The following is a 72,089-nucleotide window of genomic DNA, read 5'->3' as shown; positions in this document are numbered from 1 at the left end:
GAGTATTTCTTAAACTACTCAAGCCATATGCTACTCTTATTTTTAGGGAAAGGTAAGGCATTCCTGTACGGCTGACGACGACATTACAATTCGAGACCATGACACATGCATATGGTAGTTGTATTTATTTTATTAGACTTAGGTTAGAATAGGGTGTTTTTAATTTCAAGGTTTATTTATTTCATTTAGTATTTCATTGTGTCGTTTTAAAAATGTTTTCAAACATGTAAGTACATGACAATGTTTAAAAATGAAGTTTATGTTTTATGATAAAGTTTAAACGTCTATTTTCGCACAAAATAATTACGTTATGATGATGGAAGCGACTCTAAGTAGAAATGTAAGTTCTTAAAAACCCGCACAAATAGAGACATAACCCCTAGATAACAAGAATCAGAACCACCTTAGTGGTGGTAGTAGCAAACAAGTAAGGTTAACAAGAGATCTAATATGTTGTGTGGAAACCTGGACACAAGACATAACATTCACTTGTAGAGGAAGCGTATGAGAGATTAAGGAAAAGTAAGCCACCACACTAGATCTTATGGAGTGTTCTCTAGGATCGCGTCCAAAGACCTGAGAGGATGACGTACTAGGATGAGCCAGTAACGAAGTAACGAAATATCACTACCAGAAAAGGCTTAATAAGATCATCCATGAGACAATATGGAAGCTATTCTAGGTGAACACTAGGAAACTAGGAAACTCATGAAAGGATTATCTAATACTCAAATAGTCATATGAATATCACTGCTCAAGTGAGCAAAGTGACAAGGTATCATGATATGATTGAGGGCCTAAGTTAGCCACATGTGAAGGAACTACAATGGTGAAGATTAAAGAGACCATGATACCTTTAGATGAAGATTAAAGAGAAGGACATGAAGATTAAAGAGAAGGACATATGAAGACGGTTTTTAATAGTTGTTATGAGTATTTAGAGATTTCTGTTATATCTTTTGACTTGACCAACGACCTGCAAAGTTTAAGAAATAGACTGTAACGCCCCTAATTTTCTTAAACCTAATTAGTGACGTCACTTGTGTATACATAACTCATTAAGCGGAAGTTCATCATAAATAATCTTGTAAAAACACAAGAAGGTCTTTCATAAAAATTCATAAATCCAAAAACAAACTTCTCTTTGAAAATAAAACCTCTAGTAACTGAATTCAGAATAAATCTAAATAAAACAATATTCAATGCTTTAACTTAAAACCGTCAAATAAATGTAAACTCCTACAAATATCCCCTCTCCAACTTTCATGGTGTCCTCAGCTCCACCATCAACCGTACATTGGCGCCTTGCCTTTACCTGAAAAATGTAAATAGCACGTGGCTTGAGTGTGATCTAACTTTTCATAAACTTTACATGGCCTTGGGCGCTTTTCTATTCCGGGTAGGGTTGGATGTGTAGTACTCCTTCACACACGGCCCATGTATGCGTACATGGACCCACTAGGCGGGCTCGTATACATACCCCTGAGCCTGACTTGGTCAGGCACAATGTGTTACACGTCGCCGGACACAACAAAACAGAAAAGGGCCGGCATGACATGCGAGCATATCTTGCCTTACGTGACATGCGAGCATATCTTGCCTTACGTGACATGCGAGCATATCTTGCCTTACGTGGTTAGAATATCCATGTTTAGGTACCTAGAGGGGCAATTTGGACCATAATACTATTTATGTTGAGAAAAATTAACGAAATGCCCCGAAAAGATATTATTGGATGCATGCTAATTTTTATACTCTCCACCGAGCTGGAAGGGAATATGTATGATAGAACTAAAGTAGGGAAATTCGGTTGAGCTAACTATGTATGATGTAGTAATTACCAAAATGCCCCTAGATCAAGATTTTGAGACATATGTTGTGATATGTGCTCTATGTGATTGTTGGATATTATCTCTCTATTGAACTTGTATGAACGCATGATAAAGTATGTTGAGCTTTAGGTGATTGATTATATATTCTCCCTATAGAGTGTATTTATATACATAAAGCTAAGACTATGGCGCTAGAGTTAGGACAACCAAATGATGACCTAGGTCAGGACGCCTCCAATAGAAAGAGCAACTTAAGATCGTGAGCGGCAGTTAGAGTGTTTAAACCTTAGTACTTCTAGACTAAGAAAGACTCGATGAGTCAAACAAATTTTATGGAAGTTGAAAGTCCGCGTAAAGCCACCTAATTGCCTTAGAAACTCAGTAGACCTCCTCACCTCCCAGAGATGACCAGAGTGCTATAGTTGGAGTGACTTACACGTTAACTTAGGTCAATACGTTTCCAGTAGATCATGCACCCAAGGATTGTGAAGAGTGATCATAAGTCTAAACTATTGCCCTAGAGATTGGATTAGCCTCGAAGATCTAACCTCGTGCATCTTGAAAACACAAGATGAGGTTTAAACCGCCTGAACGTCGTTAAGAACCTAATAGACCTCCATGACATCATAGTATGTCTAAGTTAGCTTACTAGACAGTTAACAGTGTGATGGTGTTACTAGAGTCTCTGACTCCTATCTCCAGAGTCTCTGACTCCTATCTCCTTCAGTATGCCTTTAGTGCTAGCAGCGTCCTACCAAGTGTAGTAGTATAAGTACTGTCGTACTTGACGTAGTCCAAATAGTGTAGCGCGTCAAGGCGACCAGATGCTCTACTTTGTGTACTAGAACCCGTTGTAAAAGAGAGGACATAGAACCACACAGGTAATTATGAGGCATTGGGTGACTATATAATCTTAGGAGAGAGTTCATAAACTAACCTCTGATGTCCAGGCTAAGAATCATCTATTGAAAACTTGTACAGACCCCTAAGGTTAAATTTGGATACTTTTCAACTTAATAATTTAGCCTATTGAGAGGCTGTGATTATAATTACACAAAGAAGAAATTAAAGCTTCAAATTTCTTAAAACACCACAAAACTCCAATTCACTGTTTGGAAGGAAAACAAAACATATTTATTACATACACACAAACCAACTCCATTATTGGTCCTACTTGTTGTTCTCGTTCAGCCTAGCGGCGGCCGCCACGGAGGCGGCAACACCCGTAGGATGTGTCGTGAGAAGCGGGTCATTTCGCATCTCAGCTCCGGCCACCTTCTCCGCATCTTGTCGCGTCGCTGGTTTATCTGCTGGCATCTTCAATCGAGCATCCTAACACCAAAGAAACACAAACACAAAAGATTGTTGGGAGATCCTAAGCTTTTATACGGGAGCTTACCTCAAAGTGGACAATACATACCTGTGATTACTAAGATCGACTGTGAATAGGAAAAAAGTAATTTAAAATGCTAAGTTACCTTCAGAACGTCGGCAATTTTAGTCTTGTCCTCATCTCGTGTTAATCGAGCATTCGTCGTGGCTGCCGATTGCGCGATGGCAGCGACACTTCCCGGAGCTATATTCATCCGGCCAGTTGCCCTGGCCTCCGCCGCCTGGATTGCGGCGGCATCACTCCATTCCACTGGCTTCTGCCCCACCGCTATGGCGGTTGCTTCCAATGCTTCACCGATCGTGATTCCTCCTCCTCCAACGTCTTCCCGTGGATTCATGGTCGATAATGGCGCTATAGGAACCCTCTCGCTGTGTTGCGTCACAACCTTTTATTTATTGTCAAAATTAAATGATATTAAATTAACAAAAATGTATTTTATACCATTTATTTTAGGGGATCTAAACGCTGACTTATCCATATGGAACGCTAAACTTCTTAATGTATTTTATAAGTTTTTGTTGGATTCGGGTCAATGGGTCAATAGAATAGAATTATTTTGTCCTCTCTGAACCCAACACCAAGTAAATTCGGTTTCTGAAAAATTAACCCAAACTAACTTGAAGCCGAACTAAGTCAATTTAATTGAGTTGAAAATCGAACGAGTCAATTTAATTTCAGAAAAATTAACCCAACTCAACCTAAAACCGAATCGAGTCAATTCGATTTCAAAAAAATTAACTTAAGTCAACTGCCTTACCTGAAACCGAACCGAGTCACCAAACTGAGTGAATTCGGTTTTAGAAAATTTAACCCAACTCAACCGAACCGAGTCGATTCAATTTCAAAAAAAAATTAAGTCAACCCGACCTGAAACCAAACCGAGTAAATTCAGTTTCAAAAAAAATTAACTCCACCCAACCCAACCTGAAACCGAACTGAGTCAATTCAGTTTCAAAAAATTTAGCCCAACCCAAGCTGGAACCGAACCGAGTCAATTCCAACCCAACCTAAAACCAAACTGAGTCAATTCGGTTCCAGGAAAATGAACCCAACCCAACCTGAGTCACCAACCTGAGTCAATTCGGTTTCTGAAAAATTAACCCAACCCAACCCAAGTCGAGTAGGTACAGATTGTCGGAATCAATGTACACCTTTAACATTTATGTAAAAGTTTCAATAATAATAAATAATAAATAATAATAATAATAACCTGTCCACCAACTGACTCTGTAATAACCTTCCTCCCGGGCATCTCCCTCTGGGTAATGCTTACCTCGTCGGCATCAACATTACCACCATCGCCACCGCCGTGATCCAAAAGGCCAGCCATCTCATTTTTGGCAGCAGCAGATTGAATCAGCGCAGCAGCACCGCCCTTGACGGTCTTGCCGAGGAGGGCGGTCTCAGTGGCCTGCAGGGCGGCAGCATCCTCGGGCGTGATCGGCTTCTGAGCAAGGTCACCGTGAACAGGAAATAGGTCGCCGTACTTGATCGGCTCCGGGTGATCACCGGCGGGTCTTCTTGGCTGTTGTTGGCTCATTTTGATGCTCCCAGAAAACACTAAAAATTGGAAGGTTATTTATGGGGCGGTTTATAGAAAAAGGTGGATGAAGGGCTTTCAGTGAATGACACGTGGAATAGAGAGTGCAACGTGGTGGATTATTGAGTGGTTACTATATTTTGTAAGTGCTTTTGTGGCTCTAAATGGTGAACCATCCACTCATGCATGTTTTTTAATATATTTTGTGGGTCCCACGTTCATCTCGTTCAAGTCTTACCAAAATCGGATTTCCTTTTGGTGCGAGTCCGAGTTTAATCGGTATGTGTTTGGGGTGTTCGAGTTATTTAATCTGTAGTTTTGAATTATATTTTCAATTAATCTGTAGGGTTTTTGCACGAAATCTTGTGGCACGACCTTTGCCAAACACAATGCTCAAGTCATGGTAATACAAATTCTACGTAACTTTCACATTTGGATGGCCGTACCTATAAAAAAATGAAATATTAGTATAGAGCGCTGGAACAATAATAAGTCTGAATTCAAAATCTTACCTTAATCCATGCATTGAATGTCTCCTTATCCGTCTTGATGCACTTGAACTCTTTGTTGCAGCTAGATCTACTACATACTAGTCTAAGCGGCACAGGAATTTGATTCAACCTTTTCTGNTTCAAAATCTTACCTTAATCCATGCATTGAATGTCTCCTTATCTGTCTTGATGCACTTGAACTCTGTGTTGCAACTAAATCTACTACATACTAGTCTAAGCGGCACAGGAATTTAATTTAACCTTTTCCATCAAGAATCAAGGTGTTTCATGAGGTAAGATGTACGAGTCTTTAATCTCATTTTTTCCATAGATTCATGAGTTTTTGATATGTCGATCTAGGTGAGATTCTGATAACTTTTGTGAAGAAACTTAGAGGAGATTCGAGCTAGAACCGATGATTTGGTGGATTGTCCAAGAACGGTAAGTTTGTGGTATCTGCCTACTTTGGATGTAAACATTTCTTCTTGTGGTTGGAAATAAATGACAAGAAAATTATATTTGAAAAGTAAAATTGAGCTAGATACTGATGATTTGGTGCGATAGGCACACATGTAAGTTCTGTTTTTTCCCGCTTGACCTTCGTTCAACTATTTTTCGTCAAAGTTTCAATATCGACCTTAAGTTCATTTAAATCAAGACTTACCATTGAATTTTCAGGAAATTTAGAGCTTCCAACGAGTGGAAAATCAAGCTCGAAGAAGCACATTTCATCCCAGTAAGTAGTCACAAGTGAGCATTTCATATCTTAGGTGGTTAGAATATGCATGCTTAGGATGGAAATTTAAGTTGCATTCCTACTTTAATAGTTTCTCATGTGTTAGAAAGGAGAATGAAATATTATGATTTGTGTTCCAAGTGATTGATGGATGTTATCTTTGATGGTGTTAATATAACAGATGCGGAAGCAATTTGGATCTTAGGCACTTTTAGAACATCAATTATTGTAAATGACTAGCATGTTCATAAGTATTAAAACTTAATGAGTTTACATACTAACCTTTTGTAGTTCAAACTCCTTTTTCCTCACGAACCGATTTTGAACCACCACTAATGTCTTCTCCACTATCCTCCAGCCTTAGAACGGGATTGTGGAATCCAGTGAGTGACTTAACTTGGGAGGGATTTTGTATATGTGAAGAGAGTGTTTGTGAGAGGTTTTTCACCAAGAAGAAGAAGCCCTTCCATGTACCATGATCACTTTATTTAAAGAGTCAGGCATGTTCATGCAAATTTGAGATTACCAAATTTTGACACTAAAAATTCCACTCAAATGTTTGGGATTATTTGGCAAACATGTGATTAAACCAAATTTTGACACCTCAAAATTTCACTAACATGAATTTTTCCATTAAATGAAGTCAACATTTTGACTTTCTTCATTTTAATTCAACAATTAATTTGAATAATTAATTTCAAATTAAAGTAACATTAAAGGATTAATTTAACTATTTAATTAATATTTAATATTAATTCAAATGTCAATTCCAATCAATTCCGACACATAATTGATTAAGATATTTAACTCTTATTTAAAAGATTTAAATATCTCAGATTCTCTCTTTTTGTTTAATTCGTAAATAAAACAAAAATGCGGTTAAATATATCGTATATATGTAGCGCATATTCCATAATTTGAATTCGAACACTTTGAACTCACTCGTCACACTGTTCTATGGTTTAGTCCGATATGAGCTAGCAGAGGGACCTAATGGACCTATAGATCATGGGCTCCAACGATCCAAGATTAACTGGTTAAACTCATTAACCTTGTTAACCAACATTCGTTAACTACTAGGACACTTCACTATAGCCTAGTACTTGCACTCCCCTCACTATAGATATATTTCTGTCCATCTGATATAACCATGATTAGTAAGTCGATCCTTCACAGGTTGTTCGTAACTAGAGCTGGGTCAATTTACCGTTTTACCCCTGAAGTTACTTCTTGTTCCTTATGTCTCACTGATCCTCTAATAAACAATTGGTTTGTGGTCCAACCAGTAAACCGAATCCCTCTCAGGCCAATGAGAGGGTGGGGCCCCTTGTTCAAGACCTGGAGTCAGTGCTTAAGGGAACTACCTTTCTTCTATCCCTAAAAGTGGGTAGGAGTGAATTCCGTCTTGCACCCCACGTCCCCAGCCATTCACCCAGTCTTACCCCTGAAATGGGAGGCCTATTGAGTCGGCGAACTAGAGCCACTCTCACCCATGCAAATCTAAGGATAATTCCGAATAAACAGGAGTTCATGGTTAGCTCAGGATTAAAACCGAGTTACCTAGGTTATCGAATGAAAAGAAAATCAGTCTCAACAGTAAACGACATTATAAAGTGAGAGTGGTTTTCTTCATGGTCCGATCTTATGCAATACTCATTGCATAGGACGCCCCCACTCACATGTCTCCACATGTACAATTTAGTGATCACATTGTTTATATCATATACAAAAGTGGGCCGCATCCATAGTGTCCCCAGAATAAGGTACTCAGCCTTATCCTTATACTATAGATCATTTTGACTATATACTTGAACTTGATCCACTCTTATGTCTCTACATATAGTTCAAGTAATCATACTATAGCCAGAGTGTTCTTAGTTTATTGGGTTTAGATTAATGATCGTAAAGTTCATTTATTAAATAACAATCTTTACTGAATAAACAACAATAATAACTTTATTGAAAATAGAATATGTTTTTTTTGTTTACAAACTATGAATTTTAGGACATAAAACCCAACAATCTTCCCGTTAAACTTAATTGAATGTTGCTTGGTTTGAATTTTGTGCTTAGGTGATTCATATGAATATCTCTCAAATAAGCATGCATGAATATTTTGAATAAGTTTCTCGAGGTAAATTTAAGGGTGCTAGAGCTGGAGTAGTCTTCGAGTTGACCTAGACCAATACACTTCCAGTAGACTGAGCACCATAAAATCATGAGCAGCAATTAGAGGTATAGATCTGAGAGCACCCAGAGGTTGGATTAGCCTTGAGGTGTTAGTCTCCAACGTCTTGGAAATGAGAGACGAGATTTAGACTGCCTAGATGCCCAAAGAACCTAGTAGACCTCTACGACGAGGATGACTTAAAACTCCTAATAGACTTATTAATAGTAAGAAATGTGTAACTAGATCCTCTAAGATAATTTGAGTTACTATTGTGTTGAGGGGACGAATCAAAGTTGACACCACAATTATGTAAACTAGTCCTAAAGAAAGATTTGGGACTACATAGGTGTTACTTCAAGATTAGTGTTTCTATGGTGTGTAGAAATGGATCAAGACTAACGTCGTGATTCTGTAAATCATTCTCGAAGAGACGGGTAGAATTTAGGGTTAGTACTTCTATTATGTGTAGAAATAAGACTACTTAAGTAGTTGACGGATGATGGTTGTTTCAAGAACTTCAATACCTACACATAAGCTCACATAGTTGTAGGAATATGCCTAAACTTTCTTGAGCCTAGAGTTGCCCATAGAAATCTACTAGGAAAGGATTGCGATGAAAGCCTACAAGTAGGCGCTCTATTGAGTACTTCTATACTCACCCCTTTTCCATTTCTTTTTTAGGTGAATGCAGGTACTGGTCGAGGTGGGAGAATACTCGAGAGCTGCCCTGTTACAGAGAGGTGTCGACCCAGGGTGTCAGTGTAGTATGTATTTTCTTGAGTTGACATTTGTACACTTTTATATCCTGTGTTTCCGTTCTCTATTTGTAAATAACTTGAACAACACTTGTTTTTTTATTGTTTTGTATGTTTTTAATTTGTGCGAAATTATATGGTATTTTCATTGTTTTTTGTATTGTTTTATTCAATTTTTTCTTTCTTTTAATTGCTTTCGTCTTGTCTTTTTAGTCACAGTATGAGAATCGAAGTGTAAAAGATCGAACCAAGTCGACCTAAACATGATCTGAGGGACCACACGCGACCCAAAATCTAGAGGCTAAACACGAAGCGCGCCTAACCCGACCACAAAAGACCTGCGATTACGCAAACTCTCCACATATGATGGTGGTGTGAGAACCCCTAAGTGCATATGGCTAATGCGTGCAGCGTGCACGAGGGCCCTAAAGTTCCCTGTTTGGCCTTCGTTTTTTAGTTTTTTGTCATGATTTCTATACTAACCTTAATTTTCTTGAATTAGGACATACCAGAGAAATTTCAAGAAGTTTGGAGCTCCTAACACGCAGTAAAGTTAGCTCGGGAAGGTACACGTCATCTATGTAAGTAACCACTTGAGTTTTAGGCAAGTAATACTTGTAGGAGTCACTAGGACATGCTAGCATACGAACATTACTTACCTTTGGTGATTAGATAATGCATGTTAAGGACTTTAGAAAGACATTTTTTGATGAGTATGTATTGAATGTACATTATGGTAAAATTACTCTCATGCCTCTACGTTTAGATTTTCGAGGACCATGTTATTTATGTATTATGCAAGGCGGGAAGGAAAATATGCATGACTAAAATATGAGCCGGGTAATATGGATAAGTGTGGAATGCATGATGTAAGAAATTACAAAAATGCCTTTATGAGGAGATTTGTGATAAAGATGATTTATTGTCTTCTAATGTATTAGGAAGGAGGATGAGCTATTGGATCTGTGCTCCAGGTGATTGATGAATGTTATCTCCCTGTTATCTTCTTGAGACTAGGAATGTATCTGATATCCTTTAGTGTCCACAGATTTTCTGCTCGAGTTTTTGTTGGGTTTTATGTTCTAAAGCTCATAGTTTGTAAACAAAAACATATTTTGTTTTCAATAAAGTTATTATTGATGTTTATTCAGTAAAAATTGTTATTGAATAAAGTGAATTTTACAATCATTAATCTAAATCCAATAAACTAGAACACTTTTGCTATAGTATGATTACTTGAACTATATGTAGAGACATAAGAGTGGATCAAGTTCAAATATATAGTGTGATCTATAGTACAGGGATAAGGCTGAGTACCTTATTCTGGGGACACTATGGATGCGGCCTACTTTTGTATATGATATAAACAATGTGATCACTAAATTGTACATTTAGAGACATGTGAGTGGGGACATCCTATGCAATGAGTATTGCATAAGATCAGACCATGAAGAAAACCACTCTCATTTTATAATGCTGTTTACTGTTGNCAGGTGATTGATGAATGTTATCTCCCTGTTATCTTCTTGAGACTAGGAATGTATCTGATATCCTTTAGTGTCCACAGATTTTCTGCTCGAGTTTTTGTTGGGTTTTATGTTCTAAAGCTCATAGTTTGTAAACAAAAACATATTTTGTTTTCAATAAAGTTATTATTGATGTTTATTCAGTAAAAATTGTTATTGAATAAAGTGAATTTTACAATCATTAATCTAAATCCAATAAACTAGAACACTTTTGCTATAGTATGATTACTTGAACTATATGTAGAGACATAAGAGTGGATCAAGTTCAAATATATAGTGTGATCTATAGTACAGGGATAAGGCTGAGTACCTTATTCTGGGGACACTATGGATGCGGCCTACTTTTGTATATGATATAAACAATGTGATCACTAAATTGTACATTTAGAGACATGTGAGTGGGGACATCCTATGCAATGAGTATTGCATAAGATCAGACCATGAAGAAAACCACTCTCATTTTATAATGCTGTTTACTGTTGAGACTGATTTTTTTCATTTGATGACCTAGGTAACTCGATCTTAATCCTGAACTAACTATGAACTCCTATTTATTCGAAATTATCCTTATGCATGGGTGAGAGTGGTCCGAGTTCGCTGACTCAATAAGCCTCCCATTTCAAGGGTAAGACTGGGTGAATAGTTGGGGACATAGGGTGTAAAATGGTATTTACTCCTACCCACTTTTAGGGATAGTAGAGAGGATGTTTCCTTAAATACTGACGCCAGGTCTTGAACAAGGGGCCCACCCTCTCATTGGCTCGAGAGGGATTCGGTCTGGTGGTTGGACCACAAACCAATTGTTTCATTAGAGGATCAGTGGGACTTAAGGAACAAGAAGTAACTTAGGGGTAAAATGGTAAATTGACCCAGCTCTAGTTACGAACAACCTGTGAATGATCGACTTACTAATCATTGTTATATCAAATGGACAGAAATATATCTATAGTGAGGGGAGTGCAACTACTAGGCTAGAGTGGAGTGTTCTAGTAGTTAACGAATGTTGGTTAACAAGGTTATTAAGTTTAGCTGGTTAATCTCGAATCGTTGGAGCCCATGATCTGTAGGTCCATTAGATCCCCCTGCTAGCTCATATCTGACCAAACCTTAGAATAGTGTGACGAGTGAGTTGGAAGTGTTTGAATTTAAATTAGGGAATATATGCTAAATATATACCATATATTTAACCGCAATTTGTTTTAATTATGAATTAAACAAAAAGAGAGAAGGGAAGAAATTGAAATAAAATTTAAATATTTTAATTATGAATAGGGATTCATAATCAATATGTGCCGGAATTGATTGGGAATGATATTTGATTTAATGTTAAATATTAATTAAATTGTTTTATTAATCATTTAATATTATTTTGATTTGAAATTAATTATTTAAATTAATGGTTGAATTAAAATGATTGACTTCACTTCATGGAAAAATCCATGTTTGGGTTAGTGAAATAATCCACGTTTGAGTTAGTGGAATTTTGAGTGTCAAAATTTGGTTTAACCAAACTTGCATGCTTACCAAATAAACCCAGCAAATTTGAGTGGAATTTTGAGTATCAAAATTTGATTAACTCAAACTTGCATTCATCACATAATGCCACAAATTTGAGTGGAATTTTGAGTGTCAACATTTGGTAATCTAAAATTTGCATGAACATGCAAATATGACTCTATAAATAGAGTGATCAAGGTACATGGAAACTCTTCTTGAAAAACTTTGAGAAAATCTCTCAAAACTCTCTCTTTATATATACTAAATTCCTATCAAAGTTTAGTCACTCACCGGATTCCACAATTTCGTTCTAAGGCTGGAGAATAGTAGGGAAGACACTAGTGGTGGTTCGAAACCGGTTCATGAGAAAAAAGAAATTTGAACTACAAAAGGTTAGTATTCAAACTCATTGAGTTTTAATGCTTTTGAACATGCTAGCTAATTTACTATAATTGATGTACCTAGAGTGCCTAAGATCCAAATTGCTTCCGCACGTGTTATAATAACACCATCAATTTTATGCATATATCCTCTTTTCTTTCAATCTCTAAATCTTTGTTGTCAGCAAGATACACCTTCATGAAATTTCCAGACTTGAAATTATGAAATAGTTTTTTATTTGGAAATGAATGAAAAGATGTACCTAAATCCAAATTCCAAGATTCAATCGAGTGTCCATGCTAAGGACTAGAGCATCCCCAATATCTTCGGCTGAATTTATAGAATCATCTTTCTCTTCTGATTTGTGATTCTGCTCTCTCCTTAGTTTTGTACCATCTATCCAAAAGTGACATTTTTCTCCATAACCCCAACACATCACGTTTGGTCTGTTTGGAAAATTTTCACGGTTCTTCGATTTTGATCGACCTTTGTTTGGGCCATTCGATTTACTTTTTCCACTATGGTCAGCACTAAGAGCACTGCCAGATGAATCTTCAAATTCTCATTTGCTAATACTTTTGCTGAGAACTACATCTCGGATTTCATCGAACTTTAGTTTCTCAAATCCTCGAGAACTGTTGATCACGACAACAACATTATTCCACGACTCTGGTAATGATGACATCAAAATCAGTGCCTTCATTTCATCTTCAAAATTAATTTCCACCGAACTCAGTTGACTTACAATCATATTGAATTCGTTTAATATGATCAGCAATAGATCCACCTTCAAACATTTGTAGATTGAACTGCCTCCGCATCAAATACACCTTGTTCATAGTCAATGGGTTTTCATACATATTCGATAGCGCCTTCAACAGATTTGATGTTGTCTTCTCCTTGATGATGTGAAACGATATGTTTCTAGACAGCGTCCACCGAATCAACCCTAAGGCCTAATGATCCTTGAGCTTCCACTGCTCTATGGTCATAGTATCTAGTTTCACCCCAAAAGGGGGTTCATAAAGATCTTTCTGGTATAAATAATCTTAAATCTGCATCTTCCACAAACCGAAATTGCATCAAACTTCTCAATTCCAATCTTTGAACTTTCCATCTTCGCTGATAGTGGAGAATCTCACCTAGCTCTGGTACTAGTTGTTCAGATCGCACAACAATTGTAACGACCCTAAATTTCTACATATCTAGAGTCACCACTAACGTCTCATGATCATCTCTAATGCAGAATATAAATCTAGGAATGCTCATATTTATTAGCGGAAAAATTTAAAACTTCAGAATACGTTCAAACATTAGAAAACACTGCCGGACTTCCGTGTTTCAAACATCATGCTGGAGTTAAAAAAAAAAAAACAATTACAAATTAAATAATTTAAATGAATGAAATGCAAACGCCCTACCTTAACCAAGACTAGGAATTTTAAATATGCAACTATCCTATGCACGCGCCACAGTCTCTGTTCATGATGCCACCGTCAACCGTACATGGGAGCCTTGCCTTTACCTCAAAAACCATATGGCACACGGCCTGAGTATTTCAAAGAAATATTCAATAAATGACCCCACTATAGGGTCATATACCATGCTCAATATGGAAAACATCATCATATTAAGGTAAACGTCATGCAATCATCATACTTATCATATTACCACAAAGTGCATCAAACATATCAAGTACGTCATTTATCAAAATATATATATACTGCACACATCATCAAGTATTGTAACCCACACATCATCATAACTCATATACCGCATCGTACGACATAGTTCATACATCATCATAACTCATACAATTTTTAGCCTATCCTATAGTAAGGCCACTTACTTGGTTGGCCTTGGCCGAAGTACTCCCTAAATAGCTAAACGTAAGCTCCCGTTCCGTGAGAGCTGCTTCCTACATTGCTGGGGTTTGTTTCCTATCACACCGTTCACCACTTTCTGTTAGTATTTCACAATTAATTTACCTATAATTCAATAAATGTGAAATATGGCTCTAAAACAGCCTCAGATACCTTAATCGGGGCTGAAAATAGATCCGGGAGGGTCAAAACAGTAGAAATCGGGCTGAAAACAGGTGAGCCACTAGAGCGTCACAGGAGGGAGCCCGAGCCGAGGGACCTCCTGCGGCGCTGTGTGCCCTGTGGCAGAAGTAGAGCGAGCCACGTTGTGCAGTAGCGTCGGGTAGAAGCACGGGTCGCAGTCCGGTTTGGGTCGTGGTCCGGGTCGCGTACTGCGGAAGGCTACTAGGCCAAGACTAATCGTTGGGCCTCGGCTTACTGGGCTGGGCCGCAAGTGTTTGGGTTGTAGGCCGACTCGATTGGACCGTGGGTCTGGTCTCGGGTTGGTTCAACTAAACCGTAGCTTCTGGGCTGGTTTGAAGTTTGGGCCGCTGTAGTGGGCTGGGCCGAAGTAGAGGCTGAGGGAAAGAATGGGCTGGCTCTCTCGGGTTTTGGGTTCGAGTTGACCCGGATCCGTGGATCTCGTCTTCCTTACCTGACTTCAGCTGATTTTCTGGCGAGTTTTCTCTCTCCTTCCCGCGGCGTTTCCGTTGCCGATTTTAGTCCTCTTTCTTCCTTTTCCTCTTTATTTGTCATCCTTCTTTCTTTTCAGAAGTTTTGCGGCCTAAGAGTTCCTAAAACCACAAATCTAAGAACGATTAGGAAACCCAATTTTTCGACCTCGGTTACCGACGACGGCGCTTACGAAAAAGCACAAAACACACCTTGAGTTATTGTGCTTTCGTTAGGAATTCTTCTCGTGGTGGTAACTGATCATTTGGTGTCGGTTTTTGGGTGGTTTGGGGGCTCGTTGGAGAAACTAGAAACTCGCCGATATTTATCCGAAATCTCTCTCTCTCGTATTTTCTTTCTTTTCTCCCTTTGTAGGTATTCTGATAGGTGCTAAGAGTCATGGGCTGAAGGCTGGGCGTGGTGTGGCCATCGTTTCGCGTTGGGTCTGCGAAACTCGACGGTCGCCGGAAAACTCGCGAGTTTTCTGGCGACTGAGTTTTTTTTTTCTTTTTCTTTCCCGGGTCGTTACATTATCTACCCCTAAAAAGAACTTTCGTCCTCGAATGTCTCAAACTCTTGTACCAACTCGGGGTATTTTTCTCTTATTTCGTCCTCACGCTCCCACGTGGCTTCCTCACTGTGGTGATTCCGCCACAGTACCTTAACGAACGCAATGCTCTTGTTGCATAAGGTTTTTATTTCTCTAGCTAAGATTTTTACTGGTTTTTCCTCGTAGCTCAGATTTTCATTGAGTTGGAGTGGTTCGTAGTCTATTACGTGGATAGGATCCGTAATGTACTTCCTCAGCATCGACACATGAAATACATCATGTACTCCTGAGAGGGCTGGAGGTAAGGCTAACTTATACGCTACCGGACCAACTCGCTCTAGGATCTCGAATGGTCCAATGAATTTAGGACTTAACTTGCCCTTATGTTCGAATCTTAACAAACATTTCATAGGTGCCACCTTGAGGAATACTGGGTCCCCCACCTCAAACTCCAGGCTTTTACGCCTTACATCGGCGTAGCTTTTCTGTCTACTTTGAGCGGTACGCATCCTCGCTCGAATTTTCTGGACAGCCTCATTGGTGAGTCGAACCAACTCGGGTCCTACTAATTCTTTCTCTCCTACCTCGTCCCAACACAGTGGGGACCTACACCGTTTCCCGTACAGGGCCTCAAACGGTGCCATTCCAATAGTTGCTTGGAAGCTATTGTTATACGAGAATTCCATCAGGTGGACTTTGGAATCCCAACTTCCCTTAAAATCTGGTACGCAAGCGCGTAGCATGTCCTCTAGAATTTGGTTTAAACGCTCCGTTTGCCCATCTGTTTGGGGGTGAAAGGCGGTACTAAAGTCGAGGCGGGTACCCAGTGCTTTTTGAAGTCCGCGCCAAAACGCTGACGTAAAGCGTGGATCCCGATCCGACACTATAGACACTGGGACTCCATGTAGTCTTACTATTTCTTTCTCATACAGTTGTGCCCAATTGTCAACTGTATATGTAACCTTCCCAGGTAGAAAGTGTGCCGACTTGGTCAACTGTATAGCCTTTGGGCGTTTTGGGTAAACCTACTCTGAAGTCCATTGCTATGTTTTCCCACTTCCACTCCGGTATGCTTAGGGGCTACAACAACCCCGCCGTCTTTTGTCTTGGAGCTTTCACTTGTTGACAAACTAAGTACTTGCTCACAAACCCGGCCACATCCCTCTTCATACTCTTCCACCAAAAGTGTTGTTTTAAATCTTGGTACATCTTAGTACCTCCTGGATGCATGGCAAATGGCGGTTGTGAGCTTCCGTCAGTATCTCTTTCCTTAAATCTTCTATTGCCAGAACACATAAGCGTCCCTGATCCAATAGTCCTTCATCCGATGACTTCGAGAATCTATCTACCGGACTTTCGTCTAGCTGTCCTAGGACTTTCTGTAAGTTAGGATCCTCTCGTTGGGAGGTAATAATTCTCTGCCTAAGCATAGGTTGTACCATGAGTCGGGCCAGCTGTGCTATGACTCCCTCGATCGCTACAGCTATATTGGCTTACTCGAACTCTCTTTGTACCCTTACTTCTCTCGTAATGAGGGCCGACGAGTGGACTGTCTTCCTACTCAAGGCATCTGCGACTACGTTTGCTTTTCCAGGGTGGTACTGGATATCTACATCATAATCCTTCACCAATTCTAACCACCTTCTCTGCCTCATATTTAACTCTTTCCAGGTGAAGAAGTATTTCAAACTTTTGTGGTCGGTAAAAATTTGGGTTTTCTCTCCATATAGGTAATGTCGCCAGATTTTTAGCGCGAACACTACAGCGGCCAACTCTAGATCGTGGGTAGGGTAGTTCTTTTCATAGTCCTTTAGTTGAAGAGATGCGTATGCGACAACCATGTCGTGTTCCATTAATACACATCCCAGTTCTTTCATGGAGGCATCACTATAGATCACATACCCTTCTGAGCTCTTGGGTACTATGAGTACCGGGGCGGTTACCAATCTCTCTTTTAGGTTCTGGAAGCTTGCCTCACAAGCATCAACCCATCTAAATGGTACCCTTTTTTTTGTTAACTTTGTTAAAGGCGAGGATATTTTAGCGAAGTCCTGCACGAACCTTCGACAGTATCCTGCCAATCCTAGGAAACTCCTTACTTCTGTTACCCTAGTTGGGCGTTCCCACTTTGTGTTCGATTCGACCTTGGTGGGATCTAAAGATATTCCATCCTTTGACACCACGTGTCTTAGGAAAGAGACTTGTCGTAATCAAAATTCGCATTTGGAGAACTTGGCGTACAACTTGTGCTCTCTTAGGGTGGTTAGGACTTTTCGGTGGTGTTCCTCATGCTCTAGGTCTGTTTTCGAGTATATAAGGATGTCGTCAATGAACACGATCACGAACATGTCTAGGTATTCCTTGAATACCCGGTTCATTAACTCGATAAACATAGTTGGGGCTTTGGTGAGGCCAAATGACATCACTACGAACTCGTAGTGACCGTACCTTGTCCTAAATGCTGTTTTTGGTACGTCTTTTTCATTAATCCTAATTTGGTGGTAACCGAACCGAAGATCTATCTTAGAGAATACAGTTGCCTCTCTGAGTTGGTCAAACAAGTCTTCTATTCTAGGCAGAGGATATTTGTTTTTTATGGTTCTCTTATTTAGCTCTCTGTAATCGATGCACAGACGCATCGATCCATCTTTCTTCTTAACAAACAACACTGGCGCACCCCAGGGGGACATGCTAGGTCGAATGAATCCTTTATCTAGTAAGTCTTGCAATTGCGCCTTGAGTTCCTTCAACTCTGTTGGTGCCATGCGATAGGGTGCTTTGGAAATAGGCCTAGTTCCCGGCTCGAGTTCGATGACGAAGTCGACTGCTCGAAAATGGGGTATTCCAGGTAAGTCGTCTGGAAATACATCCGGAAACTCGTTTACTATTGACACGTTTACTAGGATCTTTTCCTTTCCTCTTACATCTACAGCAGATGCTAATATAGCCCATCCACATTGTTGGACTAACCTCTTTGCTTTCATCATTGAGACTACCTTGGGGGTAATCCCAGTACTTGTGCCTTTAAATTTAAAGGTAGGTCCTGTCGATGGTGAAAATTTTACTTTCTTTTTGCGACAGTCTATACTAGCTCGGTTTTCAGCTAGCCAATCCATGCCTAGTATGACGTCGAAATCTGTCATGTTTACCACCATCAGGTCAACGCTTAAAGTTTTTTTCCCTATGATTACTTGGCCATCCTTTACTCTATCCCTAGATACTAAGTCTACCCCCGCAGGGGTGCTTACAGACATTTCATGCAATAAGGGTTCTAATTCGAACCCTGCTTGTACAACAAAAGGCATGGAAATAAAGGAATGCGTGGAACCAGAATCAAATAAGGTAAAAGCAAAATGACCTAAAATGGATAGTGTACCTGTCACCACGACGTCGGACCTCCCAGTGTTCTTGCTCGTTGACGCGTAGGCCCAAGCTTGAGCTCGCGATGGTGCTAGTTGATCCGTTTGCTCTACTACTCTGGGCGGGTTTTCTTGTGCTGCAGCGTTTCTGGCTGTGCAGTTCACGGCGATGTGCCCCTCTTGACCACATCTATTGTTGGCTTTTTGGCCCTTAATCTCAAATTAATTAATTTTAATTAATTAATTAATTGATGTTTTGATAATAACAAACCTACCTTCAATTATTAACCATTCTCAGTATTTTGTCCACAGTGTAAGGTTGGGAATAACGATTTCAACGTCTTTTTTGGTTCACTCAAATTAGAGATAAAACGAGTTTCAATCAAAACAAGATACCCGACGTGATGATGTGGCGGTAAAATTGACATCATGGACCAATCAAATTCAAAACAAGATACCTGACGTGATGATGTGGTGACAAAACTGACATCATGGACCAGCGGCAAAATTGACATCATAGACCAATCGAAGTATGACATTTATAAATTTGGTAGAGTAACAAATGGTGGAGTTTTCAATTAATTTATAAAAGTTTTGTTGTAATTTTTTTCATTTATAAAAACATTTATAAAAACTAGTGGTTAGAAAAAAAAATTTATAATGATTTTATTTACATTTATAAAATCTAGAGGTTATAAATGGAAAGAAACTATAATGATTTCATTTAAAAACTAGTTTGGAGAAAGAAAATTATTTAAATTATAAAATCATTTTAATTACATTTATAGTTATTTCAATTAGATTTATAAAACTTTCCATTACTTTTAAAATGTTATCGCATTGTTTTCATTAACATTTTTTTATATTATTACATTTCAATATGTTATATATATATATAATAAAAATGAATTTAAAATATTTTTAATATTTATTTAAAATAATATATATTATATATATATTTAAATGAAACATGTGGTTTATAATTTTTTACGATAAATTTAAAAATAAATAAATATTATTTTTCGTGGTCCACGTTTCGGTTCACGTTTTAGTGGTCCGTATCAATTTCTATTTTTACAACTTTGATCGCTATTTAAACTCATCACCTCTTCGGATTCTATAGGACACAACACAGAACATCTCACAATACACAAGTTTTCCTTCCATTTAAACTTTTTTTTTAAGCCTCCATTGTTGCTCTCTATAAAGCTTCCAATTCTATTTCTTTTTTATCTTATTCCTGAGACAGATGTCTATTGTATTGTGAGAAAACTGTAAATCTATTACTTCCTATTTTTTTTTTTATCTTATTCCTGAGAGAGATGTCTATTGTATTGTGAGAAAACTGTAAATCTATTACTTCAGACAGTTGTGGTGTGTTTCTATAAGATTTCAGACAATTGTAGCGGTTTGATCTTGAGCCGTGGAAAGGATTGAGTTTGCTCTTGAACTCGTAAAAAGAGCGGTGTACCGGTTTGATCCTGAGCTGTGGAAAGGATTGAGTTTGCTCTTGAACTCGTAAAAAGAGCTGTGTACCGGTTTGATCCTGAGCCGTGGAAAGGATTGAGTTTGCTCTTGTACTTGTAAAAGAAGCGGTGTAGCGGTTGGGCTCTGATCCGAGGAAAGAGTTAGAAAGTTTTATTCAAATTCCCAAGAGGCGCTTGGGGAGTGGAGTAGATCGAGTTTGACCGAACCACTATAAAACTGAGGTGTTATATTTTCTAACCCTTTTCCTATTTAAATTCTAAAGTATTGTTAAGTTTTATTGCATGGTATCAAGTTTTATTGTTATTTAAAAAAAAAAATTAAGAATTACATTGATTGAAACCCTATTCACCCCCCTCTAGGGTTGTCATATCGACCCAACATCCATAACACGCTCGGCTGCCAGCCATACACCTCCCACCGTGTAGTCTTCCACAGATAGTGCACCCTTCCTCTCTCCTCCCTCTGGCCCCATCTTGATTCCTGGGGTTCCTGTCAGTACGTCGGGGAGGGTGTCGCTCATTCCATCTAGGAGCGGATCTGTTATTGGAACGGTGCCTACGTGCTAGTGGTGGACGGTCAGAGCCTCCTGATTCATGAGGACACTTCTGCCCAATTACTACGAGCTCCTCACGTCGTTTCTCATTCTTTGGTTTCTCTAAAGCCTTGGTAGTTTTCAAGGCTTCCTCATAGGTCTTTGGGTTGAACGCCTCCAACATGCGGCAGATTCTTGGTTCCAGACCCAATACAAACTTCTCTGTCATCTTTTCCTCGTGTCCACCATGGACAGCGCAAATTTCTTGAGTCTCTTAAACTCTCGGTTGTACTTCTCCACTGTGAATCCGCCCTGTACCAGGTGGGCGAACTCCTGCTGTCTTTTAAGTCGCTCTGACTTAGGATAATATTCTTTAAGGAAGACCTTCTTAAACCGTTCCCAATTCATCGGTCCCCCTTCTGGGTTAAGAAGAGTTTTGTTACCTCTCCACCATATCTCTGCGTCCTTTGGTAGGACGAATGTTGCACAGGCGACCTTTTGGTTCTCTGGGCACTCCATAGTCTCAAAGGTGGTTTCTACTGCTACAATCCACATTTGGGCTTCTATGGGGCCTACTAAGGAACTAATGAATGGTCGAGGGTCATATCTCTTGAAATCCCTTATCCAGTTTGAACATCTAATGGGTTGTGGAGGGTTTACTGGGGCGTTGGCCTGAGCATTGGTCTGTGCCTATGCCAGTGTCGGCGCCTGTGCTTGGGCCTGTGCTTGAGCTTGTTCTTGGGCCTGTTGTAGATTGGCTTGCTGAGTGGTTACCAAGGTTTGAATTAAGGCTTGGATGGAGTCACACAATAACTTAGTATTAGCATCTACTCCGGCCGCTGGGGGTGCAGCTTCAGGTGCGGCTTGAAGTGGTAGGGCAGGCTGGGGTGGAGGTTCTACTTGTAGTGGAGGCTCAGCTTGTAGTGGAGCTAGAGGAGGTAGCTCAACTGGTGGTAAGACTGGGGGCGGCGTAACTATTACCGACCCAGTCTCTGATCTTTCTTGAGGTGGGCCCTTTACTGCCACACCTCGTCCTATTTCTCTTCGACGGGGTCGCCCCCATCCTCATCTTCTTCTTCCTCTTCCTCTTCCCCTTCCTCTTCTTCGTCCTCTGGGCATGGTTCTATAAACCAATATAAGGCTGCTTAAGTCTAAGACCTTAATACTATGCATTTATAAATAACAATATACACACTATACAATACATCGTAATGCCACAGAAGTAAACATTCATCATGCTATACATCATATCATACTCCCAACAAAATTACTCAGCATGCAACACGTCACATCATACTCTTAAATAAAACGTGAAATATCACAACCATTTTAGTAATGTTAACATAAAAATGCATGCGAGTTTTAAAACATTTCTCTTTTCTTATCTTATGCAAGGCGTACCTGATAGTGACAGGGCATCGACGTTGGGACCGTGGAGCGTGCCAAACCTACATCATAGGCTAGTCTACAGAATCTAAAACCTAAAGCTCTGATACCAACTGTAACGGTCCTAAATTTCCACATATCTAGAGTCACCACTAACGTCTCATGCTCATCTCTAATGATGAATATAAATCTAAGAATGCTCATCTTTATTAGCGGAAAAATTTAAAACTTCAGAATACGTTCAAACACTAGAAAACACTGCCAGACTTGTGTGTTTCAAACATCATGCTGGAGTTAAAATAAAAAATAAAAACAATTACAAATTAAATAATTTAAATAAATGAAATGCAAATACCCTACCCTAACCAAGACTAGGAATTTTAAATATTGCAACTATCTATGCACGCGCCACAGTCTCTGATCACGATGCTACCATCAACTGTACATGGGAGCCTTGCCTTTACCTTAAAAATAATATGGCACACGACCNGGCAACTATCTATGCACGCGCCACAGTCTCTGATCACGATGCTACCGTCAACCGTACATGGGAGCCTTGCCTTTACCTGAAAAACAATATGGCACACGGCCTGAGTATTTCGAAGAAATACTCAGTAAGTGACCCCACTATAGGGGCCATGCTAATGCAAACACATGCAATCATGAATAGGGACCTATCTCTAATCATCTTAGGGGTGGCCTCCAGTCTCGGACAAATTGGATGTGTAGTACTTCCCTACACACGACTCACACGTGCGAGTGTGAGTCCCCAGGGCGCTCGCACACCCCCTGGACCCTCTGGTCAAGCTAATCTGTAGCGACGTCCGGAGGTCAGCGGAACCCCATAGTGTCATGCGCCTCATGAACACCCTCATCTGTGTGCTTTCGCACCTGTGCGCATTCGCGCTCATCATAAGGTGCGCGTCCGCACTCATCATCTCTAGGGGAAGTAGCCCTATGCTTATGAACATACAAAATGCATGAGGTCCCTCTAAATCCATCGTAATGTCTCTTCTGACACAACCCTCTAGTCTCATCTCTTTGTTACTCTAGGTAACGCATATCGTGGATATTTATATTAATATCATTTTCATGCTCTTAGGGTTGTGTCCTACGTCGATCTAACGACATGATGCAATATGGCACTCATCATCATCTAGCATGCTCAATATGGAAAACATCATCATATTAAGGTAAACGTCACGCAATCATCATACTCATCATATTGCCACAAAGTGCATCAAACATATCAAGTACGTCATTCATCAAAATATATATATACTGCACACATCATCAAGTATCGTAACCCACACATCATCATAACTCATATACCGCATCATACGACATAGTTCATACATCATCATAACTCATACAATTTTTAGCCTATCCTATAGTAAGGCCACTTACTTGGTTGGCCTTGGCCGAAGTACTCCCTAAATAGCTAAACGTAAGCTCCCGTTCCGTGAGAGCTGCTTCCTACATTGCTGGGGTTTGTTTCCTATCACACCGTTCACAACTTTTCGTTAGTATTTCACAATTAATTTACCTATAATTCAATAAATGTGAAATACCGCTCTAAAACGGCCTCGGATACCTTAATCGGGGCCGGAAATAGATCCGGGAGGGTCAAAACAGTTGAAATCGGGCTGAAAACAGGTGAGCCGCCGTAGCATCACAGGAGGGAGCCCGAGCCGTTTGCGCCGAGCCGAGTCGAGGGACCGCCTGCGGCGCTGTGTGACACGTGGCAGAAGCAGAGCAAGCCACGTAGTGCGGTAGCGTCGGGTCGAAGCGCGGGTCGCAGTCCGATTTGGGTCGTGGTCCGGGTCGCGTGCTGCGGAAGGCTACTAGGCCAAGACTAATCGTTGGGCCTCGGCTTACTAGGCTGGGCCGCAAGTGTTTGGGTTGCAGGCCGACTCAATTGGACCATGGGTCTGGTCTCGGGTTGGTTCAACTGAACCGTAGCTTCTGGGCTGGTTTGAAGTTTGGGCCGCTGTAGTTGGGCTGGGCCGAAGGCAGAGGCCGAGGGAAATAATGGGCTGGCTCTCTCGGGTTTTGGGTTCAGGTTGACCAGGATCCGTGGATCTCGTCTTCCTTACCTGACTTCGGCCAATTTTTCGACGAATTTTCTCTCTCCTTCTCGCGGCGTTTCCATTGCCGATTTCAGTCCTCTTTCTTCCTTTTCCTCTTGATTTGTCGTCCTTCTTTCTTTTCAGGAGTTTTGCGGCCTAAGAGTTCCTAAAATCACTGATCTAAGAATGATTAGGAAACCCAATTTTCCGACCTCAGTTACCAACGACGGCGCTTACGAAAAAGCACAAAACTCACCTTGAGTTATTGTGATTTCGTTAGAGATTCTTCTCGTGGTGGTAATTGATTGTTTGATGTCGGCTTTCGGGTGGTTTGGGTGCTCGTCGGAGAAACTGGAACTCGCTAACGTTTATCCGAAATCTCTCTCTCTCTCTCTCTCGTATTTTCTTTCTTTTCTCCCTTTGAAGGTATTTTGATAGGTGCTGGGAGTCGTGGGCTGAAGACTGGGCGTGGTGTGGCCATCGTTTCGCGTGGGGTCTGCGAAACTTTCCGGCAACTAAGTTTTTTTTTTTTTCGTTTTCTTTTTCTTTCTTTTTTTTCTTTTTCTTTCCTGGGTCGTTACAACAATGCACACACTCATCAAGATGAACACAAAGTACAAGAGAGAAAAAATTCGAGGAATATTGGCTAAATGTTTTATTGTACACCGAATACTAAAGAGAATGAAGAAAATACATTTTGGAAGCCCTGCCTAATAGGAGGATATATGTATATATATACCATATATATGTCTACCCGATATGAAATATCTATCATATATATTTCTACCCGATATGAAATATCTACCCTATATATCACTATCCGAATGAAATATCTACCACACACACACACATATATATATATTCAGATATTTACGAAATATCTATAGTATATCTCTCCACCCGATCTTTACTATAAATAGTCATCAGAGAACATATCCCAACATTTAACATGGTTTGCATGACTAAAGTTTACATAGCATGATATGAGCTCCATGTTGAGGTCTAGTAGTTAAATTGGATGTTGGAGCATGCGTATAAGACGATGAAAGCTCAAAAGAAAAGTGTTGTAGAATCATGGATAGAGCAATTTTGGCCTCAATTATGGCAAAGTTCTGTCCGATGCATATGCGAGGACCCCATCCAAACGGGAAGAACCCAGCTTGATTTTGTGTTGCTTTTGAAACTCCCTCAGCAAATCTGTCGGGATTAAACTCATTTGCATCATCACCCCATAACTTCTTATCACGATGGATAAAAATAATTGGAAAACTCAGCATCACTCCTGCTGGAAAACTCAATTTTTCAAGCTTTGTTTCGTTTTGAACGAGACGAGAAACCACTGCTGCTGGTGGGTATAATCTTAAGACTTCGTTCAATATCATAGTAACCTAAATGTTGAGAATATGATAAAGTTTAACTAATGAAATAAAATAAAAATGAAAATACATAGAAGAGAGTGTTACTCACAATTTTTAGGCGATTTAAACCATCAAAATCTGGTTTGTTGTTACCAAACACTTGTAGGACCTCTTCTCTTGCTAGATCTTGCCATCTTGTGTATGAACTCAATAAAACCATTGTCCAAACTAGTAGCATTGCTGTGGTTTCTTGCCCAGCAAGGTAAAAAACTCTACACTCGTCTACTATGTCTTTGATACTCATTCCGACATCGTTGTTTCCGTGCTCTTNAGAGAATGAAGAAAATACATTTTGGAAGCCCTGCCTAATAGGAGGATATATGTATATATATACCATATATATGTCTACCCGATATGAAATATCTATCATATATATTTCTACCCGATATGAAATATCTACCCTATATATCACTATCCGAATGAAATATCTACCACACACACACACATATATATATATTCAGATATTTACGAAATATCTATAGTATATCTCTCCACCCGATCTTTACTATAAATAGTCATCAGAGAACATATCCCAACATTTAACATGGTTTGCATGACTAAAGTTTACATAGCATGATATGAGCTCCATGTTGAGGTCTAGTAGTTAAATTGGATGTTGGAGCATGCGTATAAGACGATGAAAGCTCAAAAGAAAAGTGTTGTAGAATCATGGATAGAGCAATTTTGGCCTCAATTATGGCAAAGTTCTGTCCGATGCATATGCGAGGACCCCATCCAAACGGGAAGAACCCAGCTTGATTTTGTGTTGCTTTTGAAACTCCCTCAGCAAATCTGTCGGGATTAAACTCATTTGCATCATCACCCCATAACTTCTTATCACGATGGATAAAAATAATTGGAAAACTCAGCATCACTCCTGCTGGAAAACTCAATTTTTCAAGCTTTGTTTCGTTTTGAACGAGACGAGAAACCACTGCTGCTGGTGGGTATAATCTTAAGACTTCGTTCAATATCATAGTAACCTAAATGTTGAGAATATGATAAAGTTTAACTAATGAAATAAAATAAAAATGAAAATACATAGAAGAGAGTGTTACTCACAATTTTTAGGCGATTTAAACCATCAAAATCTGGTTTGTTGTTACCAAACACTTGTAGGACCTCTTCTCTTGCTAGATCTTGCCATCTTGTGTATGAACTCAATAAAACCATTGTCCAAACTAGTAGCATTGCTGTGGTTTCTTGCCCAGCAAGGTAAAAAACTCTACACTCGTCTACTATGTCTTTGATACTCATTCCGACATCGTTGTTTCCGTGCTCTTGAATTTCTTTCAAATTTGATTGTAAGAGGATGCTTAATAGATCATTATGCATAGCTTCACCTGCCATCATAGCCCTTTGCCTTTTGTTGATAACATCCAAGAGCAACGCTTTTAATTCTTTGCTTATCTTTTTCATTCTATTGTTCGACTTCGTCGGTACAAACCTGCACAAATATTATAATGAGATATTATATGAAATTTCATAAATAAGATCCTATATGGATTGGAGAGAGAAATGAGAATCAGCGTCCTTGGAGAGAGAAATGAGAATGAGCTAGGACGCTGGCTCCAAAGGGTGTGGATTGTTAGATCCTAGATTGACTGGAGAGGGGAACGAAACATTTTTTTTTTATAAGTGTGTGAAAATCTCTTAGTAGCATACGCGTTTTAAAAACTTTGAGGGGAAACCTAAAAGGAAAAGCTTAAAGAGCAAAATATCGGCTAGTGGTGGGCTTGAGCTTAATGGTATTTGAGCCAGACACCAGGCGGTGTGCCAATGAGGATGATGAGCCTCGAAGAAGGGTGGACACTGGACGGTGTGTCAACGGACGCTGGCCTCGAAGAGAGTGGATTGTGAGATCCCACATCGATTGAAGAGAGGAACGAGTGTCAGCGAAGACGCTCGGCCCCAAGGGGGTGGATTATTAGATTCCACATTGGTCGAAGAGAGGAACGAGTGCCAGCGAGGATGTTGGGCCCTGAAGAAGTGTGGACATCGAGAGGTGTGCCAACGAGAACGCTGGGCCTTGAAGAAGGGTGGACACCGGGCGGTATGCCAACGAGGATGCTGGGCCCTGAAGGTGGTGTATTGTGAGATCCCACATCAATTGAAGAGAGGAACAAGTGCCAGCGAGAATGCTAGGCCCCGAAAGAGATGAATTGTTAGATTCCACATCGATTGGAGAAAGGAACGAGTGCCATCGAGGACGCTGGTTCTCGAAAGGGGTGGATTGTGAGTTCTCACATCGATTGGAACGAGGAATGGGTGGATTGTGAGATCCCACATCGATTAGAGAGGGGAATGAAACATTGTTTATAAGAGTGTGGAAACCTGTTCCTAGTTTTAAAATCCTCGAGCTGAAGTCCGAAAAGAAAAACCTAAAAAAGACACGTATTCATGTCTAAATTGAATTGAATTGTGCATGAGTTCACCTCCATCCGGGTATGTAAACTGTAGATGTAGCTTTAACGAATAGATTGATAAGTTGTTTTAGACGTATAAAGATCATTTTTCCTTCTTCATAGCTGCTTCCAAATGCTGTTCGAGAAATCACATCAGCTGCCAAGTTTCCCAAATGAGGCATCACATCCAATTCATAATATCCATCTTTTGAGACTCCTTCTTCCCATTTCCTAATCATCTCCGTGCAACTCTCACACATTGCAGGCACCATGTCCTGTATATAGCAATTTAACCATATATATGAACAATTAGACTCCCAAAAATATTGTTGCTCAAAGTACAATATAGAAGTTTTTGAAATTGCACCAACTTCTAAATCTACTTTTATACAAATCTAACATGGTTAGTTGGATAGGCGTGTATCAGCCAAACTCCACCGCTGTCAGATATTGTCATCTTTCCGCTTTCTCTTTCGAGTTTCCCTTTAAGGTTTCTATAACGCGTCCGCTAGCAGATATCGTTCTCCTCCTCAACCGATGTGAGATCTCACAAGTAAANACTTATAAGAAAACTTATAAATGGTGATATTGCTTTCTCTCCTTTCCCCAAAAAAACAAAAAAACAATATATGCTAGCTGTGAATTTGGGTTGTTACAAATAGTATTAGAGCCAGACATCGACTATTGTATCAACAAGGATGTTGTCTCCGAAGGGGGTGAATTGTGGAACACACATCGATTAGAGAGAGAGAAACGAGTGTCAGCTAGAACGTTGGGCCTCAAAGGAGGTGAATTGTGAAATCTCACATTGATTGAAGAGATAAACGAGTGCTAGCGAGGACTCTGATTACGAGAAGAAAGCATACCTTCAATTGTTTGAAATGAAAGGCTGGATTGATTATCTTTCTATGCTTAACCCATTTGGGTCCTTCATGATCCGTAAGTCCATCGAAAAGCAACCTTTGAAGAGGGTTGATAGACGGCTTTCGAACATCATGCATTAAAGAAAGTGCAGCTTTGAGTTGATCAGGGTCCATGATGTGCACGCTTGGATATGGTCCAATCCACATGAATGAGTTCTTTCCTATATTTAATACAAACAACAAACAAACACTTAGAGAATAATTAAACACCTAAATTTGATAAAAGCAAACAAACACGACATACCATATTTGTGGATGGTATGATTTATGGAGGGGATGACACGTGGAGCAATATCATGGGAGAAGTTCATGGGGCTGGATATGGCCTGCTCCCTCATGGTGGCTATGTCCTTCATGTCGCCGGTGAGAAGCCGGTAAGGATTCCCGGCGAAGCCTTGCTTTCTGAGGCACCTCTCAAGCTTCTTGGGCCTCAGCCAAATCCAGTTCAAAAATCTCCATCCCCATACGGCTAAACACACCACAGCCACCGCCCAAATGGAAACCCTAATACTCCCCAATATCTCCATCTAAATAAAGACAGATTTCTCAATTTCGTGCTTAGCGATGGAAGGAAGGAGGACTTATGTTTGCTAATTTATAACCAAACAAAAGTGCATGCAAACAAATTTGATTCGTGAAATTACAACTTTATCCAATTAAGTCGAGTTTAATATTGACATATTTGAAGTTGAATTGATTTTGAGTTTTCAATTTTGTGTCTATTAGGCATATGTTGTCTGCTTATGCACACGGAAACCGTTCGTGTCTATCCATGAGCTTGCTTGCTATCAAGTCTAGTTGTAATGGCTTAGGCCCACCACCAGTAGATATTGTCCTCTTTGGGCTTACTTTCCCCTCAAAATTTTAAAAACGTGTATGCTAGGGAGAGGTTTCCACACCCCAACCGACGTGGGATCTCACAATCCACCCTCCTTTGGGGTCCAACGTCCTCGCTGACACTTGTTCCTTTCTCCAATTGATGTGGGACCTCTACAAACCACCCCCCTTCGAGGTCCAGTGTCCTTGCTGACACTTTTCCTTTCTCCAATTGATATGGGCCCCTACCAAAACACCTCCCTTCGGGGCCTAGCGTCCTTACTGGCACACCGCCTCGTGTCTACTCTCTTCGGGGAACAACTTCCTCGCTGGCACATCGCCCGGTGTCTGGCTCTGATACCATTTGTAATGGTCCAAGCCCACCGCTAGTAGATATTGTTCTCTTTGGGCTTTCCCTTTCGATCTTTCCCTCAGTTTTCAAAACGCGTCTGTTAGGGAGAGGTTTCCGCACGTCCTCTTTGGGCTTTCCCTTTCGATCTTTCCCTCAAGGTTTTTAAAACGAGCTTGTTAGAGAGAGGTTTTTCACGCGTCCTCTTTGGGCTTCCCCTTTCAATCTTTCCCTCAAGATTTTTATAATGGGAGAGATTTCTACAGCCTTACGAAAGGTGTTTCGTTCTCCACACTAGTATAGCATGATTGGTCTCTTCAATTCTTATTTTTTATGTTTAAGTCACACAATTTGTATACATTCCGTGTAAGAGGTGACGTTTCTTATTTTGTGTAATTGATGGCACCAAATCTATTAAATTTTTACTTCTTTTTAGGAATAATTATTTTTCAATATTTCAATTTCGTGTAAAATATATATTTTAATATTTCTGGTAAATTTATCTTTTTTTGGACATAATTTTTTACATCAATTAATGAGGCTATAATAGAACCGATTCCAATCCAATAAGGCCAGCTTGCGTGAACATCTTTTTGTAGGGAATTCAATTACATATTAGCTTTAGGTATTTTGTTTGGTGTTTGTAATCACGTTATCAAATAAATACATTTAGAAAGAAGATAAGGATAAAAGTCTGTGTGGCCTATTTTTATTGTCACCTTTACTCTTTTATTCCATAACCCTAAATTTTGTTTATAACCTAAGGTCGTTACGGTATACATATCATGATCATTTAAATTTTGTTTATAACCTAAGATCGTTACGGTATACATATCATGATCATTTAATGTGGAAATACAATAATGCACATTGAAATAAACAAGAAATAACATAAAGTAAAAATGCCTTATGGTACCCTATATGCTACTAAATGAAAATGCAACTAACCTATACTAACATATAATCTAATAATTGAAATTATGAAACTACCCTAAGCATATGTCATGGTCTCCTAGTTGCGATGTCACCATCAACCGTAAAGGGGAGCTTTATCTTTAACCTGAAAATGAGAGTAGCACATTGCTAGAATATTTTAAGAAATGCTCAAATGTGCAACCACATGTAATTTCATGAATGAAACCTATCATAATAGTCTATCTTAAACGGCCAATTTGGATGTGTACATTCCCTACACACAGTCCACGCGTACGAGTATGAACCCACCAGTCAGCTTGCATACCTCCTGGGTCCCTTTCTGGTTGGGCAAGCATTCTCTAGTAGTTGTTGATGGCGAACACCAATAACAACCGCCACAGCTGCATTACGATAAACATAATGATCGTTCTCCTATCTTGTAGCATACGCATCCGTACTATCCTGAAGGAGAAGGGGTATCCCCCGATGCAGGAGCACGCAATAATGCATGAGGTCTCAACATTTTTCCATTTTTGTTATCATATAATACAATCCTGTTAGCGTTTCCTTCATATCATATCATTTTTTATATCGTGTATTATATCTTTCATACGTATGTCAGAGTTGTATTTTATGTAGCTCGTCGTTTTACATGTCAATCATATCATATCATTCATGTCACACATATGCATATCATAACGTTTTCATGCTTTCAGATATAACAATCTACATCATGCACATATCGTATCATATCATGTATCATAACAATCACATAGCATATTTCAAGCATCTTTTCAGCATATCGTATCATAAATATATAAACTCATCAAATACAACATAACATTCACGTATCATAATATATACATATCATTTTATAACAGTTTGCATATACAGGCATATAACACGGCGAGCCATGAACACACACCATCATACAACACAAAATTATAACCGAACGATGGTAGGGCCACTTGTTTGGTTGGCCTTAGCTGACGTTTTCCCTAATTCGAGCACATTCGCTCCCGTTCCTTGAAATTACTTCAATTATCATCGGTCATCATTTTCTATTAAAATATTCATCCCGTTTCGTTAGTAATCTAAGAATTCTTAACTCAGTCGAATTTAAATCGAGAAATTTACCCTTACTGACCTTATTTGCCTTAAATAAACTCAAGTTCAACTTCGAGATGGTCAGAACTATGGAAATTAGCTAGTTTTCCCTTTACTGAGTCGAAGGAGCGAGTTTTGAGTCGGAGAGTTGAGCCAAGCCATTTAAGCCAACTTAACCGAGTAAGTGTTGTACTGCAGGTGTGCCATTAGAGGCTGACGTGGCTGTTGGTGACTTTAGGTCGAGGCGCGAGTCGTTACGCGTATGTGGGTCACAGATTGCAGTGCAGTACTAGGGTGCTGCAGGTGTGGGCTGATGCGTGGGTTGTAGCAAGTCGCGCCTCAGCTACTCGGGTGTCGATCGGGCTACAGACGCCTGGTTAGGGCTGAGGCAGAATGGGTTGCAAGTGATTTGTTTGGGTTGAGGTAGAATAGTGTCAGTAACGGACTGTAGCTGGGTAACAAATTTAGGTTCGACCCAAAGTCCATGGACTTCGTCTTCTTTGCTTGTTTCCCTCAAGTTTTTTGATTAATTTTCTCTCTCCTTTGAAACGATGCTCCGATGTTCGTTTCTTGCCGTTTTTCCTTTGGTTCTTCGTCGTTGACCCTTCTTCTTTGCTTCCCACGGAGTGCTTCTGGTTGTATGCACCTATAACGTGCAGATCTATAAGACTCTAAAATTTGAAATCAAACCCTCTTTTCCAACGGCGAATCACATTGTTAAGGCGTGAGAGCTTACCTCCTACATACGTGCAGTCGTCAGTGATCCTTTTCATAGTGTGGGTTGGTTGTTTCGACACTAGATCTATGAGATTATCGTTGTCGAAGTATTCTCGAAAATCTCTCTCTCTCTCTCTCGTTTTCTCTGTGTTTTTCCTTTCTACTTTGTAGGTGGGTTCTGTGACGGTGACAGGATTCTTGTGGGTTCATTTGGAGCAATGTGGGCATCGAGTAGGGTTGGCTGAGAGGGGTGCAAGAATTTTGACGCCTCACCAGAATTTTCGTGCATTTTTTAGCACCAGGCGTTTTTTTTTTATATGTGGTCGTTACAAAATTCTACAACTTTTTTATTGGTTACATTTCTAGTTTGTTGAATTAAATGTATCTCCACTTCATTTCATCCTGTAACCCCAACCAACCACCCACTCTCCATCTGATTCTCAGACCCCTGTGCCGCCCCTGTGTCATGTTTTGGTATTATTTGACGTGTGCTATGTTATGTCTATGCTATGATATATGTTATGTCACGATACAAATTATTATATGTTATAAGTTATACTATGATATGATTATGTATGTTATTGAACTACGTTGTATTATCAATGCTATGCTATGTAAACTTTGTTAATATGTTAGCTTTATGTCTATGAGACATTAGAAAGTCATGTATGTTAATCATGAAAGATATGATGACAAGTATTATGTATGTATGTTTCATAGGAATGCTATATCAAAAAGAAGGGAAGTATGACTTACATCATAAGTACATGCCATGTTTTGATGTTATGAGACCTTCTGCAGTTCATATGTCACGTGCATCAGGATACTTCTCTCTTATGATTTGTACATACACATACACTACGATATCATGTACACTGTGATATTATACGCAGTCCTTTTTCTCCGTGAATTTCGACAGCATGAGTATACGCTACAAGGTACATATACGAGCCACCTGTTCCATTCATGTGTGCACCCGTGGGCCATGTGTAAAGAAGCGCCACACATCTAATTTCTCCCCNAAAAAAAAAAAAAAAAAAAAAAAAAAAAAAAAAAAAAAAAAAAAAAAAAAAAGTCGAAGCCAACCAAGGGGCAAAGAGGTCGTTTTGCCTCTCAAGCCATTATAAGGTCCATGGGAAGCCTGAGCAGAGTACCTGCAAAATAATAATAATAATAATAATAAATAAATAAATAAATATCTTTAGATACAAGAACTCCCTCTTGGAAGGAAGGAGAAGATTTGACGGACCCGAGTTCCATTTTCTGTCAAGCACTAAGAAGATCCACAAGGTAAGTTCCTGAGTAACCCTACGAAGTTTTTCCTCAGATTCGAGCATTTTCTTTCGAATCGAGACCTAAAATTTTCAATATGTTCTTCGAGGTAGGATTCTCCACAGATTTTGTGAAGGAACTCGACAGAAGATTGGACCAGAAAATAGAACCCCGAGAGTTCATCCAAGAATGGTAAGAGGAATAGAACCCCGAGAGTTCATCCAAGATTGGACCAGAAAATAGAACCCCGCGTGCAAGATGGTTTTTGGTCTATTCGATTTCATTTGTTAGATTTTGATCCTAATTATGGTTCTAACTATGTTTTTATGTGAAATAGGTCCTAATAGAGAAAAATCACAATCTAGTCCTTAGTCCAACTATACAAGCTTTTGTTGAATCATTAACTCTTGAATAAAAAAAATTAACGGTGATATGTACAAAATTCGAATCAATTAAGAGATAAGGTTAGAATTAGATTAGCTCTTAATATCAAAGATCTAGGAGCAGATCAAAGATATAGAAGTAAGATTTGAAACCTTCTTCTAAATTGAGTCAATGAATGATCGAACTTGATCAACAATTGATTGAAGGACTCGAATGCAATCTCCCACAAGAATCGCTAGAAACTTATAAATGAAAAAGTTAACGCTCAAATTTCTAACAGCGAAAGTCTCAACTTGAGAGCTCAATTTAATTCAGGAAAATTTTGCCTTTTTACATATTAATTTGTGGGTATTTATACTCTTTTCACACAAGAAACTCTCGAACTCTTTAAATGCCCACTAACATTAGTAAGTTCTTCCCTCTATCTTTTAGATGCCAACTACTACAAGAAGTTATGATCGGTAATTTACTCCCCATGAACCCTCAAATGTCCAAAAAAGAAGTTATGGCCATTTTGATGGGTAACTTCTCACCCTTTGCCACAAGTTATGAAATTGAAATAATAAATAAAATTTTCAAATAAATAATCAATAAGTGTTATTTATAGCAACCTCATCGTGGTTTCAACCTTGCAAATGTTCAATTCAAAGCTACAAATGATTCTTCCTTAATCGAGTCAGCTTGGAACATATGAAATAGAGGAGGAATCGAGCTTATCCAATTTTGTAGATGAAGAATGAATACTTGTTGAATTTTTTGGGACTTTGATCATGAATAGATTCGGTTGGAACATTTGAAACACCATGATCCTTATCATATAAGCTCTCGAGTTCTTTATTCAAAGTTTTCAACTTAATCTTCTAAAGTTAAAAGAACGCTCAATTTTGAAGAAAATTGACTATAAGTAAGAGTTCGATCCTTACCCCCCAAATCTTGCTCGAAATCAATTTTCTTCAATTAAACACACTTTGAGACTTGTTAGCCTTCGTGATCTTCTAGGGAAATGTTTTTTTTTTTTTTTGGAGGTGCAGAAACCCAATGGGATAGGTTTCTCTTGACGAATTTGCGTGTAGGCTCAAATTGAATTTTTTAGCTTCAACCACCTTCCTTTAATGGCGGACCAAATCGTGAAACTGTGTTTGAGGCACCTTTAACACTTGACTCCTTCACGAAACTTGTTGGTAATCTTAGAAGGTGTAAAAGTAAGTTTTAAGGAAAATGGTGGACTATGGCCCTCAAATTTGGAAGAGAAACCCAAAATCTAAGTGGCTATAAGGCTCGACTTAGCTTGATTCTTGCTCTAAATGAAAGCCCCTACTTAAATTTGAGGTTGAGTTTTCTAGAACTTATACAAAAAATATCCTCTCTGATGAGTGGGCAACTGACTTCCATTTTGAATTCTAATTGTTGGATTCGATGAGTTGTGCCTCCTCTATAACATACTCAAATTTGGTGAAGATCCAAATGAAGATATGGTGAATTTTCTCACTATTGCTGATCTGATTTTAGGATCTATGAATTTTTGTAATTAATTTCTTTGAAGTTCAAGGGTATTTTGGACATTGTCTATTTTTTAAATATACATTTTCTTAAATAAATATTAAAAAAAAAAAAAAACATGCATAAAAAACATTAAAACAAAATGGAGGCTAGGGTGAGACTTGTTATGCACCCCTGTTCGAGAGTTTGCTCCCATCCTCGACTAACTCCTTATAACTAAAAAAATATAGAAAATATGGAGGAGTACAAAGACTCAATAAGTAGCCTACTTATAGGCTTTTAATCATGTCCTTAAGGTGAACAAGGGTACCACACTCTTTCTTGAAATGTTGTTCTTGTCCTAAGAACTTAGGCCCTAAGATTCAGTTCTTATAATGATCTAGTTCTTATAATGATCTAGCCCAAAGACCTTGGTTCTCGGATCTGAGGTCTTAACCTTGCTTCTGATCTAAGGACTTTTGTTATAAACTTCTGGGTTTTTAGTCTTGAAAACATAGATCTTGATCCATGTTCTAATTTTTATTATTGTCTTGACCACAGTCTTGTTCTAAGTTCTTTCCTGAGTTCTTCTTCTGTTCCATAAAAAATTTGTCATGAATTTGACAATCAAAGCTTCATGTATTTCAAGAGAAATAGTATGTACCTACGTCCAAGGCTTTTTGTATTCCAAGCGACATAGTTTGAATACCTACACCCAAGGCTTCATACGTTCTTAGCAACACAGTCTAAAACTTGCATCCAAGGCTTCTTTTGTTACAAGTAATGTAGTCGGCAAACATTTATCCAAAGTTTCTTAGGTTCCATGCAATGTAGTATGGAGTTATGAACATGCAATACCTAAAAACTCTCTAAAAGTAGAGTTATAGTCTTTTTGTAGTTAATTTTGCACTCATACTAACTATTTTTTCATTCATTGTTCCATTTATTCTAATTAGTAAGCATGAAATAGTTCATTGTGGTTCAACATGAAAAGAATATCAATTTGCATAAATCGAGCCTAATTACTCATTTAATTGAGTTATTTTGTAAATTTTCATAACATTTATGCTGAACCATGATGCTATAGAAAATATGGAAACAAACTTACTAGCAAATCTGGAAACAAATTGCTGACTGATGCTGAAACAATACGAAATGCAATTCTTTTGGGATGACATGGCAGTTATAATCCAAACGAGCAATTCACGTGGACAATTTGCTCCTTTTTAGCCCTAAATGGGAGTCATTGAACAATATAAAAGTATAGAGGATTCACTCAAAGAAGGGAGCCACCAGAGAAGGGGGAAAAGGTTGCTACTTTGAAACAAGAGAGGAAGACGAAGAACTCTAATTCAATAGTTGTTGACAGCAGAAGAAAAATAAGACAAAAGAATGATAGATTAAGGCAAAGAAATGGACATGGGAGCTCAAAGGAAGGGAACTTCAATTGAACGACAACAACAATACTCATTAACCCTCTAAACTTCTACTCTCTTTTCTTGTTCTATCAAATTTTCATGATTAAGACCTGGATTCCTTTGTTTTATTCAGTTTGTATAGAGAGCTAAACCTTATAGGAGAGGCCCAAGAGTTTATTGTAGTATAAGTATATTGACGGTGTGATTTTAGTTTATTAAAGTGTTGTTATTAATGATTTACATGTTGATTTAGTTTGCCACTTTACATACATCGTTGTTCTCTTATTCAAAAGAGGATAGGGAACAATGAAATTCTCTTTAATACTCTAATTCCTTTGCAAGAATACTGGAAGGTAATAGAAGAGTTAAGCATAATTCTTCTACTGGGGCCTTATTAACTGAAATTACAAAATGATTATGGAAGTAGTCACTTTGACGACATGGAAATAAAGGCATTGATTCTAAAATTTTGCCTACAGAAGATATGCCTTATTTGCAAAATGGAAGACCTGTTGATATGGTTTTCAATTCATTAGGAGTTTCCTCACGAATGAATGAACGACAAATATTTGATAAAAAATAGTAAAAGGTCTCGAGCAGAAAATGATCTTATTTGAACGTCGTAAGCTTCCAAGTAGTGGAAAGAGACCAGGACCGCATGCCTGATGTAAAATGAGCCGGCAACTCATAGGCAGTGGCTTGGTTAAGGGAACCCACTAGAGCTGTAAAGAAAGCGCGTCTCCTCTCTTCTCGAGAATCCATACATCCCACGCTTCTTAGATTTATTTATGGCCTTCAAGGAATTTCGATACGTGCAATTCCCTAACACCAGAGACTCTTGTCATGTTTTTTTTGTACAAAATTTCGGATCCAATCTCGTATTTTTTTATATTCTTGTAAACCTTAAGAATATTTTTTTGTGGTGTGCAAACCCAAAGTTACAATTATCCATGGCACAGAATTCAGTTCTTATAGATAAATGCTCAATACCAAGTAGGCTTACTAAGTTGATAATGTTCAAGTGCTTTATGGGTTGTCTCAGACCTTGGATTTCTAATAGCACTCCCCGTTCATTAATTGATACTTTGAAACGGGTTTCATTTGGAATGTCAATCGAATCATTTTTTTTTTGAGAAATACGAGACATCGATATAGTCAAATAGAAAGCCCCAATGGCCCTATATTCTAGGAGCCCAAACTATGTGATTGAATAAATTCTCCTCTATCCGTTGCGTGTCGAGGACTCCTTCTCCTTACCCTTCTTCAAACCAACGAATAATCTATAATAAGTCGCAAACCCAGATCAACTAATTGTTCTCTTCCGAAGAAATGAATCATCTAAATAATGAGTCATCATTGATATCGACACATTTGAGATCGCCAAATGTTCTGAAGTTCTACTATTCAATCCTTTTCCAGCAACCGCTGTCAAAAAAATAATCGCAGAAATCCAAACATTTATCTATCCATAGTACATTGAATGTACATAAATGGCTATAACAGAGTTTATGTTATTCGTATTAACAACTACTCTAGAGGAATTTTTATGCGGTGCGGAGAAACTAATCTAATTCGGAGTTGTTGATGTTTATACCGATCGATCATAGAAAAAAGTTTCTGATTCATTTTGATTAAGCTTCCTTCCTATTAATCTTGAAGTTCTTGAACCGATAAGGGGCTTTGGCTATTTTCATAAAACTCCAGCCGTACGAGTAGCTCTAGAAGCATGTGTACAAGCTCGTAATGAGGGACGTGATCTTGCTCGTGAGGGTATTTGCATCGATATACTTCTAATGTCGAATCGGGATCAACAAGGACAAAAATAAAGCATTGGGTCGAACTTTTCTTTGGTGTCAAGTAATCAAGTTGATTCCATGATTATAAGTTCATTCGATACCGGGTAGGGGCAAACAATTCTTAATTGTTGATACAAAAAATAAAACAATGGATTCAGTAGCCCGGGTTGCAACAAGGGCTCAGTGTAATTATGTTAATAAAAAATGCCTCCTCCAAATATTCAGGTCTTGGATTAATGATCAATTTGATTTTTCAGTTGCCGGCTCTCCTATCATCAGGTCACCAACTTTCTTGACCTCCAAACCGACATAGATGGGTAGGTAGAGAATACCTAGGGGCGCGAGACAACTCTCTCTAAGGAACTCGGCAAAATAGCCCCATAACTTCGGGAGAGGCTCGAATGGTACGATCCCTTCGTCACCCCAATGACAATTACTATCTTTATTACATGAGCTAAAACTTATTTGTTCTTGTTCATGGAGTAGCTTATTTCGTAAGAGGGGCCAAAGGAAGGGTACTCCAAAAGAAAAAATTGCAAAATTTGATCCATTTATCGAAACCAGTAGGTCCCAAACAATTCGAGCTAAAATTGATTAGTGCGAACCCATGGAAATACCCCTTTATCAACGAAAAATAGACACTAGGTAACTTTATTACACTGAAAAAACTGGTCGTTTTGATTCTTTGGAACAACTCGATGAATTTAGGCATTATGACACTAAGATTTCCAAGGTTTAGCCAAGACTTAGCTCTGGTCTTTCTACTAAGATAGAGAGCGGTAAAGAAAAGAAAATGAGAAAAGAGCCAATTGAAAAACAATAATCATGCTTCTAATCCTCCAATTATAAGATGATGTCGTTCAAAAATTGCAAATTGGGAATACAATTATAAAACAAAATACTGGCTCCAAAATGTAAAAATGAAATGACGGTCTAGAATGACCTCCAATGTGACCATATAGCTCTCGAACACTCCTCCACCCCGACTGGACGCTTGTGAACACCTGAACAAGAAAGATGAAAGAGGTGAGTATATAAATATAGTAAGTAATAAACTTGTAGGCTCTCATTGCATCTTTAACCTAAGAAGTTCAGACCTAGTCTCTACTAGTACTAGAGTATCTAGGGTGGCTCGAAGTTCCAAGCGGTACATTTAACTATTCATGAACAAACTCTAGGTACAAAGAGTGTAACAGGTTTTCTAGGTGACAAATCTCATCTGGGGAGTGAACTAGTTCTGAGAGAACTAGTTTTATGTTCTTAGACTTAGGTAGTTTGATATGCCTAAGAAAAATGTAACCTAAACCAAAAACACTTATTTGATATTCAAATAACTTAGCCCGTGGCTAAAGAAAAGGTAAGAACACTTAAGCCTAATGGTAAAGAAACACTCCAAGAGAAAGTAATAATCGAATTACGTTGTTGATCAAATATCTCAAGGCAGAAACACTTATTTGATATTCAAACCACTCCACAATCAAGATTGATCATGTCAAGTTTGAATGATTCTATACATGCAATCTAAATTACATAGAATTGAAAAGAAACTTAGCCATTGGCTAAAGGAAAGCACAAATGCTCTTTTTGCTACATTTTCCAAGCCTTCTTTATAAAGACAACATACGTGACTTTATATAGTCTCAAATTAACCTTCCATAAGGCATTCAAGAGTTGTAACTTTCATATTTTATGACCCTAATTACCCACTATGTACACTATGTAAATAAGCCTTATAATAAAAAAAGACATGAGTTGTAACTATCTAAGAAAAAATGATAATCCTCCCTAAATTATCATAACTCTAAATTATCATCCTCCCAAAATTTGTAACTATCTAAGAAAAAAATGAAGCTTTATTCTTCTTTAATGTGACATGAATTGCAACATTTTGTGATAATTTAAACAATATTCTCTTCACATCTTTTTTGAAGTTTATATTGCATGATTGATGCCTTAGTTCATATTATTCTCCACTTCCTTAAGAGGATTCGTCCTCGAATCTATTTGTGAACCGTTGATATGTTAATAAAATACAAAGGACCTTACAAAACTCTCTCACAATGAATACACTCAATAAATTTTAGGTCACTATATTTACACTCATTTACACAAATGAAGCTCTCATTCTCACCTCTCAAAATTTAGATTGGATTTTATACTTTTGGTCGATTAAAAACTAAATAAATAAATAATAAATTGAAAATAATGCAAAGAAGCAAAACGTTTAGATCTAAATTATCCAAAAAAAAAAAAAAAAAAAAAAAAACCCGATAAGGAATCAAACCAAGGGAAAGTTTTGGAACAGATTATGTAAAGAAAACTCATTTCTAAACTCGTGATTTGAATCACTCCACAAGATAGCTTGATTAAGACTACTTGAATGATCCTAGCATGCAAATCTAAACACAAGAAATGCAAAGGAACAAGTTCATGACTTAAGAAGTAGCAACTATCATTATAATATCCAAAATCTTCCTACTAAGGAATAACATGAATGACTATTTATAGCCTTAAAAATAAACCTTATAACATATGGTTAATTGAAAGGTGGTAACTTTTATGGCCATCAATACCAGAATGACCACTAACTAATTGTAACTTATAATCTTAAAGACAATTCTCTAATACTTAAAAATACAATAAAATCTTCTTAAATCTAAATCATCCATGGCATGATTAAGACACCATATTCCGTATCAAGACGTCTACTTGAGAAGGATTGGAAATGCCTCAAAATGTATTATAGGGGGGAGGCATGGTGTTGGCTCTCCACTACCACTGGGCCTTGTGGCCTAAGCGAGTTACCCTATGACCCATGCGTGTGTCATAGCGTGGGCGAGCGTTTCGAGACAAGTGTCTTAGGAAACTTCCTTTGAAATGGATTTTTCAACGACAGTACGGACGACATCGTTGTGCCGGTATTGTATCACAGCCCATATGTCAGAGGTTGAATTATGCACTCGCTATCTGCAACATATGTCGTAAATGTGTTAACGTGGACACAGGAGAGTCTGACGCTCGAGAGAAACTGAATGGATGGATGTTTGGGATATCTCGATGAGATGATCAACGCATGGGTTAGTTCCCAACAAATGTGTCTGAGCAAGCCTATGGTTGACGTGTCCCAAGACATGGGACGACATCATGACGTTGTTGGGAATCAAGATGACAATGAGATGCAACGTTGTTGTGTCGCACACAATTGGACATGCACGCACGAACAACGTGTGTGGTCGAACAAGCTTCAGTTCTACACAAGTGATATTCGGTTGGCAAAGGCAAACCTTGTGACGGTCTGACGAAGCCAAAAACCTGGGTGAAAAATATGCATGACTGGAACACGAGTTGGACAATATGGATAATTGTGGAATGTATTATGTAAGAAATTTAAAAAATTCCCCTATGATGAGATTGTTGATGAATGATGTTTTATATGCTTTCCCCTGTATTAGAAGATCTGTGCTCTTGATGATTGATGAATGTTATCGCCCCATTGAGCTTGTTTTGCTTGTACGCATGCATGATATAGTATGTGTTATCTCCAAGTGTTTGACTGTGTGTTCTCCCTATTGAGCATGCTTATCTGCATAAAGGTAGGGTGTTAGAGTTAGGTTGACTAAACAATGACCTAGGTCAGGACACCTCTAGAAGAATGAGCACGTTAGAATTGTGAGCGATGGTAAGAGGGTTTGGACCCAGTGATCACAGACTAAGAAAGACTCAAGGAACTAAATTATAATAGCGAGGAGTCAGAAGTCCGCGTTAAGCACCTAGCTGCCTTATAAACCTAATAGACCTCTTCAGCTCCAAGACATGACCAAGGCGAAGTTTAAATTATGAATTACACGCTTAGGTGATTGATAAGTATATCTCCCTAACAAAGCATGCATGAGAGAACTCAATTAAGATTAGGGTAGTACAACTAGTGCAGTTTGCATGCTGACCTAGGTCAAAACGTTACCAGTAGACCCTTCACCATAAGATGGTGTCTAGATCTTTGTGCACTTAGAGACTTGGAATAGCCTCAAAGAGAACTCAAGCGTTATGGAAATGAGATATGAGATTTAAACTACCTAGAACCCTTAAAAACCTAGTGAGCCTCCACGGTAGCTAACGACGACCAAGGTAGTTCTTCAAGTTGATAAAAGTGTGATGGTGTCTACCCTATCCACTCTGGTAATGAGCAAAGCACAAGCTGGCTAAGGTAGTGGGAGCTTTAACTTCGTGGAGTGGCTAGTGGCCTCCTGAACAGGACTAATGTGCTATAAACTCGTCCATGAGAGGGGAGTGTGGGACCACGTCGGATAGCCTAGTAGCGGGCCAGGACACAGGGATCGCATTCCCCAAGCTTAGGTGACTCTATGGTCTTGACAGATGGGCCAGCCAAACTCTCGTGGATGATGTTCAAACTAGAAATCACCATATTGTCTCATCAACATTTTATGAGGTCTCTCCTCAATTCAGGTTGCCAATCATTCACGGCGTAAGCAAAATAAGCTACCAAAGTAAAAGAGTAGAAAAATTGTAGCAATTCAGCAAGAGAAAGGTAGTCTCTAGGCCATTAACAGTTGGTACGATGTCAAAAGAGTTTTCACTTCCCTTTCCACTCTGGTACCAATACCATCGAACTAAGCCTAGACCGGTTAGGGGTGTGTGACTGATAGTTCAGTTTGATTATCCTGCGCAGCATATCCGTCTTGAAAGGGGACATAGAATTATGCAAGTAGTCTTAGAAGCTAGCAAGCACATGGGGGTTTCTCCCCCAACCTTGGGTGACTAGATGATCTTATCGGTATGGTTCGCCAGCTAACCTCCCATGGATGATGAGAGCAAGATAGCACACACCATGTTGTCACCACAAGAGAGAGTTTTATGAGGTAGTGCCTCGACCTAGGACACTAGTTACATTCTTCTTAGGCAGAGCAAGCTACCTAAGTCTAAGAACATAAAAGTAGTTCACCTCAGAGATGAAATTTGTCGCCTAGAGACCTGCAACGCCAGAGAACTACACCCTATGTACCCAGAGTGGGTCAGTGATAAATTAAAAGTACCGCTTGAAACTTCGAGCCACCCTAGATACTCAAGTAGTAGTAGAGAGTAGGTCTCAATGTCCTAGAGTCAAGAGTAAAGCCTATGGATACCTATTAGGTTAAGGACGCGATAAGAGTCTACAAGTAGGTTGCTACTGAGTATATATATATACTCAACCCTTTCCTCTTTCTTTTTCAGGTGTTAGCAAGCTACCAGTCAATGTGGAGGAGCGTTCGATAGCTATGTGGTCAGAGAGGGGAGTCGTTGCAGAGCGTTAGTCCACTTTTACATTTTGGAGTCTTTTATATTTTGTTTTATAATTGTATTCCCCGTTTGCAATTTTTGAACATCGTCTTCTGATTGGATTTAATTTTGTATTTAATTTTGATGTTATTGATTGTTTTTCTTAGTTAAATTTATCGAATTTTTATCTTTTATTTTTATTTGATTTTGCCTTCGTCTTTTTAGTCCCGGTCCGAGATCGGGAATTGGGTTGTGACAAAAATACTGTAGCATTGAATTAATTACTTGACAATGCGAAATCCATAATGCGAAAACCCTAATCGCCCATTTCAAAAAATCAATGAAAAAATTGAGTACTAGTCAATATTATGAAAAGTTATAGTGACAAAATCTAAAATGGTATAACTGGTGATATTTTGACGAGCTTTTAAAAAGTTTTGAAAATCTAATTTCTCATGCTAGACTTTTCTCATATATACAAGAAATAGTATTAAAACAAAATTAAGAAGAAAAAAAAAATCTTGTAGCTTTGAATTAATGACTTGAAAATATAAAACCCTAGCGCATAAACCCTAATCATTTCATTTCCATACAATGACGAAAAAACTTAGTTCCAGTTAATATGTTGAAATGTTATAGTGACGAAACTTAAAATTTGATGATTTTGAAACATGTTAGAATTAAAAACACAACAAATTAGTTTCACTGTCGAACCATTTTTGCAATATTTTTTATCGGTTATAATCGGCAAAACTTTGACGTGATCTTAAGAAGTTCCGGAATATATATAAGAAATAGAACTAGAGTAAAAATAAGGAAGAGAAAACACGTACCCATGAATTAATGGATTGTCAATGCACATTAATTCCAAAAATCAATGAAAAAATTTGATGATTTAAAAACATATGAGAAGTAAAAGCAAAATATATATATAGTTTAGCGGTTAGGCAGTTAGGCAATTTCTACAATATTTTTTGTCAAGTTACAACTGACGAAACTTTAACGTGGTTTTAAGCCGTTCCAAAAACCGTTATGATAATTTTTAGGCTTCTTTTTTTCTATACATAAGAAAAGTAGGATTGAAGTAGAGTCGCTGTTATACCAAAATTCTACCATCTTCTCCGTTCATAATTAACAAATTAAACATGTTTAGTTCTTCCTCCATTATACATAGACATGAACCAATATTTATTTAAGTATACTCAATAGTATTTTTTTTTTTAAGATGAATTAATCAATTTTTTTGTCACGTTGGATGAAATTTAATTTGAAATCCCAAAATTTCCAAATAGAATTTCGGCTAAAGCTCAGGACTTAGAACCAAGTTCTTTAAGACAGAATTTAGAACAGACGAACTCAAAACATTAAAACCAAGGTCCTTAGAAAAAATTAAAAAAAAAACTAAGAATTTAAGAACTTAGAACCGAACAAAGGTCCTTCATGTGGTTATAACTCACGATAAGAACTTAAGGCCAATGGTTTTCAAGACAAGAACCAAAATATCATCAAGAACAGTTGTACCTCTCTAAACATGATTAAAAACTTACAATTGGGCCACTTACTAAGTCTTGAGGTCACTTACTAAGTCTTGTACACACTCCATGTTTTCCATGATTGTCAGGCATCTAGGAGCTGGAGCCATAGACGAACCACACCCACCAAAACTATTTTTGATGTTTTAAAATGATTTTGTGAACCGTTCCCTTATTTATGAAAATATAAACTCTATTTTGAATAAACACATTGTTCTCTAATATGTTCGAGGAAACTTTTAAGTTTGTGATTGTTTTCCACTAAAATCTTTTAAAGGTATCTCATACATCATTGAAGTGTCAAATACTTTAATTTTTTTTTTTTAAAAAAGACCCACATCGTTCAATTCAGCGGCGGGAAAGCCTCACATCACTATAAATAGAACACAGTATCGTTCCAAGAAACTTACTTACCTGGACGAGGTTGATGGGCGATCAAGAAGGCTCATGGCCCAGATTGGTGACCTCCATTGCACACAAAGGAGGGGGTGCCCATCTAAGGTCTGCCCAATGCGGCAGAGCCTACGTCATTATTTGTGGCAGCGGGGGGCCTGCGTTCGCGCGGCCCCTTCCAATGCATCAGTTTCAACTATTCTTGCATATATGTCAATCTCCATATGAACAAGAATGCATGGTTATTGTGAATGTTTGATTAATCCACCACACCGCATATATGTCAATCTCCATATGAACAGGAATGCATATGGTTATTGTGAATGTTTGATTAATCCACCACACCTAGATGGTGTGAAAGTTATCTTATTTATAATCAAATAAATTACAAGGATATGAAAATAGTAATAAATGGAAATAACAATAAATAGAAAGCAAATATCTAATATTTGCCTTATAATAAAATATCAAATATAATATATACGGGAAAGTATAATTTATTACTAAATATCCTTAACAGTTATTATCTTTACTTTCACACTAATCTATAAATAATTACAAACCAAGTGAGTAGTTTCTACTGTGGGTTGAAAATGAGTAATTTTATTGTGGGTAGAAATAGTAGGTCGGGGTTGGGGGGTAGACTACATGGGTAACTTATTCAAGGTTAATAATTCTATTGTGTAGAAAACAGAGTAGAAAACTGTCGCAATTTCGTAAACCTGTCTCGAAAAGAGATTTGAGACTACACGTAAACCTGTCTCGAAAAGAGATTTGAGCGAGACTACAAATTGAGAGATGNTTTTTTTTTTTTTTTTTTTTTTTTTTTTTTTTTTTTTTAAGTCTTGGTATATTCTTGTTCTAACCTTCCATTGGGTATCTCTCTTAAAAGATTTTTCATCTCTCTTAAAAGATTTTTCAATGATGTCATTGAAGAGTTTCTTTAAAGTGATCAAATAAATCTTACCTAATCTTATTATCTGATAAGACAATTCTAATTCTCAGCCTGAAGATCTAAGTTTTTTTTAGAATAATAAAAATCTCAGTCTAATGATCTAAGTTTTTGNAAAAAAAAAAAAAAAAAAAAAAAAAAAAAAAAAAAAAAAAAAAAAAAATTAAGATATCCTTATCCAAAATTTGGATGAACTAAGAGATATGACTAAAATTAGATTATCACTAGATTGAATAGCTCAGATGCATCTACCACAACAATTGCTTGAAACATGGAAATGACAATGATGATGCATAAATTTCTAAGGGTAGAAGTCTCAACGTCATGACCTGATTTTCGAGGCTTCGAAAAACGGAATCGTGACTAAAAAGAAGAAAGAGAAAACAAATAAAATTGAAAAGAAAATTAAATAGAAGATAAAGTTCGATAAAATTTAAAAGAAGAGAAGAAAGTCAAGGACATCAAAATTAAATATAAAATCAAGGTCAAATGTTACCAATTGGAAATACAAATATACAAGAAAATACAAAAGACTCCAAATGTGAAAATGGACTGACGCTCCAGAACGACAAACACCTCCTTGCTTCGACTGGTTTGAAAAGAAAAAAAAAAGGAAAATGGGGTGAGTATAAAAATATACTCACTAAGCAACCTAGTTGTAGGCTCTTTTCGCATCATTATCTTTTAGTACGCATCCTTATCTTAGTATGCATCCACGGTCTTATTTCTGGGTTCTAGTGAGTGCAAATCAAGCTACAACTCTCTTTTCTGTATCTTAGGAGGCTTGTCCATCTTATGCAGTGGAATGCTTAGTGTCTTGAGGTGAGGCGTGACCTCACAAGTAAATCTGATGGGATCGTACGACTGGATCTGAATAAGTAACTCTGTCTGAACATCATCTATGGAGGTTAGCTAACAACCTTCCCATGGGACCATACATCCACTAAAATGGGGGGTTGCGATCTCCTATGTGTCGGTCAGCTACTAAGTCTTTCTATGTAGTTTCATGTTCCCCGCTCAGGGATGGATTTCTACGACCCAGGAGTCCTATTCAGAAGACCTCTTAGCTATCACCACTAGGTCGGGGCACCTGTCACACTTCTCTGTCCGGATTTGCCTAGCTCAACGATCTTAGTACCAAAGTTCTGTCTTGATGGTACAATATCGAAGCAGAGAGGGAAGTGGAGTTTCTGGTGAAACTATCCACACTGCTCAACTCTAGCGGACTACCTACAATTACCGTGGTGTCCTACTAGTCTTTCTAAGGCGGACTCTTGGTGGCTTAGACCTTGATTCATTCATCTCTAGGATTCTCATGCAAGGTCTCACAAACCTGTCATGATTTGGAATACTGAGTCTGGGCTGGCACTCGCCTCGCGGGCCTAAATGCACAGTTTTTTTATGTACCCCCATTCTAGAGTTTTGTCTAGCCTACTTAATCTCAAGCGCCCTAGTATACGCTCATAGTTTCTTCCTATTCAACAAGAAAGATAAAACAAGCAATCATGCAATGGAGTTAACATGCATCAATTCATGCAATATTAACAAACATACTCAACGGGAAGATAACGTTTATCTTCACCCACAGCGCAGATTTCACAAGTTTTCCTTTCTCCTCATGCATACATGCATTATCTGTAATAGCCCAAAAATAAATAAATAAGTAAATAAGTAAACAAAGAAAATAAATTATTAAAAAAAAGAAAAAAATGACCTTTAAAAACAAAATAATAAATAAACAAAAAAACAATCCTCCCCACTCGTCTCCACTTAATCTCTCATCCCTTTCCATCATCTCTCCTCAAACCAATTCTTGCCAATCTCAAGTCCCTCCAAAATGAAACAAAAAACAAAAATAGAAAACGAGAATGGCCCGTGCACATTCACTAGAAGAGAGATGGCAAAGAGAGATCTTGTCAGTTTCTTAAGGTATATATTAAATCTCTCTCTCTTTTAATATCAATTTCATTTTTAGAAAATCCAATGATATTTTAAATCTTGTGAATTATTGCAATTATTTAGGTTGTCAATAATCTTATATGAATGATAGTAAAAGAATAAACCAATGAATGGATTAAATTAAACACCAAGAATATAACTATTGACAGGGTAAAAGAAACATAAAGGAAATACAGAAACAAAGGCTAACAAAATCAAAGGAAAGAAAAATGAAATACAGAATCACAAAATATTAAATACTACTGGGAAATACAGCAAGAGATAGGGAGGGAAGACTAGACTGTTAATATAATTATAAAGAGAAAAAAAAAAAGGGAAACACAATAAAAATGTTAAAGGGTATTAAATAAATAGAAAATAGAATATCGGTAAAATATTAAAGGGTATTAAATGGTTTGATGAAAATAATACTATAACAAACCTATATAAATATTTCAAGACTTAACTCATGCAAAGACTCTAACGTTCGCATGAAGTATAACACATGGACCCATATAAATTAGAGAAACAATTTTGTAGAAGTTCAAACTTGGAACTGATGTCATGGTCTCACATAGGTTGACTTGGATTTCAATAGACTTTCATTAAGGATAACGTCGGGACATCAGCCTAAGCTAATCAGGTAAGTGGCCTTACTATCGACATAGTTATATTTGATGTTGACACGTGCCCCGTGGTTCTGCACATGTCATATATATTGATATGTGTGAATTGTCTGTGGATCAATATGCTTCTTATATGTTATGTATTTGTTGTGAATTGTATGATAATAATTACGGTACGATGTGTTTAATGATATGTTTGAGATAGGATACGAGAAGGATGCACAAAACGAAATGTAACGATAGGAGTAAGATACGTTAATGAAACGTTAAGGTTAGGTTGCATACCGGAGTGTTATGGATAGGAGAGATTGATGAAAGAATACGATTAGGTTATGGGTAGAAAGGGATAGGTTTGTGATAGATTGATGAAACAATAGCATTAGGATACGTTCCGGTGATGATATGACTAAGGTACATTCACATAACGATATGACTGTGATAGGTTAAGTGGCCCAGCGGTACATTCACATACCGGAGTGATATGACTGTGATAGGTNCATTTCTTAGATTTTAGATTAGTGTAGGGTGTTTTTACCTTTAATGTTTATTTTTTTTTAATATTTCGTTATGTTGTTTTAAATATGGTTTCGAACGATATGACCACGAAGTNTAAATACTACTGGGAAATACAGCAAGAGATAGGGAGGGAAGACTAGACTGTTAATATAATTATAAAGAGAAAAAAAAAAAGGGAAACACAATAAAAATGTTAAAGGGTATTAAATAAATAGAAAATAGAATATCGGTAAAATATTAAAGGGTATTAAATGGTTTGATGAAAATAATACTATAACAAACCTATATAAATATTTCAAGACTTAACTCATGCAAAGACTCTAACGTTCGCATGAAGTATAACACATGGACCCATATAAATTAGAGAAACAATTTTGTAGAAGTTCAAACTTGGAACTGATGTCATGGTCTCACATAGGTTGACTTGGATTTCAATAGACTTTCATTAAGGATAACGTCGGGACATCAGCCTAAGCTAATCAGGTAAGTGGCCTTACTATCGACATAGTTATATTTGATGTTGACACGTGCCCCGTGGTTCTGCACATGTCATATATATTGATATGTGTGAATTGTCTGTGGATCAATATGCTTCTTATATGTTATGTATTTGTTGTGAATTGTATGATAATAATTACGGTACGATGTGTTTAATGATATGTTTGAGATAGGATACGAGAAGGATGCACAAAACGAAATGTAACGATAGGAGTAAGATACGTTAATGAAACGTTAAGGTTAGGTTGCATACCGGAGTGTTATGGATAGGAGAGATTGATGAAAGAATACGATTAGGTTATGGGTAGAAAGGGATAGGTTTGTGATAGATTGATGAAACAATAGCATTAGGATACGTTCCGGTGATGATATGACTAAGGTACATTCACATAACGATATGACTGTGATAGGTTAAGTGGCCCAGCGGTACATTCACATACCGGAGTGATATGACTGTGATAGGTTAAGAATGTTAAGGCTATGATAAGTTAGGGAACGATATGACCACGAAGTGTTTATGATACGACATGTTTATGATACGATATATTGTGATGTGATATGTTATGTTTAGATTGTTTTGTGTGACCATTGAGGTAATTGTTGTATGAATTGCACGTTATGAAATGACATGTTAAAAGCATGAATCGCTATGTTATGTTTTCTAAATTGTATGTATACAACATGTTATGAATGACATGATATCACGATAAATGAAATGAAATATAACCTCGTTAGAATTATGCATGATATGAGAATTGGAAAATGAGAAAATATATAATATGAATGTAAAACGATAGCGGGGTTATATTTAATAATGTTGAAAATGGAAAAATATTGGGACCTCATGCATTATGTGTGCTCATCCATTGGGGGATACACTTATTTCATCACGATGGGCAAGGGTACGATCACTATGTTTTACATAATGCTGCTGGTAGGGGTATGATCATTTTGTTTTACATAATGCTGTCGTGGCGGTTACTAGTTCTAACGGATGTTTGGCGTAAGGAGCACCCAGAGTATGCTCGCCCGACAAGGAGAGTGGCCCAGCGGTGTGCGAATTGACTGGTGAGTCTATACTCGCACGTATGGGCTGTGTGTAGAGTATATGGTACTCATCCAAGTTACCCATTAGGACAGTACCGTAGGCAAATAGATTGAAAGGATAGGTCCCGTCATTGCATTCACATGTTCTTGCATTTAACCCCAATAGTGGGGTAACTTACCGACTATTTCTTTAAATACTGAAGAGATGTGCTACCACATTTTTCAGGTTAAGGCAATACATTCCTGTACGGTTGACGACGACATCGCAATTCGAGGCCATGACACATGCATAGGGTAGTGGTATTTATTTTCTTAGACTTAGGCTAGAATAGGATGTTTTTAGTTTAAACGTTTATTTATTTTATTTAATCTTTTGTTTTGTCGTTTTAAAGGTGTTTTCGAAACACGTAAGTCCATGGCTGTGTTTTAAGACAAAGGTTACGTTTTATGAAATTTAAATGAAGTCTTTTCGCACTCAATGTTCATGATATGTATACAGTAGCGACCTTAAATTAAGTAGAAAATTTCGAGTCGTTACATTATCACAATCTTAATCTAAACAGATACATATTCGTTCATATCTAGATTCCATTTATTTTCTTAATTATTTCATTTCCATGGTTTCCATACTCATATGCTAGGTTCGGCTAGCTAAGTATATCGGTATGGTAGCATACATGCTTATTCCAAGCGGTTCCTACAAGTACTGCTCGTGGGAATCCAAATGGCTACTTGTATGGTTGACGCGTGTCTTCCCAAGCTTGAGTTTCTTGACGGAGAGGGTTCCAAAAATTCTGAAATTTCATTGATAGGTCCTATTTCACATAATAATAGGGTAGTATCGAAATAGGGATGAAAAACAAGCAAATGGAGGCCGAAGGGAAGGAAAAATGATGACTCACGCGCCTACACGCACATCACACGCACTATGGAGGGTCCCTACGTGCGACTTCCATGCGCGGCTTTCCGCACAATCGTGGTGCAGATGGTCGGGTCGGAGCGTATGTTCGGTTGGTGCGTTCCTGGTTAGCGTGCGGAGCGTCGGTTCGGACTCGGGCCGACCCGAATCCTTGTGCCTAACACGTGTCACCTAGTGTGCAGGGCACGCCTCACAAGCCGGAATGCACTGTGTGTCTAACACCGATTCTGCCACGTGGCGGCGTCCCTTCTCTCTCTTGCGTGTGTTTCAATTTTCCAATCGTTAGGTGTTTTTGGGTTTTCAATCTATTTTCTTCGGAATTTTTTATCTTCCAATCCGTAATCCGAATCAATAAGTTTTTTTCAAGAATATCGTAGATCTCATATTCTAACCTCTCTAGCTCTAGCGCCTTAGTTATTATAACTTGGTTCTCTTATGCATGCTTTTACTCGGAGATTATCTGATAAGACAATCCTAATCCTTAGCATAAGGATCCAAGTTTTTGTTAGAACAAGAATCCTTGAATAAAAAAAAAACGTTGAATCAAAAAAATTAATACCTCCTTACACAAATTTGGATCAACTAAGAGATAAAGACTAAAATTAGATTATCACTTACGATCAAAGATCTTGAAGCAAGATTTGGAACCTTATTCTAAATCGAGTCACTTCTTAATAGAACTTGATTAAGGCTAGATTGAATAGATCCGATACAATCTAGCACAAGAATTGCTTGAAACTTGGAAATGACAAAGATGACGCACAAATTTCTAAGGGTAGAAGTCTCAATGTCATGACCCGATTTTCGAGGCTTCGAAAAACCGAATCATGACTAAAAAGACGAAAGCGAAAACAAATAAAATTGAAAAGAAAATAAAATAGAAGATAAAAATTAGATAAAATTTAAAACAAGAAAAGGAAGTAAAGGAGGTCGAAATTAAATATAAAATCAAGGTCAAATGTTACAAATTGAAAATACAAATATACAAGAAAATACAAAGACTCCAAATGTAAAAACGGACTGAGGCTTCGGAACGACACACCTTTGTGATAATGCAGCTCTCGAACACCTCCTCAATTCGACTGGTACCTGATAAAAAAAAATAAAAAATAAAAGAGAGAAAATCGGGGTGAGTTAAAAGATATACTCAATAACCAACCTAGTTGTAGGCTCTTTTCGCATCCTTATCTATGTAGGCATCCACGGTCTTATCTTTGGGTTCTAGTGAGTGCAAATCAAGCTACAACTCTCTTTTCTGTATCTTAGGAGGCTTGTCCATCTTATGCACTGGAATGCTTAGTGTCTTAAGGTGAGGCGCGCCCTCTCAAGTAAATTTGAGGGGATCGTATGGCTGGATCTGAATAAGTAACTCTGTCTGAACATCATCTGTGGAGGTTAACTAACAACCTTCCCACGGGACCATACATCCACTAAAATCGGGGGTTGTGATCTCTTGTGTGTCGGTCAGCTACTAAGTCATCCTACGTGGTTTCACGTTCTCCTGCTTAGGGATGGGTTTCTGGCCCAGGAGTCCTATTTAGAAGACCCCTTAGCTATCACACTTCCTTGTCCGGAGCTGCCTAGCTCAAAGGTCTTAGTACCAGAGTTCTGTCTCGAATGTACAGTATCGGAGCAGAGAGGAAAGTGGAGTTTTTGGTGACACTATTCACACTGCTCAACTCTAGCAAGCTACCTACAGTTACCGTGGTGTCCAACTATAGTCTTTCTAGGGCGGACTGAGGTGGCTTATATATGGATTCATTCATCTCTAAGATTCTCGTACAAGGTCTCACAAATCTATCATGATTTGAAATATTGGGTCGGGTCCGTGGGCACTCGCCTCGGGGTCCTAAATGCACGGTATTTTTGAGGTATCCCCATTCTAGGATTTTCTCTAGCCTACTTAATCTCAAGCGCCCTAGTCTAGGCTCGTAGTTTCTTCCTATTCAGCAAGAAAGATAACACAAAGCAATCATTCACTGGAGTTAACATGCAACAATTCATGCATTATTAACAAACATACTCAACGGGAAGATAATGTCCATCTTCACCTGGAGCGCAGATTTCACAAGTTTCCCTTCCTCCTCATGCATACATACATTATCACAATCTCAATCTAAACAGATACATAATCGTTCATATCTAGATTCCATTGATTTTCTTGATTATTTTATTTCCATGATTCCATACTCATATGCTAGGTTTGGCTAGCTAAGTTTATCGGTATGGTAGCATGCATGCTTATTCCAAGCGGTTCCTACAAGTACTGCTCGTGGGAATCCAAATGGCTACATACATGGTTGACACGTGCCTTCCCAAGCTCGAGTTTCCTGACGGGGAGGGTTCTAAAAATTTTGAAATTTCCTTGACAGGTCCTATTTCACATAATAATAGGGTAGTATCGTAATCGGGGTGAAAAACAAGCGAACAGAGGCCGAACGGAAAGAAAAATGATAACTCACGCGCCTACATGCGCATCACACGCGCTCTGGAGGGTCCCTACGTGCAACTTCGATGCGCGACTTTCCACACAATTGGTTCGTGCGTTCCCGGGTCATGTGTAGAGTGTCAATTCGGACTCGGGTCGTCCTCAATCCGCGTGCCTGACGTGTGTCGCCTAGCGCGTAGGGCACGCCTCACCAGCTGGAATGCGCCATGTGTCTAACATCGATTCTGTTGCGCTCCTCCGTACGCCGACCGATGCGTGGTGGCGTTCCTTCCCTCTCCTGCGTGTGTTTCAATTTCTAGATCGTTAGGTGTTTTTGCGTTTTCGATCTATTTTCTTCGAATTTTTTTATCTTCCAATTCGTAATCCGAATCAACAAGTTTTCTTCACAAATATCGTAGATCTCATATTCTACTTCTTTAATATATATTTCCTATATTTTTTCGATAATCACAGATCTTATTATTCGAGTTCGAATTTGGTGAAAAATATGAGTTCTTACCAAAAATCACGTTTTCTTGAAACTCCGATTCGAACGCAAATCTTGGCCACTTTCACTCCAAAACTTGAGAAGATCACACTGCTGAAGGTAAAAGTCCAAGAATCAACATAAAAACGCAGCTAACACACGAAAACCTCGATAAACATCTCAATCTAGACATTCGCGGACTAACCTTAAGTTCTTGAACGTTTTTGAAGAAGGAAGGTGCGATTCGTGAGAGCACCTTGCTTTGGACTGCTAATGGTTTAGGTTGAGAATTCTCAGATCTTCGGCGTCGGTTTTAGATCAAATCTTCTCCTCTTGCCTCAAAACACTAACCTCTTTTCTTTCTTCTTTCTCCTCTCTTATTTCCCCTCTCTCTTTCTCATCATGAGCTAACCAATTTGACCCCTCAAGTATTTTCTTCAACATATCTTAAAATTTTAGCTTCTAACACCTTCAACAAAGTTCCATAATTTTGAACTTAAAAGAAAAAAAAATTGAGATATTAATCCTCGTTGAATGTGTGTTAGACTTTCATGCGGAAGACACCATTGTCACTTTCATGCTGAAGACACCATTGTCATTCATGAGGACTCTGGAAACCAAACTAGCTAGGTCCCCAAGGAATTGTGGGGATTGAAAGTAGAACCGTGTTATGTAATGAATTTTCAAAAGTACAACCCATCATCAAAGATGATGGGGAAAGTTAACCTAGTAATAGTTGAGGCATGGTTGGCAGCTATAAAGATGACCTTCCAATATATTAACTGCCCGAATGAGTACCAAGTGCACTATGCCATGTATAAGCTGAAAGACAAGACACATTTCTGGTAAAAGAGCGTGAAAAAGACGCTTAGTCCTAATGTTGGGCAAATGATGTTAAAAAGTGTTCTTCCTAAGTGCTACATTATAGTGGCAAGATATAAGAACTAGATTGGTTTTCTAGAACTGAAGCATGGAGATGGAGAGGGAACCATCGAAGTATATGACATGGAGGTTTTCTCTAATGATTCTGGACCATTGCGTATTGTTATCTTGATGGATATGGACAAGCATAAGGTTAAGCAAACAAATTGTGCAAGCACCCTCAAAATAGAGGAGGAGGTCGAACAAGATTTCCTAACTATAGGTGCAAGCACAAGGTTGAGTTCTTAGAGAACTTCACGTACTTGAGGGTTAGCTTAAGGAGTACCATGAGAGTTATTACTCTACTAAAGGCAAGGAAGCTGATTATTTACGATGCATGGACATTTTTAGCAAGTGTGACAGATGTTAGTGATATAGAGAAAATAGTATCCACGATACCGATGGATAAGAAACTCGAGCATTTATTTCCAATGGAGTTTGCTTATAATAACAACTACCAAACGATCATCTAGATGATACTCTTTGAGGAGGGTCGTCCTAGGACAGCAGTTTTAAGTATAGGAGTTTGTGGTCATTTTAAATTTGTATCTCTTTCTCTTGTCCCGTCTTTAATAAACTTTGAATAACACTCAACTTGTATATGGTTATCAGTTTTAAATGTAACATTAGTTTGATTTTAAATTACACAAAATTTTATACCCATCAATTTGAAAGCCTTGAGATTTAAGTTGTGAAAACCATTTTGACAATTATTCCGATAAAAGATAGTGTTCGTCATGATCCCTGATTTGAAATCTTCAAAATTGAATTGTGAAAATCGTTTTTGGAATTATTCAGATGGTGAGTTGATCGACCTTGAATGTATGGTTGATGAAAATTTTCTTTTTTCAAAATAAAATAACATAGACAAAAATAAATTTGACATTAAAAATAATGTCAATTTCTAACAAACATGATGGGTAATAAGTGTCTAGAATTTATAAACGTAACCCTTCAAATTTTTTAATAGTTTTAGTACTTTATTCTTGACATGACTAAAGTTTACGTACCATGATATGAACTCCATGTTGAGGTCTAATAGTTAAATGGGATGTCGGAGCATGCGTATAAGACGAAGAAAGCTCAAAAGAAAAGTGTTGTAGAATCATCGATAGAGCAATTTTGGCCTCAATTATGGCAAAGTTCTGTCCAATGCATATGCGAGGACCCCATCCAAACGGGAAGAACCCAGCTTGATTTTGTGTCGCTTTTGAAACTCCTTCAGCAAATCTATCCGGATTAAACTCATTTGCATCATCACCCCATATCTTTTTATCACGATGGATAAGAACAATTGGAAAACTCAGCGTCACTCCCGTTGGTAAACTCAATTTTTCAAGCTTTGTTTCGTTTTGAACGAGACGAGTAAGCAATGCTGCTGGTGGGTATAACCTCAGGACTTCGTTCAATATCATCGTAACCTAAATGTTGAGAATAAGATAAAATTTAACAAATGAAAATGAAAATACATAGAAGAGAGTGTTCCTCACAATTTTTAGGCTATTTAAACCATCAAAATCTGGTTTGTTATTTCCAAAGACTTGTAGGACCTCTTCTCTTGCTCGATCTTGCCATTTTGTGTATGAACTCAATAAAACCATAGTCCAAACTAGTAGCATTGCTGTGGTTTCTTGCCCAGCAAGATAAAAGATTTTACATTCTTCTACGATGTCTTCGATACTCATTCCGACATCGTTGTTTCCCTGCTCTCGAATTTTTTTCAAATTTGATTGTAAGAGGATGCTTAATAGATCCGTAGGCATAGCTTCACTTGCCATCATAGCCCTTTGCCTTTTGTTGATAACATCCAAGAGCAACGTATTTAATTCTTTGCTTATCTTTTTCATTCTAGTGTTTGACTTCGTTGGTACAAACCTGCACAAACGTTATAATGAGATGTTAAACGAAATTTCATAAATATTGCATGTGTGAGATCGATTGGAGAGAGGAACGAGTGTTAGCAATTGTGAGATCTCAAATTGGTTGGAGAGAGGAACGAAGCATTTTTTATAAGTGTGTGGAAACCTCTTTCTAGCAGACGTTTTAAAAACTTTGAGGGGGAAGCCTAAAACGGAAAGCCTAAAAGGGAGAGGCCAAAGAGGACAATATTTGCTAGTGGTTGGCTTGAGTGGTTATAAATGGTATCAGAGTCAGACACCAAGCAGTGTGCCAACGAAGATGCTGGGCCCTGAAGGGGGTGGATTGTGAGATCGAAGGGGGTGGATTGTTAGATTCTACATTGGTTGGAGAGAGGAACGAGTGTCAACGAGGACGCTGGGTCCAGAAAGGGGTAGATTGTGAGAGGAACGAGTGCCAGCGACGACGCTGGGTCTCGAAGGGGGTGGATTGTGAGATCCCACATTGGTTGAAGAGGGGAAAGAAACATTCTTTGTGAGTGTGAAAACCTCTCCCTAGCAGACACGGTTTAAAAATCTCGAGGAGAAGTTCAAAAGGAAAAGACTAAAAAGAACTCATATTCATGTCTAAATTGAATTGAATTGTACACGAGTTCACCTCCATCCAGATATGTAAACTGTAGATATAGATTGAACGACTAGATTGGTAAGTTCTTTTAGACGTATAAAGATCATTTTTCCTTCTTCATAGCTGCTTCCAAATGCTGTTCGAGAAATAACATCAGCTGCCAAGTTTTCCAAATGAGGCATCACATCCAACTCATAAAATCCTTCTTCTGAGACCACTTCTTCCCATTTCCTAATCATCTCAGTGCAACTCTCACATACTGCAGGCACCATGTCCTGTATATAGCAATTTAAGCATATATTACGAACAATTAGACTCATAAAAATATTGTTACTCAAAGTACAATATAGAAGCAACTTCTAAATGTACGTTTAAACGAATCTAACATTATTAGTTGGATAGTCGTGTAACAGCTCAATCTCACCGCTAGCAGATATTGTCCTCTTTAAGCTTTCCCTTTTGGGTTTCCCGTCAAGATTTTTAGAACATGTCTTGCTAAGGAGAGGTTTCTATACCCTTATAAAAAAATGTTTCATTTTCCTCCCCAACCTATGTGGGATCTCACAAGCAAATGTGTTTACAAGGGGACAAAAACCTCTCCTTAGTAGACACGTTTTAAAAACATTGAGGGAAAGCCCGAAAGGAAAAGCCCAAAAAAGACAATATTTACTGCTAGTGGTGGATTTGGGCTGTTACAAACAGTATTAGAGCAAGACACCGGGCAGTGTGCCAGCAAGGACGCTGGGCCTCGAAAGGAGGTGAATTGTGAGATCCCACATCGATTGTCGAGAAGAACGAGTGTCAGCGAGAACGCTAGGTCACATAAGAGGTGGATTGTGAGATTCCACGTTGGTTGGAGAAGGGAATGAAGTATTCTTTATAAGAGTTTGGAAACCTCTCCCTATCAGATACGTTTTAAAATCGTAAGGCCAACAACGATATGTAACGGGCCAAAACGGACAATATCTACTCACGGTGAGCTTGAGCTGTTACAAATCGTATTGAAAGCAACAAGTATAAAAAATTAAACTTATAAATACTAATTATGAGTTTATTTATTCAAGTCAAGTTTTGATATCTAATTACAAGAAGAAAGCATACCTTCAAGTGTTTGAAATGAAAGGCTGGATTCATTATCTTTCTATGCTTAACCCATTTGGGTCCTTCATGAGTAGTAAGTCCATCGAAAAGCAACCTTGCAAGAGGGTTGATAGTCGGCTTTTGAATATCATGCATTAAAGAAAGTGCAGCTTTGAGTTGATCAGGGTCCATGATGTGCACTCTTGGATATGGTCCAACCCACATGAACGAATTCTTTCCTGCATTTAATTAAACACTTAGAGAATAATTAAACACCTAAATTGGATAAAAACAAACAAACACGACATACCATATTTGTGGATGGTATGATTTATGGAGGGGATGACACGTGGAGCAATATCATGGGAGAAGTTCATGGGGCTGGATATGGCCTGCTCCCTCATGGTGGCTATGTCCTTCATGTCGCCGGTGAGAAGCCGGTAAGGATTCCCGGCGAAGCCTTGCTTTCTGAGGCACCTCTCAAGCTTCTTGGGCCTCAGCCAAATCCAGTTCAAAAATCTCCATCCCCATACGGCTAAACACACCACAGCCACCGCCCAAATGGAAACCCTAATACTCCCCAATATCTCCATCTAAATAAAGACAGATTTCTCAATTTCGTGCTTAGCGATGGAAGGAAGGAGGACTTATGTTTGCTAATTTATAACCAAACAAAAGCGCATGCAAACAAATTTGATTCGTGAAATTACAACTTTATCCAATTAAGTCGAGTTTAATATCGTTCGTGTCTAGCCATGAGCTTGCTTGCTAACGAAACTAGTTGTAATGGCTCAGGCCCACCGCTAGTAGATATTGTCTACTTTGGGCGTTCCTTTTTGGGCTTCCCCACGTGTCTACTAAGGAGAGGTTTCTAGCTTTCTCTTTCGGGTTTCCCCTCAAGGTTTTTAAAACGCGTCTGCTAGAGAGGTTTTCACATCCTTATAAAGGGTGTTTCGTTCTCCACCCCAACCGGTGTGGGATCTCACAATCCACCCCCCCCCTTTGGGCTCCAGCGTCCTCGCTGACATTTGTTCCTTTGTCCAATCGATGTGGGACCCCTACCAAACCACACCCCTTCGGGGCCAGCGTCATTACTGACACACCGTCTCATGTCTACCCCCTTCGGAGCTCAGCCTTCTTACTAACACATCACCCGGTGTCTAGCTTTGATACAATTTGTAATGATTTAGACCCACCGCTAGCAGATATTATCCTTTTTGGGGTTTCCCTTTCGCACTTCCCTACAAAGTTCTTAAAATGCGTCTATTAGGGAGTGGTTTCCACACGCTTACAAAACGTGTTTAGTTCTCCACCTCAACCAATATGAGATCTCACACTAGTCATATATAGCGTGATCACGTTCTGGGTAAGAGGTGACGTTTTTTATCGAACATAATCTATTAAATTTTAACTTTTTTTTTAGGAATAATTATTTCTCAATTTTTCAATTTCGGGTAAAAGATATATTTTAGTATTAATTTTTTTGGACATAATTTTAAACATTTAATGAGGCTATAATGGAACCAATTCCAAATCCAGTTAGAACAGCTTGCGTGAACATCTTTTGTAGGAATTCAATTACATATTAGATTTAGGTATTTTGTTTGGTGGTTGTGATCACCTTATCAAATAGATTTAGAAAGAAGATAAGGATAAAAGTCTTCGTGGCCTATTTTGATTGTGAACTATGTGGTTGTGGTCTATTACTATATTTTTTATTTCTTTTCGTACTTTATTCATCCTATTATGTCATGTTATGCTATACTATCTTCGATTTTATTTTCCATTTTTATGTAATAGGTTAAGGATATAAAAATAATAAATAAATAATTGTGTAAGAAATTTTCGACGAGTTGGAGGAGCTGCTATGACCCCAACTAATCACCCACTCTCCATTTGATTCCCACGACGCCTATTTAAAATTGCAACAACCTAGTACTTCTCCTCCATTTCCAAGAGAGAAGATGTTGTAAACCTCCTTTCGAATCTTGTCTGCGCATAGTCAAGCCTAGACTTCGAGTTGCAAATTAGTATCATTGCAGTTGGTGGAACGATTATCAATGTCAAGAATCCAAGACGGTAAGCCTTGCCTTGTTCATTTTCTCTTTCTTTGTGTGGTCGGGTTGGAATTTTAGGGAAGGGGATACAGATTTTTCATGATTGTTGTACTATGTAGGAACCATCGTCATTATGAGTCAGGGGAGGAGGTAATCGGAACCAAACGACGTATACACTATGAGTGTATTTCCATTTGAGAAAGAGACCGGAAACAATTTGAAAAAAGGTAAAGAAAAAAAAAACAAGGAAAACCAATTTCTAACCGTCAAATAGAGAAAAAGAAACCCATAAGTACTCAAACGCACAACCCACAAGCTCTTTACGCCTCAAACCCAACTCGTGGCCCAGAATTCCTACTGTAGCTAATCCGACACATAGTGGCAAGGGAAGTGTAACAACCGGAAAAATAAAATAAAATAATAATAATAAGAATAATAATAAGAATAATAATAAATAAAAATTAAAAGAAGAAAAACATTTGGTAACGATCTCTTCAATTCTCACCACTCCTTTCCTAAAAATAAATCTGGCAACAAATCAGAAATTCATTTGCTGTAAAAACAACGGCAGATTTAACCAGAATTTCTTCCTTTCTACTAAAACAAATAGAAAAAAGAAAAAAAGAAAAAAAAAGGTTTAAGCAGATTTAGTTGGCGGACGAGATATGTCATTTGAAGAGGTTAGTAGTCCTATGTTAAATCTTCCTTTTATTTTATTAAATAATATTAATTTGGTTACAATTATTTAGTTTTGAATTAGAGATAAAATGAAAAGAATTCTGTATGAGTTTAGGAAATCACAACCAATTATATTTTAGATCTACTAAATTAAAAGGCTAAGAATATAATTGTTAACTAAATCAGAAGGAAGACAAAGGAAATAAGAAAAAATGAAATAGAGATAAAAATCCACAACACTGTTACTAAAAAGAAAAATAATAATAGAAATCCAGAACACTGTTAACGGAAAAGAAAAATAATAATAAAAATAAAAAGGGAAAATTTGGAAGTAGGAATAGATTAACAAAATTGAATATTACCTTCTTAAAAATAATTACAGCAGAAGAGAGGAAAGATTTGTGTAACACAATTTAAAAATAAAACAGGAAATATTAGAGGGCATGGAACTCCCCTCAATTTTGTCTAACAATTTTGTCTAACGGTAAATATCAGAATTTTAACCATGTAAAGAAGAGAAATAATTTTATAGAGTTCAAACTTGAAACTGATGTCATGGGCTCACGTAGGTTGACTTGGATTTCAAAGGACGGAATCGAACTTTCATTATGGATATATTCGTGACAACGACTTAAGCTAGCCAGGTAAGTGACCTTACTATCGGCATGGTTATATTTGATGTTGACACGTGCCCTGTGGTTCTGCACGTGTCATATATGTTGATATGTGTGAATTGTCTGTGGATCGATATGCTTCCTATATGTTATGCTATGTTATTATATGTGGTTTGTATGATAATAATTATAGTACGATGTGCTCAAGGATATGTTTGAGATAGGATACGAGAAGGATGCACAAAACGAAATGTAACGATAGAAGTAAGATACGTTCATGAAACGTTAAGGTTAGGTTACATACCGGAGTGCTATGGATAGGAGAGATTAATGAAAGAATACGGTTAGGTTATGGGTAGAAAGGGATAGGTTTGTGTTAGGTTGATAGAACGATAGCGTTAGGGTACGTTCTTATGACGATATGACTAAGGTACGTTACATAATGATACGACTGTGATAGGTATAAGAATGTTAAGGCTATGGTAAGTTAGAGAACGATATGACTATGAAGTGTTTACGTTATGACTTATTTATGATATGATGCATTGTATGCTAGATTATTATGCTTAAGTACGTAGTTATGTGAACGTGAATGTATGTTTTTAGTCTGACGTGATGTGTAATGCATGTGACGATGTGTGGTCCTTTAACGATTATGGCTTGTTTGTATGAATATTTGAATGTAACTGCATGAATTGTATAACATGAAATACGGTAAATTGCATGAAACATAACCCCGTTAGGAATATGTATGATATGTAAAGAAATGAGAATGAGAATGACATGTAAGCATGAAAACGTGACAGGAGGTTATGTTCATTAATGATAACTGTAGGACTAGTGGGACCTCATGCATATTGTGTGCTCATGCATTTGGGGGATACCCCTATCCCATCACGAGGGTACGGACGCGTACATCCAATGGCAGGACAACGATCGTTATGCTTTGCATAGCGCTGCCGTGACGGTTCTAGTTTTAACGGGTCCCGGTATAAGGGCTCCCAGAGCATGCCCACCGGCTAGGGACAGTGGCCCAGCGGTGTGCGAACTAGCTGGTGAGCCATAGTCGCATGTATGGGCTGCGTGTAGAGTATATGGTACACGTCCACGATTACCTGTTAGGATTACACTGTAGGGAAAATGAAACGAAATGAAACGAAACAAAACAAAAGATAGGTCCCATCATTTCATTGCATGTGATTGTTGCATAACCCCGATAGGGGGTCACTTACTGAGTATTCTAGAAAGACTCAAGCCTCGTGCTACTTCACTTTTTCAGGTTAAGGCAAGGCACTCCTATACGGTTGACAACGACATCGCAACTCGAGACCATGGCGCATGTATAGGGTAGTGGTATTTATTTTCTTAGTCTTAGGCTAGAATAGGATGTTTTTTAAAAAACTACTATTCATTTTATTTAGTCTTTTTTTTTTTCGTGTCGTTTTAAAGATGTTTTCGAAACACGTAAGTCCATGGCTGTGTTTTAAGTTAAAGGTTATGTTTTATGGAATTTAAATGAAGTCTTCCGCATTCAATGTTTATGGTATGTATACAGTAGCGACCTTAAATTAAGTAGAAAATTTTTGGTCGTTATAGGAAGAGACGCACCCCCAAACGAGGGAGACTTTATGGACCTTTGGGAGGTACCAGTTAACACCCTAGGTAGAACACCATGTAGTCTCATAAGGAAATGCTCGAGGTAGCGCCTCAAGGAGGGTCACAAGTCATTCACAACATGACATAATGGACTACAATGGTTTGATTACAGGGAGTTGAATAAGAGAACGGTGAAAACAAGTATCCCCTCCCGTGCATTGAGAACTTACTCGATCAGCTCGAGGAGGAAACAGTGTTTTAAAAAATTGACCTTCGATCAGGTTATCACCAGATCAAGATAAAAAATGAGAACATACCAAAAAAAGCTTTTAGAACAAGGGTATGATAATTACGAGTTCGTGGTAATATCATTTGAACTCACTAACCCATACTGATATGGATACTCAATCTGTCTACGAAAGTCAGCTTAATGTCATTAGAATTGCTTTCCAAATAGACAAGGAATTATAAGAGCAGATTTCATGTCAACTGCCTACTCTTCAAAGAGAAATGCCTCCTTTCAAACCTACAAAGAAGCTGAACGAAATGAAATGCCTCCTTTCAAACCTACAAAGAAGCTGAGCGAAATGAATTGAGATCTCACTGGTATTCTCATATGGAAGCCATATAAGAAAATATACCTTTCTTTGAATGGTTTGAAGAAAATATTTTGCAAGTATGTACGTTGACCTAGAGGAACTGGAAGACCACCAGAAGAGGTGAGGTATATTTAAAACATTCTCTGTTAGAAGAAGTTGAATTTGACAACTACTGCGGAGAAAAGGTCAAAACCAGTCCCTTCAAAAATATTCTCGAAGGGCTGGAAAAGGGTAATCCAACTCTAAAGGATATCAAGAATATCTAGCATCAAAACAATTACTCAAATAAGATTTTATCCACGATTGCTACACAACTCGAGAGCATCGAAGGAAAAATCTCGAAGAAATCTGGTACCCAACAAGAAAGCGCGAGCAGCTCTGTACCAAAGATCGATGAGTCAATACCAATACTCAGATCGACAAATCTTGATATGTTTACTAGAAGAGTTTCAAAAGAGGAGGCTGTAATGGCCAAGAGAGAAGAAAAATTGGATAAAATTTTAAATCCAATGGTAACAATTTCAGAACCATCCATCAACGTCGTCAACAATTATGATATGATCAAAGAATCCGAAGATGAGATCAGAAATAAGGTAGAAGAACCCTTGAACAATCAAATTGCAAGGATTTTCAGAAGAAGCCAAAACAATACCAGCAATCAGAGAAACTGGTATCATCAACCGTTCTTTCCGGATATTCAATTCGAAGAAAAAAATATTAAAGACTCAAGCTCATTATGATGGTCTAACAGTCTACGAATGGAATATCGATGGACTATTAGATTATCTGATAAGGAATGTTGTCAACGAAATGATGATGGTCGCTAGTACTTATAAAATATAGGGCCATAAATCCAAACATCAAATTGCTCAAGTCCTAGGAACAGGATTTACCGGGCAACTCAAAGACTGGTGGGATAAATATCTTGATGAAGCAACTTGTCAACAAATATTAAACCACTATGTTATTAGACGAACTACTCAAATCATTAAAGATGAAGGTCCATCAACCAGGACCGAGGTACAACATGAAAGGGTAGAAGACGCTGTCAATACCCTTATCTATACCCTCGTAGAATTCTTCGTAGGCGACCCATTGAAATACCAGGAGCCATCCGTCGGAATACTCATGAACCTAAAGTGCCCAACCTTAGGCGATTTTAGGTGGTACAAAGACATGTATTTCAGCAAAGTCTTCATTAGGACAAACAGTTCGTTGGAATTCTAGAAGGAGAATTTTGTCAATGGACTGCCAAAACACTTCTCTAGGAGGATCAAAGACGATCTCAAGACAAAGTATAATGGAACAATTCCAGGGCAGACTTTGTCATATGGATCCATAGCGTCTTTCATCATAGAAGAAGGGCCCAAACTTTGCAATGAGTCAAAGATTCAAAACAAGCTTAATTCCTCAATATCAAATAGGAAAGAGCTCGGAAGATTTTATGATCCATATGGATGCAAGGGGATAGAAGCCCCCTCGACCTCCAGAAGAAAGAATGTCAAAATGTATCCTAAAGCATACAAATCGTAGGCCCAGAGAAAAGTATCAGAGTAAATCCATGCAATCTCAAAAGTCAGCGTATTCAAAGAAAAGGTATGCTTCTACCAAAATAGACAAAGGCAAAAGAAAGCAAACTTGCTTTAAATGTTGGGAAGAAGGACACTATGTCAATAAGTGTCCGATCAAAGGAAAGATCAATGAATTAGATATTGATCAAGAGCGGAAAGATGAGCCACTACAATTAGTTCTAACTAATTCAGAACAATCGAGTAAGGGAGAAATCCTTGAACTTCAGGAAGAATCAGATTCATATTCTAGCACAGAATATGAATTAAAACAAGAAGGAAGAAGGACATGTGAGCGGACGTTTTTCATTCTTCACCCGGTCCAACGTAGCGTTTCAAAAGTCAAAGTCCACCTAACTGGTTACCTTTATTAACGCGCTAAAACAGGCCTCTCTATATGTAACAGCCAAAAAAAAAGAAACAAATAAAAATAATTATAATAAGGTAGTTAAAATATTAATAATAAATAAATAAATAAAAACAACATTTCCCCACCTCTCTCCACTAACCTCTCATCCCTTCCCACAATTGTCTCTCCTCAACCTATCCTCACGCCAGAAAGTAACAGTTATTGCNGTCCCTTCAAAAATATTCTCGAAGGGCTGGAAAAGGGTAATCCAACTCTAAAGGATATCAAGAATATCTAGCATCAAAACAATTACTCAAATAAGATTTTATCCACGATTGCTACACAACTCGAGAGCATCGAAGGAAAAATCTCGAAGAAATCTGGTACCCAACAAGAAAGCGCGAGCAGCTCTGTACCAAAGATCGATGAGTCAATACCAATACTCAGATCGACAAATCTTGATATGTTTACTAGAAGAGTTTCAAAAGAGGAGGCTGTAATGGCCAAGAGAGAAGAAAAATTGGATAAAATTTTAAATCCAATGGTAACAATTTCAGAACCATCCATCAACGTCGTCAACAATTATGATATGATCAAAGAATCCGAAGATGAGATCAGAAATAAGGTAGAAGAACCCTTGAACAATCAAATTGCAAGGATTTTCAGAAGAAGCCAAAACAATACCAGCAATCAGAGAAACTGGTATCATCAACCGTTCTTTCCGGATATTCAATTCGAAGAAAAAAATATTAAAGACTCAAGCTCATTATGATGGTCTAACAGTCTACGAATGGAATATCGATGGACTATTAGATTATCTGATAAGGAATGTTGTCAACGAAATGATGATGGTCGCTAGTACTTATAAAATATAGGGCCATAAATCCAAACATCAAATTGCTCAAGTCCTAGGAACAGGATTTACCGGGCAACTCAAAGACTGGTGGGATAAATATCTTGATGAAGCAACTTGTCAACAAATATTAAACCACTATGTTATTAGACGAACTACTCAAATCATTAAAGATGAAGGTCCATCAACCAGGACCGAGGTACAACATGAAAGGGTAGAAGACGCTGTCAATACCCTTATCTATACCCTCGTAGAATTCTTCGTAGGCGACCCATTGAAATACCAGGAGCCATCCGTCGGAATACTCATGAACCTAAAGTGCCCAACCTTAGGCGATTTTAGGTGGTACAAAGACATGTATTTCAGCAAAGTCTTCATTAGGACAAACAGTTCGTTGGAATTCTAGAAGGAGAATTTTGTCAATGGACTGCCAAAACACTTCTCTAGGAGGATCAAAGACGATCTCAAGACAAAGTATAATGGAACAATTCCAGGGCAGACTTTGTCATATGGATCCATAGCGTCTTTCATCATAGAAGAAGGGCCCAAACTTTGCAATGAGTCAAAGATTCAAAACAAGCTTAATTCCTCAATATCAAATAGGAAAGAGCTCGGAAGATTTTATGATCCATATGGATGCAAGGGGATAGAAGCCCCCTCGACCTCCAGAAGAAAGAATGTCAAAATGTATCCTAAAGCATACAAATCGTAGGCCCAGAGAAAAGTATCAGAGTAAATCCATGCAATCTCAAAAGTCAGCGTATTCAAAGAAAAGGTATGCTTCTACCAAAATAGACAAAGGCAAAAGAAAGCAAACTTGCTTTAAATGTTGGGAAGAAGGACACTATGTCAATAAGTGTCCGATCAAAGGAAAGATCAATGAATTAGATATTGATCAAGAGCGGAAAGATGAGCCACTACAATTAGTTCTAACTAATTCAGAACAATCGAGTAAGGGAGAAATCCTTGAACTTCAGGAAGAATCAGATTCATATTCTAGCACAGAATATGAATTAAAACAAGAAGGAAGAAGGACATGTGAGCGGACGTTTTTCATTCTTCACCCGGTCCAACGTAGCGTTTCAAAAGTCAAAGTCCACCTAACTGGTTACCTTTATTAACGCGCTAAAACAGGCCTCTCTATATGTAACAGCCAAAAAAAAAGAAACAAATAAAAATAATTATAATAAGGTAGTTAAAATATTAATAATAAATAAATAAATAAAAACAACATTTCCCCACCTCTCTCCACTAACCTCTCATCCCTTCCCACAATTGTCTCTCCTCAACCTATCCTCACGCCAGAAAGTAACAGTTATTGCAAGAAAAAAAGAAAAACAATAATTGTCAGATTTACTTGAGAAAAAAAACATTTACCCAGTTGAGGTTTGCTGAAGATTTAGGTGAAGATAGATCTGATCAATAAGGTATGTATTAAATCTTCATTTTCTTTTATCCTATTTGTTTTTAGAAATCACAACCAATTATAGTTGTTGAATTATTACTATGATCCATCTTTTAGTTAGAAATTAAATGTCAAATCATTTATACAATTGTAGTCAATCATGTCATATTAGTAATATTAGATTAAATATGAATAGATTAGAGATAGAATGGCCAAGAAAACTTTTGAATAGGAAACAGATGGAAGTAGGAAACACTGAGATTATGAAAGATTTAGAAATAGAGATCCACTGTAAATTTGGAATACATGAGAATAGAATTAAAAGGCAACAAATAAAACAAAAAAAGAGATTAGGGAATTAAAAACCACAAAGGGAAAGGTAAATACAGAGGGTAAATAGAGAGAACAGTAAAGCTCAGAATAACTAAGTTGTACCTACTTTTTATACCACAGTAACAATGAACCAATGTAAATTAGTAACCATGAAAATATAATTATAGATATATAACATTTCAAGACTTCTAACAATGAACCAATGTAAATTAGAGAAATAATGTTGTAGAATTCAAACCCGAAACTAATGTCATGGGCTCATATAGGTTGACCCAGATTTCAAAGGACGGAATCAAACTTTCGTTAAAGATATATTCGTGACAACGACTTAAGCTAGCCAGGTAAGTGACCTTACTATCGGCAAGGTTATATTTGATGTTGACACGTGCCCTGTGGTTCTGCACGTGTCATATATATTGATATGTGTGAATTGTCTGAGGATCGATATGCTTCCTATATGTTATGTTATGTTATGTTATTATATGTGAATTGTATGACATGAAATACGGTAAATTGCATGATACATAACCCCGCTAGGAATATGTATGATATGTAACAGAATGAGAATGAGAATGACATGTAAGCATGAAAACGTGACACGGGGTTATGTTCATTAAATGATGACTGTAGGACTAGTGGGACCTCATGCATATTGTGTGATCATGCATTTGGGGGGATACCCCTATCCCATCACGAGGATACGGACGCGTACATCCAAATGGCAGGACAACGATCGTTATGCCCTGCATAGCGCTGCCGTGACGGTTTTAGTTTTAACGGGTCCCGGTGGGCCCCCAGAGCATGCCCACCGGCTAGGGACAGTGGCCCAGCGGTGTGCGAACTAGCTGGTGAGCTCATACTCGCACGTATGGGCTGCGTGTAGAGTATATGGTACACGTCCACGATTACCTGTTAGGATTACACCGTAGGGAAAATGAAACGAAACGAAACGAAAAAGAAACGAAACGAAATGAAACAAAACGAAAGATAGGTCCCATCATTTTATTGCATGTGATTGTTGCATTTAACCCCAATAGTGGGGTCACTTACTGAGTATTTCTTTAAATACTCAAGCCATGTGCTACTACATTTTTCAGGTTAAGGCAAGACATTCCTGTACGGCTGACGACGGCATCGCAACTCGAGATCATGGCACATGCATAGGATAGTGGTATTCATTTTCTTAGACTTAGGATAGAATAGGATGTTTTAAACTTAAACGCTTATTTATTTTATTTCGGGTCTTTTGTTGTGTCGTTTTAAAGATGTTTTCGAAACACGTAAGTCCATGGCTGTGTTTTTAAGTTAAAGGTTATGTTTTATGGAATTTAAATAAAGTCTTCCGCATTCAATGTTTATGGTTTGTATACAGTAGCGACCTTAAATTAAGTAGAAAATTTTGGGTCGTTACACTATAGGTTCGCCTTTCGTCTCGTTTCCAATATTATAGTATATATAATTAGCCAGATCGTCTGAAGCATGAACAGAATCACCTNTCAATGAATTAGATATTGATCAAGAGCGGAAAGATGAGCCACTACAATTAGTTCTAACTAATTCAGAACAATCGAGTAAGGGAGAAATCCTTGAACTTCAGGAAGAATCAGATTCATATTCTAGCACAGAATATGAATTAAAACAAGAAGGAAGAAGGACATGTGAGCGGACGTTTTTCATTCTTCACCCGGTCCAACGTAGCGTTTC

At 38.1% G+C, this 72,089-nt stretch overlaps 3 protein-coding genes, 1 long non-coding RNA gene and 1 other non-coding gene across 7 annotated transcripts; 1 reads left to right on the top strand and 4 right to left on the bottom strand.

The window, feature by feature from the left end:
- Positions 1–2,894: 2,894 nt before the first annotated feature.
- LOC111780430 (late embryogenesis abundant protein D-34-like) lies at positions 2,895–4,771 on the bottom strand. Its single transcript, XM_023660838.1, has 3 exons — positions 4,436–4,771; positions 3,311–3,610; positions 2,895–3,164 (listed from the first exon to the last, which is right to left on the bottom strand). Exons 1-3 carry the CDS (start codon positions 4,763–4,765, stop codon positions 3,003–3,005), a joined length of 792 nt encoding a protein of 263 aa, XP_023516606.1. The 5' UTR covers positions 4,766–4,771; the 3' UTR covers positions 2,895–3,002.
- A 20,099-nt stretch (positions 4,772–24,870) lies between these two features.
- On the bottom strand, positions 24,871–29,569 carry LOC111780186 (cytochrome P450 CYP72A219-like). Of its 3 annotated transcripts, none has more exons than XM_023660519.1 (6): positions 29,230–29,569; positions 28,929–29,146; positions 28,093–28,337; positions 26,900–27,104; positions 25,707–25,886; positions 24,871–25,627 (listed from the first exon to the last, which is right to left on the bottom strand). In XM_023660519.1, the coding sequence occupies exons 1-6, from the start codon at positions 29,510–29,512 to the stop codon at positions 25,202–25,204; spliced, it is 1,557 nt and encodes a 518-aa protein (XP_023516287.1). In that variant the 5' UTR covers positions 29,513–29,569; the 3' UTR covers positions 24,871–25,201. The 3 variants fall into 3 exon arrangements, with proteins under 3 accessions (XP_023516287.1, XP_023516286.1, XP_023516285.1); XM_023660518.1 differs by having other exon boundaries at positions 25,707–25,907; positions 26,921–27,104; XM_023660517.1 differs by lacking the exons at positions 24,871–25,627; positions 25,707–25,886 and adding an exon at positions 26,114–26,640 and having other exon boundaries at positions 26,720–27,104.
- A 2,327-nt stretch (positions 29,570–31,896) lies between these two features.
- On the bottom strand, positions 31,897–33,374 carry LOC111780492. The gene is made up of 2 exons (XR_002812852.1): positions 32,909–33,374; positions 31,897–32,818 (listed from the first exon to the last, which is right to left on the bottom strand). It is a non-coding gene; the product is annotated as an uncharacterized LOC111780492 (long non-coding RNA).
- Positions 33,375–46,450: 13,076 nt separating this feature from the next.
- Positions 46,451–46,616, top strand: LOC111780767. Its single transcript, XR_002812913.1, has one exon. It is a non-coding gene; the product is annotated as a U1 spliceosomal RNA (small nuclear RNA).
- An 11,067-nt stretch (positions 46,617–57,683) lies between these two features.
- On the bottom strand, positions 57,684–60,986 carry LOC111779649 (cytochrome P450 CYP72A219-like). The gene is made up of 5 exons (XM_023659744.1): positions 60,644–60,986; positions 60,355–60,572; positions 59,284–59,528; positions 58,260–58,644; positions 57,684–58,190 (listed from the first exon to the last, which is right to left on the bottom strand). Exons 1-5 carry the CDS (start codon positions 60,924–60,926, stop codon positions 57,765–57,767), a joined length of 1,557 nt encoding a protein of 518 aa, XP_023515512.1. The 5' UTR covers positions 60,927–60,986; the 3' UTR covers positions 57,684–57,764.
- Positions 60,987–72,089: the final 11,103 nt, after the last annotated feature.

This window comes from Cucurbita pepo, chromosome LG18 (assembly GCF_002806865.2).
Source record: "Cucurbita pepo subsp. pepo cultivar mu-cu-16 chromosome LG18, ASM280686v2, whole genome shotgun sequence".
Classification (NCBI taxonomy): Eukaryota; Viridiplantae; Streptophyta; class Magnoliopsida; order Cucurbitales; family Cucurbitaceae; genus Cucurbita; species Cucurbita pepo.
The sequence above is the reverse complement of the archived record's forward strand: the minus strand, read 5'-3'. Positions and strand labels throughout refer to the sequence as shown.

Bases quoted from the DNA above. Each gene is read 5' to 3' on its own strand.
- LOC111780430 (XM_023660838.1), bottom strand. From the start codon at position 4,765: ATGAGCCAACAACAGCCAAGAAGACCCGCCGGTGATCACCCGGAGCCG. The intron at 3,611-4,435 runs GTTATTATTATT...AATAAATAAAAG, and splicing joins CAGAGTCAGTTGGTGGACAG to GTTGTGACGCAACACAGCGA. The intron at 3,165-3,310 runs GTAACTTAGCAT...CTTTGGTGTTAG, and splicing joins AAATTGCCGACGTTCTGAAG to GATGCTCGATTGAAGATGCC.
- LOC111780186 (XM_023660519.1), bottom strand. From the start codon at position 29,512: ATGGAGATATTGGGGAGTATTAGGGTTTCCATTTGGGCGGTGGCTGTG. The intron at 29,147-29,229 runs GTATGTCGTGTT...TATTAAATATAG, and splicing joins TCATACCATCCACAAATATG to GAAAGAACTCATTCATGTGG. The intron at 28,338-28,928 runs GTATGCTTTCTT...TGCTATATACAG, and splicing joins TTCATTTCAAACAATTGAAG to GACATGGTGCCTGCAATGTG.
- LOC111779649 (XM_023659744.1), bottom strand. From the start codon at position 60,926: ATGGAGATATTGGGGAGTATTAGGGTTTCCATTTGGGCGGTGGCTGTG. The intron at 59,529-60,354 runs GTATGCTTTCTT...TGCTATATACAG, and splicing joins TTCATTTCAAACACTTGAAG to GACATGGTGCCTGCAGTATG. The intron at 58,191-58,259 runs GTGAGGAACACT...CTCAACATTTAG, and splicing joins GTTTAAATAGCCTAAAAATT to GTTACGATGATATTGAACGA.